Source organism: Lissotriton vulgaris, chromosome 7, assembly GCF_964263255.1.
Source record: "Lissotriton vulgaris chromosome 7, aLisVul1.2, whole genome shotgun sequence".
NCBI classification, from domain to species: Eukaryota; Metazoa; Chordata; class Amphibia; order Caudata; family Salamandridae; genus Lissotriton; species Lissotriton vulgaris.
The window spans coordinates 1,494,400,657-1,494,472,745 of NC_141695.1; positions in this window are offsets into that span (position 1 = coordinate 1,494,400,657).

A 72,089-nucleotide genomic window follows, 5' to 3' on the forward strand; every position below is an offset into this window, starting at 1 on the left:
TCCTCAACTCAATGCTCTCAATGACCAAGCAAGTCAATGCCGTCTCCTCCTCCTGCTTCAACACACTCCGCATGCTCTGCAAGATCAACAGACGGATCCTGGAAGTTACAAGAAAGACAGTCACCCAGGCCCTCGTCAGCAGCAGACTCGACTATGGAAACGCCCTCTACGCAGGAGCCCCAACCAAGCTCCTCAAACGACTACAACGCATCCAAAACGCCTCAGCACGACTGATCCTCAACGTACCATGACATGGCCACATCACCCCCCACTTGAGAAACCTGCACTGGCTCCCCGTCAACAAGAGGATATCCTTGAAGCTCCTCATCCATGCACACAAAGCACTTCACAAGACCGGCCCAGTCTACCTCAACAGACGGCTCTCCTTCTACATTCCCAACCACCAGCTATGCTCCCCTGACCTCTCACTCACCATCGTCCCGCGCATCCGAAGAACAACCACCAGCGGGAGATCCTTCTCCCACCTCGCAGCCAAGACATGGAACACCCTCCCACTGAGCCTACAACAGACCCAAGACCTGCTGACCTTCAGGAGGATACTCAAGACCTCGCTGTTCAATCAGTAGCGGCCCCCATCCCCAGCTCCTTGAGACCCTCGCAAGTATGTAGTGCGCATTACAAATGATTAATTTGAGGTAATTGGAATTTTTATGGTCAAGTGTGTCCCCTAACGTGTACCCCATCGACTCCATGTACGAGTTTAAAGTGCATGTAACTTCCCTCCACAACCGAATCTGATGACGCAAATACATTTGCGTCCAACGTTAACATGTCTTCTATCAGATTTACCATGAATGGATCGATAATTCCGTTCCTAAGTATGCCGTGCCACCGTCTTTATGTGGTGCACTTTCACGTTTTCCTGGCTCTGCCGAGCTAGGCCCTGATTTCTGTCTTCAAGCCACTTCTGCCTCTGCCTCTGAAAGCTGCAGCATGGAGATGCATCCCTGACCTCTGCCTTACTTCCTGCCAAGCGAGCGGTGCCCGGCTCGGCCTGGTCTGCCTGCCAAAAACAGTATTTTGCCTTCAAGTTATCAGCATAGCCAGCTCAGCTCCTCGAGAACACATTCCTGTCTAGTGAAATACGAAAACATATCGCCGACTGCAGAGCAAGGGCCAAGCCTTCCTGTCCTCCCTCATGAAATTCATTGCTCCCGTTACCATGGTAGGCCCCTGGCTCCGAGCATTTGCACCTAGACACGCATACATTCAGTATAGAATAGCCTCTGCCCGAAAGACCTTTTACTCCAGATTAAACATCCTCCAAACACCAGATATCAGATATGTTTTAGGAACAGGTCGATCTGACATGCCAGACTTCTGTCTCTTCTACTAGTGTTAAAAGTCAGACTCTTAGCTTCCTCCAGATGCACGTCAATCACACGTCATATTAGCTGCGCGCGCATCCAGGCCATCATATACATTTCACTTGTCACGCCTACTGTATTCAATGCTATTGTGTCATTTTACTATATATGTCATGTACTGTGAATAAATCGTTGACATCTTTTCCTGCCATCATTGCATACCCGAACCCTTGTATTGATGGAATAGATCTCCATTGACTCGAGTCATTTAGTCATTTATGATTAAAGCCCTTATGACTCAGACACCACGGACTCTGCCTCTCATTTGATTGAGCTATTCTTTTGTAACCTGTCTGAAATTATATGGCAAAAATAGTATACGGTAAAATATTTACCACATAATTTGGCGCCCGAACAGGTACCCCTCCCCCACCCCACGCGCCGGTGATGCGTCGCAGGCCTTGCCCCCTGCCACGGCCATGACGGACCCCATGCGCATCTGCAGGATTTCCTGTATCTCCCTCAGGCCTAGGGAGGTGACGGAGACTGCGGCCGAAATCCAGACGAGGCGGTGAGGAGTGCGGAGGATCCCGACCAGAGCCCAGCTGAGAGAGCAGTGTCCGAGGTATCGAGAGGCCCACCTGTAGTGTCGAGGCGCATACGTAGTGCGCGGCAGAAGCAGTGACGTCAGTCCAGTCCAGTCAAGTTTCCGAGGCCTTCCGTTCCGTGCTTCCCGGTGAGTACCGTTGCTGGGGACGCATCTAGACGGGTGCATTAATTTGTGTCCGGTCAAGACGGGTCTGGGTACACAGATCCGGTCTGCACTGTTTTAGCAGTGTATCTGTACTGTTTAGCAGTGCATCTAGTATTCAAGTATACAGTTATTGTTGTTCGTTTCGAAATGTTTAAATGTGTTTTAATGTCGTGGTATGAGTGATTGTTCGCATTTTTCTTACTGTGTTTATTGTGTATAGTGTCTAGATCGAGGTAGCGATGCCTTTATTCTCTAAATTACGACAGATAGGAACTAGGAAAGGGATTCTTGAGGAAGCAGTTCCCATCCCACCCAGGGACACTCCTGGGCATTTTATGTACCACAAGCACGGCTTAGATGCCATATTATTTCTCGACTTGTGGGTGGACTACACGAAAGACTTGGCAGAGAATCAGAGATGGCCTGTTACAGGGACATGGGATGCCGAGTGCATCATGAGAGTAGAGGAAGCGTTGTGGAAAAAGAAAGCCAGACAGTCACAGAAAGATGCCATTGAATTATGGCGTAAAGAATCACATAGACGGACAGAGAAAGCACTCAGAAAAGCAGAGAAAAGTAGAGAGGATTCTGAAAAAGCCAAAGAAAAAGAACTACTAGAAGAAGGAGAACGAGTTAGAATGGAACAACACGACAGACAGAGTAATGCCATTATGACAGGACTGTATCCAGTCTTGGCCGAGGGCCTGCCCAAGGCGACCCCGGAAACACCGAAAGATCTGCCCCCTCCATTGGTTCCGACTAAATTACGTCATAAGACCGCAGCAGACATTTTCCTTTCTTCCTATTTAGACGACGTAGCTCCCGCATATACCAATGTACCTGCCCATGTACCCGTACCACCTGCTGACAATACCCTAGCCCACAATAATCTGCCCCCAGGTCCGCAACAGCAGACCCCTCCCGCACCACTTCCCGCACCTGTTGTCACTTCCCCTATTGTTCTCCCTGGTATTCATCCACTTAATCCTTTTGGGCCTGGCGCTGTTTAGGGCCCAACCCCGTTACAAATACCGACCCTACAGCCAGGTTATGCTCAAGCCTCCGCCTCAGGAGGTGCTACAGGAGGTTATCGCACCCCGCCACAGTTACAACGAGTGACGATGAGAGAATTCGCAATGTCGCGAACACCTAAAGGAGCCCCAGCCGAAAAGCTTAAAGAACAGCTTACAGATTGCAGATATGACACAGTGCCTGGAAAAACAGGACCCATGTTGTTAGCGTCCCTACGTTTAAGACGTGTTACAGATTATTTGATATTACTACCAGAAATGCCAGACCATCTATACAATATGTACCATTTTATTAGAACAGGAGAAAGACTGGAGTGTGTTGGTGAAGCCATGTCACATCAGAAAGTTGAGACTCAAGGTTTAATAATGCGATTTTTGGTTAATTGTTTGATAAGGGAACAAGATCAGCCCAGCTTTCCACAAGGAGAGATGGATAGATTGACCAGATGGAGTCAGAATATTGCAGATGGTAAACATGATAGAGAGAGATGTGTACATGCTATGGTTAGAATGATCCGTAAAGAAATAGTAGCAATACATGCCCGTTGAGAATCTGAAAAGCAACTCGAATCAGACGATCAGGACGCCTCGCAGGAGGAAGAACCAGAGACTCCAGCAGAAACCTCGCAACAGGCGAGTAGAGACATGATAGCATATGTAGGTAGAGAGAAACTCCCTAGACCGTATCCTCTTGATAGGCCCTTCGATAGACCCATTCGTTTAGAAAACAAGAAACGTTACCTCTGTCCGATACCAGAGCGATGTACCCTTGAACATGTATTCCAAATTACTTATAAAGTACTGAAAGAAAGGGTAGGTTATCACAAACTCAATACCTTACGTGATCAGGAACTAGCCCGGTCCGCAGTACAGTGGGCCGGAGATGACAGCATATATAAAGACGATTCAGTAGTGCAAACGTTTTTAAGTCTTACTCCAGAAGAACAGCGACTAGCTGGTATATACATGACCCAACACCTCATTATACAGTATGAAAACCAAGCATCTGATCCAGGTCCGTTATATAGTTTATTGCAAGACTTACTCCTGAGAAGATGGAGAGGTCTAGGTACTGATCTAATTGAAACGATTTTAGAACAACGTCACAAATATAGAACTTTCCTGACTCCACATCTTGTTTCCGTTCCACCCCCAGTCAGGCTACCATATCACCTAGACAAACAGAATCCTTTACGAGAAGTACATCCAATCCGGAAACCTGATGATACCTTTGAACGTGTGTATGTATACACGCCCATAACTAAAATGGAATTATTGGAAATGAAGAAAATAGTGCCCAGTCATGATAAAGACCCTGCAGGTTTCCACCGTGAAATAAAAGACATGTTACTCATGGGAGATTACACCTATCCCGACATTATGAAAATATTGAAAGTGTTATTGCCTGCCGGTATTTACGAGAAACTCAAAGAAAAAGAATGGGAGGTGGGAGACAAAAAGATTGATTGGGCTGCATTAGAAGCCGAAGAAACTGGCCGAACCCCAGGTGTAGGTCTTGGGGAGAAAACTAAAGCATTACCAGGATTATTAGTACAGGTTTTGCCAAGATTGTTAGCAACTAAAAAGGAGGACTGGGATGCGATCTCAGCCTGCAAACAGAAACCCGACGAAGACACTAGTGATTTTTATTCCCGATTTGAGAAATGTTTTATTATTAATAGTAGCCTGAAAACAAGTAGCGAGTCATACCCACACCTTTTTGTATCCAAATTAGTCGAGAATTCATTGCCCCAGGTTAAGAACCGTGTACTGAAGGTCGAGAGCACATGGCAAGCTAATTCGCCTTCCCAAATGTTACAAATGTTACAGTATCACCAGAACAGAATCAGGGAAGAACATGATCACGAACAGAGACGTATGAAAGACACGAAAATGAAAGTACTAGTTGCTCAGTCAGTTCCAGCTGACGGTCATAAAAGTATAATGACACAGTCCAACAATTCAGCAGCTCCTGTTAAAGGGACATGCAACTATTGTAAACAGCCAGGTCACTATGTAAACGATTGTGCAGTTTTGAAACACAACATAGCTACAGGTAAAACTAAAGAGAGACCGCGTCCTCCTAGACAGGACCAGGTCCAACAACACGTTCCACAGAATATACAGCCTATGCAGATTCCACAACAGACCGTAGCGGTACCACAGCCACAGCCCATTGCCGCAACACAACATGTCACACAACAGATGTACCAGTATGCACAATCCGACTACCCCGATTACCAGCAATACACATGAAACAGCCTAGAGAGGGAGGTTGGCTTGCCTCTTATTGAGGTTCCTGTAGATCAAGAGGGTCCTTATGTACATAGTCAGGTATTAGGGAAAGATAGAAAGTTTTTGATTGACACAGGGGCAAGCAGGACAACCATCAGTCACGACGAGGTTCCAGGGGCACCCCTCTCAGGCTCACAGAATGTTTCCCTTGGATTTTCAGGAAAGCCTATTGTTAATGAAGTATCGAAACCCGTTCCCCTTGCAGTTGGTCCATTGTCCCGCACTACAGATTTATTTATTTTTATTTATTTATGTAGTTTGTAGAGCGCACAGCTACCCCCGAGGGGGTGTCCCGGCGCTAGAACCTGAACCTCCAGGTGAGAAGAGAGGAGCATGGAGGGAAAACAGCAGAATAAAAATCAGAGTCCAGAAAAGAGCCAAGTTTTGAGTCTGGCCCGGAAGATGGATTCAGAAGGACAGAATCTAAGATCGATTGGCAGAGCGTTCCACAATTTTGCCGCGATAACACTGAACCCTCTGCCACCCATTCTAGAGAGTCTGAAACGGGGAGAGATCAGAAGGCGGAGGTCATTGGATCTCAAGGATCTGATGGAACGGGATATTGAGACACGTTTTTTCAAGTAGTTGGGTCCGAGGTCGTTGATGGCTCGGTAGGCAAGGGTAAGGATCTTGAACTGGATACGGCTGGCCACCGGTAGCCAGTGAAGTTCCTTACGATAAGCGGAGACTGATTGACGGTAGGGGATATTACCAATCAATCTGGCCGCCGCATTCTGGACAATCTGAAGCCGGTCTATCAGATATTGGGGGGCACCAGCATAAAGGCTGTTAGCATAGTCCAGGTGAGACGTGATGAGGGCATGGGTAATTGTACGGCGGGAATCCAGAGGGAGATAGGGAAGTATCATTTTGATCATGCACAACTTCAGGAAGCAGGCAGAGGTCACTTTATTGACCTGAGTTTTGCATGAGAGGGAGTCGTCAAACTGAAATCCCAGGTTACGAGCAGAGTGAACGGGAGAGGGAGCGGGATCAAGTGCCGTGGGCCACCACCAAGGGGAAGGGATGGGATTTTTCTGGTTAAAAAACAGCACCTCTGTTTTGTCAGCATTGAGTCTAAGGTGGTTATCAGTCATCCAGACACTGATGTTGTTGAGACACTGGCGGAAGTTGGTGAACGCGGAGTCCGAGTGGTCTCTGAAGGAAAACATCAGCTGAGTATCGTCAGCATAGGAGACCACCCTGACTCCGTAGGACTCCACAACGTCGGCCAGTGGGGCAAGATAGATGTTAAAAAATAGAGGGCTGAGGGCAGAGCCCTGTGGCACACCGCATGACAAGGGTTTATCCTCCGATTTAAAAGGCCGCAACAACACCCTCTGACTTCTTCCTGAAAGGAAGGACTCGATCCAGCTAAAGGCAGTGCCGCCAATGCCTATCTGTTTGAGTCGGTCAAGGAGGATGAGGTGGGAGACCGTATCAAATGCAGCGGACAGGTCGAGGAGGACCAGCATAGCCTCCTCGCCCCTGTCCACGCATTCCCGAATTGTTTCCGATACTTCCAGCAATGCCGTCTCTGTGCTGAATCCCGCCCGAAATCCGGATTGTGAGTCGTGCAGTAGAGAGTTGCTTTCCAAATACTCCGTGAGTTGCAGCTGCACGGCTTTTTCCAGGACCTTTGCGGGTTTGGGGAGAAGGGAAATGGGGCGGTAGTTGGCGAAGACAGTGGGATCAGCATCAGCCTTTTTTAGGATGGGAATCACCAAGGCCTCCTTCCAAGTGGTAGGGAAAAAGCCATGGTGAAGGGAGGCGTTCCAGATGGAGAGGAAGGAGCAGGCTAACAAGGGAGCCAGCTCTCCCATAAGTTTAGCAGGGACAGGGTCAGAGGGAGCGCCAGATTTGCATTGGGTGAGTAACCTAATAGCATCGTCCCGGGTGAGTTTATTGAAGGAGAGGAAGGACGGAGAAGCTGGGGGACTTGTGAAGGGAGGCAGGGAGACTATCCCTTTAGGGAAGGAGATACAGAGTTTGTTTATTTTTTCAAGGAAGTAATCAGAGAGTCCCTCGCACAGGGCCTGACTCGCAGAGTTCTGAGTGGCCCTAGCCGGAGGATTAATGAAGTCTTTGACAATGGTAAAGAGGGTTTTTGACGAGTTTTTGGCATTAGCAATTTGAAGAGAGAAATGGTCTTTCATAGTGATTTTTTTTTGTTTGAGGAATTTTTTCAAAGCAGATTTGTAAGTAAGTTTAGCTTCAGGGTCATAGTTTAGTCTCCACTAACGTTCGAGTGCTTTGCATCTGCTTTTTTCCTCACGGAGGGAGGTGGAGAACCAGGGGGCGGAGGGGCGAGATCTAGTGGAGGCAATGATTTTCTGGGGAGCAATGGTGTCAATAGCTTTGATAAGGGCAGTATTTAGCCTAGAGACATTTCCGTCAATATCAGAGGAGAGGTATTCCGTCTGGAAGTGGAATACCGGGTCCAAGGTGGCACATGTGACCTTATGCCACTTTCTTCCCAACTCCTTCCTGGGGGCCAGGGGGACAGAATTCCGGCCTAGGGCAAGAGAGAAGGGGATAAGATAGTGGTCGGACCAAGTAAGGGGGAGGGGGGGAGGACAGTGATAGTCGAAAAATTGGCGAAAATAAGGTCCAAGGTGTGACCAGCCACATGAGTGGGACCGGTGACTAATTGTGTGAGGTTCAGACTATCCATGGTTTCCAACAGATTGTTCGCCTTCACGCAGAGAGGGTTGTCTACGTGGAGGTTAAAGTCACCTAGGACTAGAAAATATTGGTGTTTAAGGGATAGATCAGCCAGCTGGTGGGTAAGTGCAGTAAGAGAAGGGGAGGCGGCGGTTGGGGGGTTGTAAACTAAGGTGCCAGCCAGTATAACTGCAGCGGAGTCAGATACAGAGAAGTACATGGCTTCAATTATACCGATATTGGTAAGTTTGGTAATGGTCAGCTAAAGATGGGATTTGAGGATGACGGCTAGTCCGCCTCCAGATTTTCCTCCAGCCCGGTTGATGCATTTTATGTCGTAGCCTGGGGGGATGGCCAAATAGATATCCGGAGAGGAGGAATCAGTGATCCAGGACTCAGTGAGAAATAAAATATCCCACTCGTCAGAGGAAATTGACATCCAGATATCGTTGGCATGACGGGGGAGTGACCGGCAGTTGACCAAGCCTGCTTTCAGCGTCCGGTGGTTAGATGAAGAGAGCTGCGGTGTGGGATGAGAAGGCAAACGAGGTAGGTAGGACGGGAGAGTGAAGTTACATTGAGGGCAACGGAAAGGAACATTTTCCAAATGGTCAGGGTTGCAGAGGGTAGTGGCCGAGCAGGGGGAGGAATTTAATAGATGTAGTTGGGTGTTGGTCCAGCACGTGCGGGTAGAATCAGCGGAACAGGCAGGGGGTCTGGCCCTGGGCACGGTCCAGGCGCGGACGGGCGCAGACGGGCTTGCCTTAGGAGCGCCTTCGCGCGCAACCGGCGCTCCCGCTGCGCTCGTCCGCTGCGCTTCCTCCAGCAGCACATGTTTATAGTGAGCCCGGGGGGCGTGGCCTGCGAGGTGGGCGTGGCCCGATTTCTCGCTAGAATGGCGTGTGGAATCGTTGCAGCCGGCGTAAGCACAAGGACGCTCTCGGCTGTTTTAGGTAGATTTAAGAATTTTTAATTTATTGCTCACGAAATCATGTCCAGAAAACTTGCTTGGTATTAAGACCCTAAAAGCTCTAGGAGCTGTAATTTGTTGTTCTCCGGAAGGAGTAAGGTTGTTCCTTCGTGATTTCAAGGGACATTATGTATTGAGAGATTTTGACCCCAGGTTACAGAATGTTCCTGCACATTTATGGGCGAAAGGCCCCACTGATGTAGGTTGTATGCACATTACTCCATATCGTGTCACACTCAAGCCAGGAGTAGTACTACCACGCATCCGACAATACAAGTTACCACCAGATGCTGTAGTGGCTTTACTGAAAATCATTGACGAGCTCATTGCACAAGGAGTGGTCGTAGAAACCGACTCCAATGTTTGTAATTCCCCTATCATTCCAATTCTTAAACGTACAGATCCAAATGCACCTCCAGTTTATCGATTAGTTATCGATTTACGAGAATTGAATAAATGCATTGTACCACAATACCCCGTGGTCCCAGACATTTCGTCCTTATTGACTGCTATTGATTCCGAAGCGACGTTCTTTACTGTAATAGATCTCAAGAACGCCTTCTTTAGTGTTCCTATTGACCCGGAAAGCCAATACCTTTTCGGATTCTGTTTAAATGGCCAAAGCTTCAAATTTGCACGCGCACCTCAAGGATTCACAGAAAGCCCCAGCATCTACAGCCAAGCATTAAAACGACAACTTGACAGTATTCACATGCCGACTAACACTGCCCTACTCCAATACGTCGATGATCTATTGATCACCGCCCGTAGTGAACCAGAATGTGAACAAGCATCACTGACAGTCTTGCATTTCTTGGCGGACAAGGGACACAAGGTGTCTCCTTCGAAGCTACAATTCTGTGCCCAGCAAGTGGTGTACCTTGGGCACTTGCTGACCAAGTGGGGTAGGCAGCTGACACCTGAACGAATTCAGTTAATTGCACATCTTCCGCAACCCAAGACACAGAAAGAAGTACGAGCCTTCATTGGACTCACTTCTTATTGCAGACAATGGATTCCCCAATATGCATTTCTAGCTAAACCACTCATACAGTTGACAACACAGGAGGCAGCGTCTTCGACTGTTCTCCCTTGGACTCAGGAACATACACAAGCTTTTGACGAATTAAAGAAAGCCTTATGTCAAGCACCAGTTTTAGCAACACCATGTTACAGCAAACCTTTTACACTTTTTGTCACAGAACGCGATGGCACAGCGTTGTCGGTTCTCACTCAGCTACAAGCAGACAAACACAGACCGTGTGCTTATTTTTCAGGTACATTGGATCCAGTAGCCCAGGCCTTGCCTGCGTGCTTAAAGTCAGTTGCAGCTACAGCTCTAGCAATCAGACAGAGTGACTCCATTGTATTAGGACATCAATTGACAGTACAAGTTCCACATTCTGTAGAGGTTCTTCTAAACAGAACCCAGACTCAACACTTGACTGTAGCACGACTGACAGGTTATGAATTGACGTTATTCCAACCACACATAGAAATCAGACGCTGTAATACACTGAATCCTGCTACACTTTTACCATCGAGCACAACAGATCCCACTCCACGTGACTGCGTAGATGTAGTTGACACAGTTACGAAGCCCAGACAAGACTTGACAGATGTCGCATTACCCGATCCAGACCTGACACTTTATGTGGATGGTTCATGTTTAAGAACAAGTACAGGAGAGTTAGTGGCCGCGTATGCAGTGACCACTGAAACTGAAGTCATAGAAACACATCGCATTGACACCCTGTCAGCCCAAGCAGCAGAGCTCATTGCTCTGAACCAAGCCTGTATACGTGCCAAGAACCTGAAAGTGAACATATACACAGATTCACGTTATGCATTTGGAGTCGTTCACGACTTCGGTGTCCTCTGGCAAGAAAGAGGTTTCTTGACCTCTCACGGAGCCAAGATTCAGCATGGTCCCCTTATTCAAGCCCTATTAGAAGCAATACATTTGCCTACAGCCATAGCCATCATGAAGTGCAAGGCACACACAAACGTCACAGACAAGATTTCTCAGGGCAACGACTTTGCAGATCGAACAGCGAAACATACAGCACTGACTCATACTCAAACGACGGACATGACGAAGACTGATGCAACCTCACTGACACATTGCATGACAGTCAGGGACCCCACACAAGATGTCATCGACATACAGACACATGCCACTCCAGATGAAATAAAGAAATGGGCTGAACAAGGAGGGGTCCAGACAGACCAAGGATGGATGACGAGGGGAAAGACCACATGGTTTCTCCCCGACTCTATGGTTCAAGTTATCATCAACACAGCACATAGTCCAGCACATTTAGGAGAAAAAGCCATGTTAGACAGTGTACAGAACCTTTGGTTCAACAAGCATTTACGAGCAGCAGCAAAACAGAAAGTGCGTACCTGCATGATCTGTTGTCAGTTCAATCCAGGAAAAGGGATTCCCGTAGAGCAAGGTGGATTCCATCCTCCCGACTATCCTTTTGAAGTCCTCCAGATGGATTATATCCAGATGGACAGATGCCAAGGATTTAAGTATGTCCTCGTAGTCGTATGTGCCCTATCCCGATGGACAGAAGCATATCCCGTCTTAGATTACACTGCCCCGACCACTGCCAGGCAGTTGGTTCGTGAGTTTTTCCCTCGATACGGTTTGCCCTGTGCCGTATATTCAGATAACGGTCAGCCATTCTCATCTGAGCTTATGAAGCAGGTCTCTCTTCTATTGGGGTACCAGTGGAAGTTTCACTGTGTTCGGCATCCGGAGGCAGCAGGTCTCGTGGAGCGACACAATCAGACTCTGAAAACTCGCCTTGCAAAAGTGTGTAAAGAGAAGGGAGTGGATTGGATAGTAGCATTGCCAGTTGCACTTTTTTATATGCGAATGGTAGCCCATTCTAGGACAGGGCTATCCCCGTATGAGGTGGTCTTCGGTAGACCTCCTAATATGTGGGGGACGCCTCTGCCATGAAAAATCACCGATGTTGACAGTTCTATGCTGACAGATTACCTTGCTTCTTTGATGTCTGCACTACAATAATGTTGTTCACAGGTCGCGGCAGCCTTCCCAGACAACACCGAGGTGAAGCCACATGAACTGGTTCCGGGAGATGTTGTGGTCGTTCGGAATTTCGACAGGTCAAGCCCGTTGGAGCCCCGCTGGAAGGAGCCGAAGATTGTTTTGTTAACAACAAGGACTGCAGTAAAAGTCGAGGGGTGGAAGGGGTGGGTGCACTCCAGTCACGTTAAACGCTTTCATGGACTTCCGCCAAACCCTGATTCCCAGAACTCTAACATTCCAGAGACAGACACCAAACTCCCCCTTCTAGAGAAAACTCCCCAAGAGGAGTATCGCCAAAAATTGAGGTCTAGTAAGTCAGACAGTTTAATTGTTTAAGTCCCCCCCTGGGTGAAGTGGTTAGGCAGTTTCTGACGATGTTTAAGTTAGACCCAAATAGAGAGAGAGATAGACAGGAGACCAAGAAGCAAAAATATCGTAAAAGTCTCCGGAGCAGATGTATCTGCACATTACTTATTATGCTTTTTCTGAGTCTTACAATTATTGTTTTGAGTTGGATGCTATATATGTATTTTCCTCTTGCACCTTCTTTTTCTAATAACACTGCAGAGCACACGTTTAGTGCTCTACCCCCACACGAATTGTCTTATCGACTTGCGCTGCGCAACAACACATTCATTCGTATGTTACACCATTCTCACCAGACCAACAATGCTACTAATTGTTGGATATGTGGCCGACTCCCTCCCTATCAGAACTACAAGGGAGCTCTGGCTCTCTTTCCTTACCCGTTTACACATAATGGTTCCTGTGGTGCCTGGTTTAGTTTAATATCTTCTATAGACACTGACTCTAAGGTTTCCCAAGGCAATTGGGTATGGGGAAATCTGAACACCGTCATGAACAAAGCATGTTTCCCGAACGAAGAGGGTCTTCCACAAATGACAGGAACCGATCTAGAAAATGAAGTGTATGGATTAGGCAATTTCACACTTAACCTCATGATTCTAAATGTTCAGTCAGAAACCAGTCCAGACTTGCCATCCATATCAGTTCTACCAGAAAAAGGTGTATTGTGTGTCAGAAAAAATGGTTCAGTACATCTAGGTCACAGTGACTGTACTACTGTGGTCGAATTCAGTGATCAAGGCAAGTCTACATTCAAAGCTTCCCGACATTCCTATTTTATATGTGGTCAGACAGCTTATGTCCGTTTACCTCCAGACTGGGATGGTACCTGTTTCATTGCATTCTTATTGCCACCAGTATTCCTAGCCCCATCTGACTATCACAGGAATTCCCGCCTTAATATTGTTAGACACAAAAGAGACCTCCCACTAGTTGATCTGACTGAAACTACGTGGGAACAATATACAGATTTCAATAAAGGATTCTTTCCCTATCTAGGAACTGTCTCCAATAGTAAACTGATACGTAGATTAACCAGAATTCTCGAAGCAGTAGTGAACGAGGCTACTTCAGCTTTGGGCAACTTAACAGAGGAGCAGTCTGCTATGAGACTTGTTGTTCTTCAGAACCGCCTTGTCCTTGACGTCATCCTGGCCGATAGGGGCGGGGCTTGTAGAGTTATCGGATCCAGTTGCTGCGTATTTATTCCAAATAATGCGCCATCAGTCTATAAAGCTATTACCAGACTTCACGAGATTGCTCATCTGATACACCAGAATCCAGGCTCCTGGACTTGGTCCGGTTGGCTCTGGAGTGTAGTATCGGCCTGGGGATGGAAGCTACTGTCATTCCTAGGAATCATATTGACCATAGTCTTCAGTTGTTGTCTATGTTTACAATGTGGGCCAGCGATTTGCGGCTGTGCGCCACAGCATGTGTTCCCCATTCAAGTGCACGTTCCCATTCCCGAAAAAAGAAAGAGGAACAGATGATGTTGTATGAACAAATAGATGGTCTCATGAAAATTGATATATCTTGAAGGGTCCGTAGGGGACAAGGAGGAAATGAGGTAATTGGAATTTTTATGGTCAAGTGTGTCCCCTAACGTGTACCCCATCGACTCCATGTACGAGTTTAAAGTGCATGTAACTTCCCTCCACAACCGAATCTGATGACGCAAATACATTTGCGTCCAACGTTAACATGTCTTCTATCAGATCCACCATGAATGGATCGATAATTCCGTTCCTAAGTATGCCGTGCCACCGTCTTTATGTGGTGCACTTTCACGTTTTCCTGGCTCTGCCGAGCTAGGCCCTGATTTCTGTCTTCAAGCCACTTCTGCCTCTGCCTCTGAAAGCTGCAGCATGGAGATGCATCCCTGACCTCTGCCTTACTTCCTGCCAAGCGAGCGGTGCCCGGCTCGGCCTGGTCTGCCTGCCAAAAACAGTATTTTGCCTTCAAGTTATCAGCATAGCCAGCTCAGCTCCTCGAAAACACATTCCTGTCTAGTGAAATACGAAAACATATCCCCGACTGCAGAGCAAGGGCCAAACCTTCCTGTCCTCCCTCATGAAATTCATTGCTCCCGTTACCATGGTAGGCCCCTGGCTCCGAGCATTTGCACCTAGACACGCATACATTCAGTATAAAATAGCCTCTGCCCGAAAGACCTTTTACTCCAGATTAAACATCCTCCAAACACCAGATATCAGATATGTTTTAGGAACAGGTCGATCTGACATGCCAGACTTCTGTCTCTTCTACTAGTGTTAAAAGTCAGACTCTTAGCTTCCTCCAGATGCACGTCAATCACACGTCATATTAGCTGCGCGCGCATCCAGGCCATAGGTTTCAGCTGACTCTGCAAGAATTCTCTAAGCATCCACCCACTTATGACACTTTTCTGTGACGTTTCTAGTTCACGCCTCTGTGCACACCCATATTCACGCCTTTTTGCTACGCACATGTGTTCTTATCATATACATTTCACTTGTCACGCCTACTGTATTCAATGCTATTGTGTCATTTTACTATATATGTCATGTACTGTGAATAAATCGTTGACACCTTTTCCTGCCATCATTGCATACCCGAACCCTTGTATTGATGGAATAGATCTCCATTGACTCGAGTCATTTAGTCATTTATGATTAAAGCCCTTATGACTCAGACACCACGGACTCTGCCTCTCATTTGATTGAGCTATTCTTTTGTAACCTGTCTGAAATTATATGGCAAAAATAGTATACGGTAAAATATTTACCACAAATAGATAGATTGATTGATTGATGTGTTTGGGCCAAAATATAGAAAACTTGCAGAATTCAGTGGAAAATCAAACGTAACCAGCAGAACAACACTAACAAGAAACACTTGTGTTGTGAACCTAACAACCATTTATTATTGAAAGTGTTTACATATAGATGAAGATATTCACTGTATAGGTCTCAAATTCTATATAACTTCGTAAAGCCCATGTTCATTTCTCTTATGTTAGCTGAATTTGTAGCCCTAAAATGCAGTTCCCTAGAAGCTCTCGCATTAGAATTAATAGTTGAATTTCATGTGCATGTTAGATCCTGTTATTTCTCAAGTGTGTGTTGCAGGTGGAAGAAGCATCCTTGTTAATTAGAATAATGACTTTTGTTGGACTTGGCCCTTTTTTGGCAGGTTCACCCCTGAACATTTTGCCTTAAGCTCTGACATAATGGTAGTGATTTTAGGCCTCTGGGCACTTTAGCACTGTGGCCTAGTGTAAAGTGTGTGTGCTCTCTGAGTGCGTGTGGTGAGATTGGCCTGCCCTCCCATAGGAATGCAGGGTCGAGTTTCGTTTGTATGAACTCGTGAGGCTAAATGCTGCGCAATGGTGTGGGCAGAAGTATGGTGACTGGTGGAGAAATGCCACTTTTACAAGTTGGCATTTCTGTGTACTGTGTGTCTGCCTGCCTGATGTGAATTGCATGTCTAGCTTGTGATTGAGGAGACAGGGTGAGTCAGCCCAGTTGTGAATGGAGAGATCTGCATGCAGATGGGAGGGAGGAGTTGCACCTGGGACCTGAATAGGGCTGTGCCTTCCCTCCACAATGCTGGCTCCGCCCCCTGTGGTGGGTCTAATCACTGAGCCCCAACCTGACAAAGGGGAGAGGAGCTGGGGAAAACAAAATGCTCCAAATCCTCTCTAAACCAGTCCTAACTGGCATTCCCAAACCGTGTGCTGTGACACAAAGGGATTTTCTAATATAAATATAAGGGTTGTGACCCCATGAAAAGGTTCCTGTTCTGTTCCTGATGGAGGGGGGTTTGCTGCTGCTGGGGCCCAGGAGGAACTACGATGGGGGCTGCCTCCCTGCTGGAGGGCCCTGTGTGCTGGCCCCTGGGTCCAGCTATGCCCATGAAACCTCTCCTGGACTTTTCCTAAATGAGCTGTGGCTCCTAGCCCTTGGAAGCGCTGTGCTTTGATTCCCCCAGGAGAGAGGAGCACTGGAGCATTGCAGCCCTGGGCTGCACTTCGTGGCTAGGAGGGAATCCCCAGCATGGGGACTCCCCAGTGTGCCCTTTGCGGGTGCCCACCCCGCCTTTTTCGATATTCAGGAGCGGGAGCCCAACCCTCTGTTCGTGGTCTTTAGCGGGTGCCTTGCCCGTAGTATTGCCGCATTCTTGGTTTATATTAATGGCGGGTGCCCACCCCGCCTTATGCTGCCTTATGCTGCCTTAGCGGCTGCCCAACCCACGTTCTACTTTAAGAGAATTACCACTGCGTCCCGGGCGAAAACAGGAAGCCAGGCAAGAGACGCCCAGATGTGGGTGGAGCTCGGGGGAAGCCGGAAGCGCTGGAGATCCGTCCAGAGCCTCGCAGGCTCCATGGTAAAGTCCAGGGTCCCATGAAGGGGCCCGGGTGAAGTGAGGAGAAGTCTGTGGCCAGGAGGGGCTCCTGTGAGCTGAGGGAGCCCCATGATGTCCAAGGAGAGCTGCCGATGTTGGGAGGTGGTCTCAGAAGAGAGGCGAGCCTCCACAGAGCCCCGCCGGCACAGAGAGCAGCAGAGCTCGTCAGGAGGATGGCCCGCAACTCTGTGAGTGAAGAGGGCTGGGGGGGAGAGGGGACCGAGGCACAAGTGTGGGTGCCTACCCCCTGAGCGGCCTCACATGGTAGAGGGCTGCTCCATCGTGGACATGTTTTGTTTTAGAGCCCATGTGGCTCCAATGACGGGCATCATCTATTTATAGGGCCCCAGGGGAGGGGTCCAGAGGCACAGTGGTCCAGTGTTCTGATGGCTGCTCCCAGCTGCCCTGCGAGTGCGCAGGCAGCTGCAACAATGTGGACCTAGTTGTTTAAGAGCCCTAGCGAGCCCCATAGGGCACAGTTGTGCCAGGGCCCATTATGGATTTACAGCTGCGCTGCCCCAGCGTTGACAGCTGCAACATTGTGGCGCAGTTTTGTTTATAGAGTCCCTGAAGAGGACAGATGGGCCCAGTGGTGCCCAGGCCTCTAATTGCTTCACAGCTGCCCAGCAAGTAGTGGGCAGCTGCTCCATTTAGGCCCTCATTCGATAATTCCAGCTGCCCAGCAAGTAGTGGGCAGCTGCAATGTTTAGGCCTGCGCAGAGTGCCCACCGTTGACTTCCGCAGCATTTGCAGTGTGCCCTGACTTTTGGACATAGGGCATTTGAACCCCTTTTGAGATGGCCAGTTGGCCAGAGGGACTGTTGGGTTTATAGGGTGCCAGGCCCTAATGTGATTTATGTGGTGCTAGGAAATGTGATCATGCAGTATGATTTAAGCACCCTGTTTGATACCTCTAAATGTGTTTTTATGAATATGAGGTTGTTTTGCATATTATGGTTTATGTTCGTGAGGTTATGCTCCACTGAGATTATTTCCTAATGGGAGTTATAATTAGGAGGTTAGGGTCTAATGCGTTTTAGACTTATGAGAGGATTGCATAATGTGTTTATGATGGTGAGGTTGGAGCAGAATGTAATTCGCGCCTAAATGTGAGACTGTGCATAATGTAGTTTATGTTACAGGCTGATGCTAAGTACAGTGATTACCAGTGGTTACTTGTTGTACGTTTATGATATGTTTTGCTTTTACTAAGTTCACTCTGTGATGGTTCTGACAGTGGTCCAGTGGGCCCTGTCAGGTGTATATAATCCTTTGTAGATATGACCCAGTGCCAGGTGGCATCATGTATATTATGTGAGTACTATTCTAATGTGTTATGAGAATACAAAGGCCTTGTGTGGAGGTGTGCCTAGGATATTGTTGCTGTGTGTGTGCGCAAATGCTTTACACATGGCCTCCCGGATAAGCCTGACTGCTCGTGCCAAGCTACCAAGGGGGTGAGCAGGGATTATCTTTGGCGTGTAACTCCCTTGCCCTGACTAGAGTGGTGGTCTCTGCCTGGCTTTGGTGCAAGCCTTAGCCAACCAGAGATCCAATTTCTAACAACTTTGTTTTAGGAGTTAGGCAAGGAGAGAAGAGGATACATTGGGAAATATTGCCGATAAGGAGGACTGTTTTACATTCTCACCGGAGAGGGCCTGGGAAGCAAGGTCATCGGGTTAATGTTTATGGAGCGATTGCCGTCCTGTGGAAAATCACCTAAGAGAACGTGGTCTGATCAGATGGCATGACCTGAAAGGAATCATGGGAAGACACCTGTGATACTGGAGTAATGCAAGTAGGGAAATAGCCCACTTCTTCTCTGCCTTTGGAGAAAGAGCATCTTAGAATGAGCTCTATCTTAGTAGCTCTATCTTAGTAGCTTAGTAGAAGTGGAGAGACTTCTAAGGAATACTCCACACACTGACTCCTTAACCTATACTGCCCCAAAGAGTGCTTAATTAGGGGTGTCACATTAGTGCTAGTGTAGGGATAGATTAATGCTTTATTTCCATCAACCTCCGATTCAGGAGAACCTGAATTCCTGTTCCTTGATCTTTTGTATCCTGATTCCTGAATTGTCTTGTGCATGCTGTACCACCATAACCTTCTTCGTAGATTTAGCTTTATACTGGTTCCAAAGTATTTCTACACCCTTATCTTGAGGCGTCTGTAGATCCAGTTGTTTTTGGCTTTATAATAAATGAACTAACCTTATTTAGTAGTCTGTGATTATTATGTGCCTTAAGAACTGCAACTGCAGTGATTGACATTGTTAATTAGTTCTCTCTCCTCCACACTCTCATGCTGAGAACAGTACCATCGACTTGAGGGATCGAGAACACACGTGCCTGTCTCCTTCACACTTAATTCTGACATTTGTCCTGTGTTTGCATGCTGTCGAATTGGAAATTAATTCAAAGGAGTTTATTGTATTTTTTTACTAGCTTTTTGGTTTATAAAGCGTTTAAAATATTTTTTCCAGGCTCATACTATTGTCACGTATTCGGCTTGTACAATCAACATAAAAGCATCTCTCTTGTTTTTTAACAATCATTTTATGTATATGTTATTGAGGCACATAATCAGGGTCCTGAAATACATTTTCAGGCCTTGGAAGAGCCCTACTAATTAGTACAACCTAGTTTTCATTGTTTTTGGCCACTCTGAGTCACGTTCAAATTGGAAAAGTGATTTCCTCTTAAGGGGTACGAGTGACATACAATGATAACAATGCAAAACTCCGGCTTCCTAGAGCAGGACTGTGTCTAGTATCATAATTCATCTTTGAGTCTCTTACACCACCTTACTCTTGGTCTGGAGAAAGAAAGTGTATGTGGGGATTGATATAAGGCCTACGTATCAATTGAGTTGGCAGTCGTGACTTTCCAATTGACTCTACATTAAAGCTCATAATATCAAACCGACTCCTTTTAATTAGTGCAGTATTTAATTTGTGCTTTTGGTTGTAGGAGATGGGAAGGGTCCGATTGGAACGAAACTGAGTCCGGGCACCAAAATTAAAGTGGCTCACCTTTGAGGATTATGACCCTTTTGCAAATGAAGCTTGTAGGGCCAGTAGAAGAAGCATCATTATTCGACAGCAGCTCAACCCCAGGTTTCCTCATGCTGATCTTCAGGATTATACCTTTCTTCCCCCTCAGTCCCTGGATCAATTGATCATTGTTCTACCCATTACCCTGTTCTCACCTTCATTTCCCTAAATCCCCTGGCCACCATCAATCAGAAACTCATGCTGATCATTAGGGACCCTCAATTCCAATACAACACTCTAATATTGACCCAGAAGGTAGATATATGGTGAGTTAGGAAACACTGGAACATGAGATATTTTCCCTAACAGCAATGTATGCCACTAATACAGACCAGACCATATTCTTTACTGCACTGATGCCAACCACCTGCATAACGCTCAACACCTACCGTGTTTGTGGAGATTGTAATTGTGTATCTCACCTTGTTCAGAATGCCTACTTATTTATAAAACACACGCGGTTACAGCAGTGGGCAACTAACGCACAGGTGACGGATATCAGGAGAGCAATGCACCCTGGTGTTAAGGAGTAGACATATCATTCCGGACTGCACACTCACATATTGGTTCTTGACACTGTTTACTGTACAGTGGAAACTAGTTTGAAGAATGTGTAGGACACACACTCTCTGACCATAATCCCTTGAAGCTAACATTAGCTTGGGGCAGACCACGCTCAAATATTCCCACATGGCATCTGCCAACTGGGGTCCTGTTGGATCCAAACTTCCAAGCCGACATAGGCGACACCTTAGAACATTATTTTACTGAAAACACGGTGCCGCCACAGATGCCGCAGTAGAGTGAGGTTTCTTTGCAGTGGTGCTTGGTGGGTTCTGCAAAACGATTTATGGGTAAAAGATGGTATTGCAGGAACTCCTTGTGAGTAAGGAAGAGCACATAAGAGAGTTGGATATTAACAGAGATACAAATCGACAATCTGCACTGGCACTTGGTAAGCTTAAACTAGAATACTTGGAGACACTAGACAGATTATGCTACTTAGACTACTATGACTATACTTATGTCACCATGCAAATGGTGATAGATTGTGTTGCTATTAAAATATGATACTCCCACAACCTCAATCGGCGCTATCTGTGCTCAGGAGGGTTTGTTAGTTAATTTCCAGACAAAGAGTAACCAGTTATTTTGGGCATACCACATTGGCCTGTACAATACACTATGGGGTGCTGACCTTTAGTCCACCACAGAGTATCTGAATTCGCTTTTGCTAGAGACCATAAGCCTGTTGTGATATCAGCTATGGGATTCCACCATCACCGTCGACGAGATACAACTGGCATTTGCACAGGTAGCATGTGGCAAAACTCTTGGAACACATGGTTTTCTAGTTCAGTTGAATGAGGTGTACAGATCTCATTTGGGACCACGTTTACTACAGGTTTATACGATTGTCAAGAGTACAGGATTGTTAGCAGAATTATTAAGGAAGGTGCAAATTGTAGTCCTCCCAAAATAAGGATGAGGCCTAAAAAGTATCAGCCCCTTTCTCTCCTGAACCTAGATTACAATGTGATTGAAAGAAAACTGGCAAACCACCTAATACCCATAGCAAAAACCATGATGGATCAGGACCCAAATTGGCATATTCCTAGCAGGAACAAATTCCTCAATCTGTATCGACTATTTCGAATCATGGATTAGACCTGACTGGCACAGTCATGTTGAATCTTGGGTGGCCTACCTTGATATTAAAAAAGCTTTCAACATGCTGAACTGGCCCTATCTGATGGTGGTGCTGAGTAAGTAGTGGATGGGACTGGAATGTTTGGGGTGGGTAGAATTACTTTACACTGATCAGAATGATAGAGCCCACATGGGTGAAGTGCTTTCAGAGTTCCTACAGATACGAACAGGCACACTACAGGGATATCCGCTGTTTCTTTAGCAATGGAGCTGCTCGTCTGTATGGTACAAATAAAGGGTCCAAGTTTGGAGTTGAAAGTGGAGAGCAACACTAACATCATACCCCTATATGTAGTGGTTGCTGGTGAAGTCGTAAAGGGTATGCAACCTTTACAACGCAACTTTTACCACGCAGTGCTGTTACAATGCATGTATTACAACGAAAACCATTACAACGCATTACACTGGGGGGCGCTCTAGGATAAGGAATAGTTTTAATTTACTATCCAACACCTTCCCTAGTGTCCACGGGGACTGGAGTTGGAATAGTAAATTAAACTATTCACTATCCAGCACCCCCAAGTGTAATGCGTTTTAAACGTTTTCGTTGTAGTACTTGCGTTGTAACAGCATGCGTGGTAAAAGCATGCGTTGTAACGTCATACATCCGTCGTAAAGTGGTGGTGCATAAAATGAAATCAGGAGTTTGCCAGAGCTTGGGAGCTCAGTGAGGGACCATGACTGTACTAGAGAGGATTCAGCAAGGGAAGGAGGATCTATGACAAGTGGGGAAACTGTAAATATAACACATAATACCACCTTTAAACTAGGTAAAAACCATTTTATCTACCAAAACGTAATATTTCTCCTCTAAAATCTTAGCCGCTGACAACCAGGCTAAAGAAATATTTTCCATAGTCCACAATCTTGCCTACGCCGAGAGAACCACTCCCAAGCCCCCTCGGTCACAGTCCCTATGCGATTCACTGAATACTTATTTTTTGGACAAAATTGAAAAAATCAAAGTTAATATTCCTCCCCCTTCTCCCTTTTTCCACAATCCCTCTAGCCCTCCTGCAAAGGCTCGTTTTGATTCATTTCCCCTCTTAACAGAAGAATCTCTTCTCTCTCTTTTACCTTTGGTTAAATCAGGTTTCCCTCTAGACCCTTGCCCTGCTCACATCCTCGTGCTCATTTTCAAAACTTGTGTGCTACCCCCACTCTCCTTTCTCAACTGTTCCCTATCTCAGGGCGTTGTTCCTCCAATTCTTAAAACAGCCATTATTCTTCCCATCCTAAAAAAACCTGGTGCTGACCCCTCTGCTCCTGCCAACTTTCGACCTATTTCCTTACTCCCCTTCTTAGGGAAAGTATTGGAATGGCATGTAACTAGAGCCCTTACCTCATTTGTGGAAGAAAACCAGGTTTTAGCCCCCCGTCAGGCCGGATTCCGGCCTGCCCACTCCCCTGAGTCTGTAGCGCTTTCCGTGCTTGACAACCTTAGAGAAGGTATGGATACCAATCGTCCCCAGGCCCTGGTCATCCTCAACCTGTCCGCCGCCTTCGACACGGTGGACCACTCCATCTTACTTTCCCGTGTCGGGGCGGCCGGGGTCGGCGGAGTATCCTGGTCTGGCTATCCTCCTTCCTAAGGGACCGCACCCAAGCAGTGCGGCTGGGTGAGTTCTCGGCTGAGCCCTGCAAGGTTCCATGTGGGGTTCCCCAGGGTTCCTCCCTTTCCCCACTACTTTTCAATCTCTACATTGCCCCTCTTATTTTCGCCCTTCAACAAATGGAGGTCTCCGTATTTAATTATGCGGATGACCTCCAGCTCATATTCAATCTTTCCTCATCCCCTGATCCTATATCCAATTTTCAAACCAACATGATTTTCATCCGGGACTGGATGAGCCACAACCACCTGAAACTTAACCCGGACAAAACCGAACTGGTTTTGACAGGTGGTTGTGCCAGTCCCTGGTCCTCTCTCTTTTGGCCCCCTTCCTTGGGTTCCCTTCCTTCCCCCTCCCCTTCCGTCAAAGCGCTCGGTTTCAAGATCAATGAACAACTCACTCTGCACTCCCAGGTAAGCTCGGTGGTGTCCTCTTCTTTCCTTTCCCTCCGCACCATCCGCAAGGTATCCCGCTTCTTCTCTTTCCCCGCCCTAAAACTTATTGTACTGGCTATGGTCGTTTCTAAATTAGACTACGGCAACGCTTTATACTGTGGTATGCCCGCCTACAGTGTTCGACGGCTTCAACTGGTGCAGAACCAGGCCGCTCGACTAGTCTATAAGTTGGCCAAGTCACATCATGTTACTCCGCTCTTGAAATTCCTGCATTGGCTCCCTATTCACGAACGCTCACTGTTCAAGATGGGTTGTATTACCTTTCAGGCTCACTCAGGATCCGCCCGGCCTTTATCTCCTCTGAGATAAAGCTCTACACCCCGGCCAGAGAATTACGATCATCTTCCCAACACCTGCTGGCTGTCCCCCGGTTTCGTCGAAAAAATGGGGTGGCTCCAAATTCTCCACCATTGCCCCTACTTTCTGGAATTCACTTCCGTTTCAACTTATGTCCCTCACGCAATATCCTCTGTTCCGAAAAGCATTAAAAACTTTTCTTTTCTCACAAGCCTTCCCCCAATGAGTTTCTTTCTGTCTCCTGGCCCCTTCCTGCTAATTGAGGCTTAGTGAACCACAGCGCCATGAAACCGTCAGGTGTACGTGCGCTTTAGAAGTGATTTAAACTTAAACTTAAACTCCTCATTTACTTTTAAAGACATCTCCATACTTACTATCAGGTAGCATCTATGCTAGGATGTAGAAGCTCCTGTTGTTTGAAGCAATTGTGAGACTTATAGATTACTGCACTTCTAGATGCCTCTCAGCTAATCATCCGGCCCCAGTTTTACGTACTGGACTTATTACTAGTGCTCTACTTATTCTGTAAGCTTACTTAATAGTGGCAAGTAAGTAACTTAAAGATAGGGAAGATAATGTGCTCAAGCAAGTAACCGCATATTAAGGGGGCACAAAAAAAGTTCACACAAAGTTAAGCTATTAATCTGAGTTTGCAGTGCATAATAGAGGATCATGACACTAGTATTTTCGTTTGGTAGCTCATGTGTAGTAAAGCTAACTACACTGATCCTTATTCAATAAGCTTCACAGTGTGTTTCAGACGGAGCACACCACTGAAATCTGGTAATATTTTCACAACACTCGATCTTCGGCTAACGTCCTTGATACCGCCTAGTCTGTGGTTATAGGTGGAAAGGAGTTATCTTGATTTTTTCAGTTTAAAATATAAATATGGCCTGTAGCATGTGAGTATTTCCTGTGTGTTTAGAGTGTTTTTTGGTGTGTCTGTTGTGTATTCAAGCACATGCTCTGGTATGTATATGTGTACATCTGTTGGTCATGCTGCACAAGAAGTGGCATGGCATGCCTGCTTTTCCTTCAATGTGGTCGGTAGTTCAATTTCGGGGGAAGGCTCCAGTAACTATGGACAGTTGCCTTATGATAAAGCATGTAACCCTCGGGTGAGTGAGGTCAATTGTTCCTAAAAGCACATGCTTCCAATAAGTACCTACTGACAGCTTGAGATAGCTTCTCTCTGACTTAGCTTTCTGTGCAGTATACTTAGGTTTATTTGGATTTCTAGTATATACAGCATTGGCCCAGCTGATCCAACAGATGTGGGGTACTGTGCAGAGTACGCCTAGTGGTATGGCCACACTGATGCTATTAGTGACCCAAAAGCAGAACAGGAAATTCCTAACATGTTTATATCAGGCACTGCTACAATTAAAATATACCAAACCTGGGGCACTTAAAGAATGGTGGGAGAATAGGGCAAGAAATATCACCGACACATGGAGAACAAGCCTGTGCCCTGTGAAAAGGTCCTATAAAAATGTCAGATTGCAGTACACACTGTTTAATTTCATACACCATACATACTTAACCCCGAAAAGCATTGGGTATGTGTATCTGAGCACTTCAAGTAAATGCGCCAGATGTATAGAACCTGTTGAGGACTTTTATCATACGGTATGGCAATCCCCAATGATAATTCATTTTTGGAAGGTATTACTGAGTTGTGTGGTTATTGTGACTGATACCCTTCTCCCCCACAGTCCACTTCATTGTTTATTACAGGTAAGACCCACTACAAAAAAGACAAAACACAATAACCGCTTCGTAGCTCTGGCTATGATATTGACAAAGTTCCACATGGCTATGGCCATGGAAATCCTCCATCAACCCCCCCAATAACAGAATGGCACAGAGATTTCATAAAATGTTCAAAGGTGGAAATAACTGCAAGATCAGGTACTGGGAGGTGTATTTGGAAGATGAGATATACCAAAAGGGGCAGATATCTGGGAAAACTAGATGACAAATCTTATGAGCACCCACTGCGAAGACACAATCGGGAATGCAGCAAATGTTTATCTCTTAAGGGTTGGAGATTAGGTCTAAGATTGGCCACATAATGTTCAGAATTCAAGATGATATTGCAAATGTAGAACTACACAAAATAAAGCACTAAGTTGGACTTTCTTAGTGTTCCCCTGTTGCACTCCGATGGTTAAAGTAACCTTGCTCCGATTAAAGATAAGGTCCACAAAAGTTAGTTTTTTCTTTGTTCAAAAGAATATTTTTTTATTGCATGCTGTAACATCACAATGATAATTCTAATGTATGACTGCACATCATGTCAATATCATCTTGGTATCACATGTATTTAACTCTTTTTATCAACCATCCAATGCATTTCGGGTCGGGGATCCTTCATCAGGGACTGTGTATCCTGAAAATAAATTATCAAAATCAAGCATTTGGAACCTTCTAACATGTACAAGCATAGTCTCTAGGTTCGGATATACTTCAATCTGAAGGTGGCAGGAAGAAGAAGGTGGAAGAACCGCAATCCCTTCTAATTTATAACATTATTATTAGAAAGTTTCCCATACTCAATATGGTTCTATAGGTTTCCTTTTGTCTGCTTTAATAAGTTCCCAATACCAAAAAAACCACTTATTTTTTTGGCTTAACAATATCTTGTATCACGTCTTCGTATTACCAGGTGTCATTATCCACCCTTTTTTGGGAGGACCACCATGATTGTAGGTGAAGATATTTGAAACTTGACAGCTCTCCTTTTATTGCATCTGATGTTGTCTCCAATCAACAAGGTTTGGTTCATTTCTTAAATTTCACAGGCATTAAAACCCGCTTCTGTAAGGGGGTATGAGTTTATCATCTAAGCATTCTGATGTCCCTGGGAAATCCCTGGTTGGAAGTAGGTGTGTATAATAATGAATACCAAAGACTTTACTCAGATGGAACCATATTTTAAGGCTGCTGGAAACATGATAAGATGTACCCTTTTTGAAAAATGTTGAGTCTCTGAACTTACAAAGAAAATGTTCCTGCCTCAGACTCCTTAACATTGCAGCAGATACCTTGCCCAAGAATGTGCTATCGGGCTGTGTTGCCAGCATTCAACTATTTTTTAAAAAATACATAGCCATATATCTGAACATCAGGTAAAGCCAGACCTCCCTTATTTAACTTCTTTCTATTTTTTTCCATGACGGCCTTATAACTTTAGATGGCCAAATAAGGCTACTAACCTTACCTTGCATTTTGTTAATATGAGTCGTTGAGACTGTAAAGGGTATGGTGTTGAATAAAGAAGTCAATTTAAAAAGGACCTTCATTATAATCAGATTAACCCTCCCATAGATTGTTGGCAGTAGTTTTTTCCATCTCTTTAACAGGCAATCTAATTCATTACAGACCTTGTTTAGGGTTTTAAAAGGGAGATCTTCTAAGTTATGTGTGATTACAAATCTTTTTTAGTGCTCTGCATGGTCTCTCTAACATCCATAGCATTACCTCTATTTTTGATTCATTAATATTCAATAGCAACAGATTTTCCCAGATTTCTCAGCATGATCTTCCAAAGTGTCTATTAAATGAACTGGATTAGGAGTATAGAGAATAATGTCAGCTGTATATAATGAGATCTTGATTGACAAACCTAGGTCTCGAATGGGATCATAGCCCAATCTAATTAGATTAGTTGTGCACAGGGTTTGATGTATAAGTCAAATAATAGTGGTGATAAGGGACACTCTTTTCTAGTACCTTTTGAAATGAAAAATTTGGCTGTTTAGGCACAGTTTATTAATATTCTTTCTGAGGGCTTTTTGTACACGGCTCGAATGGAATTAATAATATTCTAATTGAGTTCAAAAGCTTTTAGAATTTTCCACAGATATACCCTACCAAAAGGCTTGGCATCCAAAGTTGCTTCTGTTAACAGAATGACAAACATTTCTGTCCATCTGTTTTTCCTGTCAAGAGGTATGTCAGTTTATTGCATTGTCTGCCTGGTATAAAATCTCTTTGATCGAAATCAATTAAAGAAGGAATAACGTCTGCTAGTCTATTAGTTATAATACTGCAAATTTTAATTGCACAATGGGTCTATAAGAATCAGTTTTGTTAGGACCTTTATTTGGTTTCAAGATTATAGTAACTTCATACCAGGAAAGAGTAATCTCTTCTTCGTGGAGATATATTGGGTTATACATTATTTTCGATATAGGAACAAGCCCAGTCATTATCTTCTTATAATCAATCAATCAATCAATCACTTGTAAAGCGCACTATTTACCCCTGAGGGTCTCAAGGGAGGGGGTGCTGCTACTGCTCGAAGAGCTAGGTCTTGAGGAGTCTTCTGAAGGTGAGCAGGTCTTGGGTCTGTCGTAGGTGGGTAGGGAGGGTTTTCAAGGTCTTGGGGGTGAGGAAGGAAAAGGATCTGCCGCCGGAGGTTGTTCGTTGGATGTGGGGGACGGTTGAGAGGGCAAGGCTGGCAGAGCGGAGCTGGCGGGTTGGGGTGTGGAAACTAAGTCTGTTGTTCTGGTAGGCTGGTCCGGTGTTGTGGGGTGCCTTGTGTGCATGGGTGAGGAGCTTGAAGGTGATCCTCTTGTTGACGGGGAGCCAGTGCAGGTGTCTCAGGTGGGGGTGATGTGGCTGCGCTAGGGATGTTGCGGATCAGTCCGGTGGAGGCATTTTGGATGCGTTCTAGTCGTCATAGGTGTTTATCAGGGAGTCCTGCCTAGAGTGCGTTGCCGTAGTCCAGTCTGCTGCTGACGAGGGCTTGGGTCACTGTTCTTCTTCTTTCGGTCAGGATCCATTTGTAGATCCTGCGGAGCATGTGGAGGGTGTTGTAGCAGGCAGAGGAGATGGCGTTGACCTGCTTCGACATGGAGAGGGAGGAGTCGAGGATGAATCCTAGGTTGTGTGCGTGGTCCGTGGGTGTCGGTGCTGTTGCCAGTGTGGTCGGCTACCAGGAGTCGTCCCAGGCATAGGGGGTGGGGCCGAGGATGAGGACCTCTGTCTTGTCTGAGTTCAGTTTCAGACGGATGCTCCTCATCCACTCAGCGATGGCCTTCATTCCCTCGTGGACTTTGGTTTTGGCGGTGTGCGGGTCCTTGGTGAGGAAGAGGATGAGCTGGGTGTCGTCAGCGTAGGAGATGATGTTGAGGTTGTGCTGGTGAGCCACTTGTGCGAGGGGGGCCATGTAGACGTTGAACAGGGTCGGTATGAGCGATGAGCCCTGGGGTACGCCGCAGATGGTGTTGGTGGCTTCAGATCAGAATGGTGGGAGGCAGACTCTCAGGGTTCTGCCGGAGAGGAAGGACGAGGTTCAGTATAGGGCCTTTTCTCAGATTCTGCCTTCATGGAGGCGTGACTTTAATGTGTGGTGGCAGACCGTGTCGAAGACGACTGACAGGTCCAGGAGGATGAGGGCTGATGTCTCGCCGTTGTCGAGTGCCTGATGTCATCTGTGGCGGTGATGAGGGCTGTCTCGGTGCTGTGGTTTCGTCTGAATCCGGACTGGTACGGGTCTAGGATGTTGTTGTCCTCGAGGTGGCGGGTCAGTTGCATGTCGGCGATTTTCTCGATGACCTTAGCCGGGAAGGTGAGCAGGGAGATGGGCCGGAAGTTCTTGAGGTCCTTAGGGTTTGCTTTGGGTTTCTTGAGGAGGGCGTTGATTTCGGCTTGCTTCCAGCTTTCTGGGAATGTCGCTGTTTCGAAGGAGATGTTGAGACCTTCCGTAGTTGGGGTGCAATGGTTGCGTCCGCTTTGTTAAATATGTGGTGTGGGCAGGGGTGCAATGGTGTTCCTGAGTGGATGGAGTTCATGGCCGTGCACATCTCGTCGTCGTTGACGTTGGACCAGAAGGTCAGGTGGTTGGTGCTGGTGATGTTCGTGGGGGTGTTGGAGCCTGGCGTTGTCGGGGTGGTCGTGGTGTTGAAGCTGTCGCGGATGTCTGCTATCTTGTGGTGGAACAAGGTGGCCAGAGAGTCGCACAGATCTTGTGAGGGCTGGTTGTCGTTGGTATTGGCGCTGGAGTTGGAGAGTTCTTTGACTATGTTGAATAGCTCTTTGCTGTTGTGTGCGTTGTTGTCCAGGCGGGCTTTGAAGGAGGATCTTTTGGCTGTTCTTATGAGGTGGTGATGCCTGCGGATGGCGTCCTTGTGGGCTGTGCGGCTGTCTGGTGTGCGTTCGTGGAGCCATTTCTTCCCCAGTTTCTGGCATGTGCGTTTGGAGGTGTGGAGCTCCTCAGTAAACCATTTGGCTTTCTTGCTGGTGTGGTTGTTGGGGGTTTCCTTTAGTGGGGCGAGGGTGTTGGCGCAGTCGTCGATCCACTGTCTGAGGTTGTTGGTGGCGGCGTCTGGGTCGGTGGGTTGGTGGGGGGGTTCTGGGCGAGGGTGGAGGTCAGCTGGTCTTCGGTGACTTTGCTCCACAGCGGCAGGGCAGCTGTTGGGTGCGGTGGTGCATGGTAGGTTTCTGGAAGGTGAAATGGATGCAGCGGTGGTCGGTCCATGGAGTTCGGTGGTGTGGTTGTGCTTGTGAAGACGTGTGGCCGGCGGCATGGGTGGGTACGAGTTGTCTGGGGCTGAGGTTGGTGAGGTTGTCGATGAGAGTGGCGGAGTTGGCGTTGTTGTTGTTCTCGAGGTGGAAGTTCAGGTCCCTGAGGAGGATGTAGTCCGAGAAGGCGAGTGCGTAGGTGCTGGTGAGGTCGGCAATGGAGTCGCTGAACTGAGCTCGGGTTCTGGGGGGTCTGTATACGAGTGTTCCTCTGAGGGTGGTGTTGGGGTTGATGTGGATCTGGAAGGGCAGGTGTTCGGCGGTGTTGAGCGTGTTGTCTGCAAGGGTGTAGCACTGGAGGGTGGACTTGTGGACGATGGCTAGACCTCCTCCAGTTCCGTTGGCGCGGTCCCTGTGGGGGATCTTGTAGCCGTCAGGAATGGCAATGGCAATGTTGGGCGCCGAGGAGTCGTTCCACCAGGTCTCAGCCAGAAAGGCAACTTATGGTGCGGAGGTGTCGAGCAGGTCCCAGAGCTTGACGGCGTGTTTGCGTGCGGAGCGGGTGATGAGGAGGATGCAGTGCAGGTGGTTGGGTCCGGTCCTTGGAGGTTTGGTAGTTCTGTTGCAGGTGAAGTTGCAGGTGCGGCAAGAGAAAGGTCTATGGGTGCGCTTCGAGGTGGCCTGGAAGCAGCCGGTATTGAGTGCGTGGAGAGTGCTGGCGTCGTACCGGAGTCTGGCGTTATGGTGTGTGCAGGGTCCAGGGGTTCTGGCGCTGGGAGAGGGCGAGGCGCTGACGGGCACTGACAGGCTTGCCTCTGGCGCGCCGGAGGCACGCTTGCTGCGCGCAGCCGCCATTTAAGGCGGGTAGGGAGGGAGGAGCAGCTGGGAGGCGGGAGCAGGGTGGCAGGGGGCGGGGCCGCAGGTGAACAGCGGTGGGAACAGGCTTATGGAACAGGTGGAGCAGCGGCAGCGAGGGAGGCGCTGGCACGCAGGTGGAGCTGTGCGGCAGCAGGGGAGCGACCTGTCCTGCAAGCAGGTTCAGTGGTCATAAAGCTCACCTGATATCTAATTTAGCCATGCTGCTTTCCAGTTCTTTAATTTCCTTATCTGTCTTATTATTTTGTCCTCTGTGATTTTAGTTGCTAGACCTATGTTTGAATTTTACTAATTATTAGCAATTATTTATCTATTAGCCATTCCATAATGTTGTTTGGGTCTGGACGTATATTTTTCTTCTATTATGAATGAATATTTTTAATCATGTCTGCTTCTGTTTCTTCCATATTATTTAATTTTATCTCTGTTCCATATTCTATTAGTGTATCTATAAAGTTTCTGATTACAACAGTTTTAGCTTTCAAGGCTAATAGTGCTCCACTATTCTCACCATACTCAAATTGCTGCATCTTGGTAGCTCTCCATTGATCTCATATTGTCTTATCCAAGCTCACAGTAAACTCACTCTGAAAATTTTCTAACTCTAATCACATATCAAGGGCTTTATGAGGTGCAGCTATGGATTTTTTCTGTACCTCTCTTTCGTTTTCCACAGTCTTTTCACTCAGGTTCCTATCGTCTTTGCTGTCTTCATATTTTGTACTGATGAAATCTTACAGATGATCCCCCTATGCATCCCATACTATGATGTGACTGAATGTACCCACATTATGATAAAGATTTTCCTAACTCTTTTCTGATATCTCTTGCATACAACTCTTCTCACGGAGTAGGACTCTATTCTGTATCCCGATAGTTCTTTCCCTAGCTATTGGGAGGTCTGAACAAAGAGTGACCACGGAACTGTCAGATATGAGTGCTGGAACATGGGTTAGATTTATCTAGAAAGAAGAAATACATTTGGTATTGATGTCCATACTTTTGCTGTAAAAACTATATCTTCTCTGGTTACCTAATTTTTGTGCCATATGTCACATAATCCTAAATCTTGCATTATAATCTTTCATTTGCGCCCCATTTTCTGAATCTGTAATTATATTTGGAGGTTCTATCAATACATTTATTGAGCATTACACTGAAGTCTCCACTCACTAGAGTAGGTGCAGGAGTGTTTAATAGTTGCCATTCTAGGTAAGCCTGGGCGGAGTTCGTGGAGTTCCGCTGAGCGGAACTCTGCAAAGTGCCAAAAGTGCCAAAAAAAACTCTGCTGCGCTACGCGGTAATCCACAAATAGCAGAGTGTTTTTAGAAAAAAAGCTGTTTGCAGTCATTTTCATTGCCAGGTGTTTGTCCGTGTTGTAAAATTATGGCGAATGGCATCATGCACAGCGCAAGCGAGCACAGCTTCCTTTCTGCCCCTCAAGTAGATTTTCTCAACACAAACAGACAGTTTCTCAACATGAGCGGTGACAAGCATCCCCAGACACTCGCATTGAGAAAGCCGACTGCCCTCTTTAAAAAAATTTCACCAGGAGGTTGATTTCCCTCACTCATGCTCGCTAACTTCTTGTTGACGAGTGCGAGCAAGGAATAAATCTCCGCTCTGCGGAGCAGAACAAAGTTTTTACAGAACTCCATGAGCTTTGCGTAATGCGGACTGCAGAAAATGCTGCAAACTCCGTGAGCGGGGTGGAGATCACCGCTCAAACTTAATTCCAGGGGTCCTAAATATGTAGAATCATCACATTTGAGACAACAATGCCCACCCATCCATTACAACTGCCTGATATATATAGAACATCTCCCTGTGATATTGGTTTTTATAGTTTGTTAATATGATTCTGAAGTTCTTTCTTATGATTATAGTTACTCCTTTGGTGCTACATTGCTAATTTATTGTAAAGAATTTTTTTTCTAAAAAAAAGGTTCTACACAGGTATTTGTAAGTGAGTCTCTTAGAGTATAATAATCTGGGCCTTAGGGTTTTAAAAAAAATGATTTAGCTTGCTGACTTTGCCCACATGTCCTGGTCCTCCCCCCGACATTCTCCCCTACTGTCAGGAGGTGTTTTCTGTGCTATCTCAAATAATTGAAGCCCCCTTTGGTTCCCTCTCCTGAGTTGGGGCTGCTGGGGATGGTTCAGCGACTCAAACTGTGTTATATACGCTTTACAGCAATTGCTCTCCTGCTTGCAAAGCGCAAGAAAGCCTCTCTCCGGGGAGCCAGGGCTCGTCCAACTAAGGTGAGCCTTAGAACCATGGTGTATTATAATGTCCGAGATTTACGCCTCGCTCCAGCCTCCTTCCTCCAGGCGAGACATCTGGTGCATATACTGCACGTTTCACAAGCGGACATTGCATGCCTCACAGGCCGTTCCTAACTCCCCAAAAAACCCCCACGGACTGAGGGTGCAGGTGGTGGGGCCCCAGTTACTCCCCACAAATTGCTGTCTTTCTTGGGAGCATCCACCATGGCTCTGGAATGATTATAACTTGCACATCAACAGCGCCATCACCGGTAGTTGACTACTGCTTTATGTAAGATATTGTGCAGAGTCCACCTCACTTAAATATGACATGGTCTTTATTTGTTTTTGGGAGTATTGTGGATGTTTGAGTAATTTGGATTTGGATTTCTTTTCTGGCGTAACTATCCTGCTAACAATTTCAATTTGCTCTCTGGTTTGTTGTAATCCATGCTACATCCCACAAAGGTGTAATGTTGATATTCAGTCCTATTTCCGATTTAAACGCCTGTATTGTTTAGAATTTTTATTTTATATTTAGCAGTTATGTTATGCTTCTTCCTGGTGAACAGGCCACTTAAATTCAACATAAGAATTTCAGTCAGTGTTTCCATATCATTTATCACCTCATTCCCATTGTGCTTCCTACCTTTCACGGGTATTAAATTATGCTTATCAATGTCGTGCACAACTGATTGTTCTCTACTTTTCTACATAAGGATCTGTGCCCTAAGGATTTTTTCCTTTCTGGCTGTATGTTTCCCACCCACTAGTGTACCACTTGAGGAAGCCTCCCTACATTATATAGCATAGTAGTCTCAGCTTCTGGGGCTACTTTTGGGGATGATTTGATGTGTACGTTTATGTGTCAATATGTAGGAGGGTAGAACTAAATAAAGTAGCTGCGGATCCATACTTGGGTGTACGTTTTGATGACTGTGGGCCCTGCCTCATAGTCCCTAATAAATAATATTTTATTGAGAGCAGTGGGTGTGACAATGGACTTTCCTAAGAGATTAGGGGCCAAACCGGTGTAGGCCTTGGTTAACATATACCAAAAGAAATGTATTTCAATGGCAAGTTATGGATGTGATGTGTCGGGTTATAAAGATACCAGAGAGCTGCAAGTAATAGAAATACCTTATTGCATAGGCTCCTGGCAGTTCCCGCAAGCTCCCCCTCTTTTATTGTCCATGAGGGCGCAGGCTTGACATTCATTTTGGATCTTATTGCTTTGCTCCCTTCACACGTTGGCTCAGAATTTGGCCTAATGCCGCACTTTCACTTAACCAGTTTGTGATTGAGGATTGTAGATCAGTTAAAGGAGCAGTCTGTATTTCCTGGCCTAGATATGTTAAATGTATGCTGCAGAGTAACACCCCCCCCCCCCAGAATTATTTGCTAACCCTAAATCACTATGGTCAAGGGATTTGTTGGATTTAAAAAATACGTTCCTCTTTCGTAGGATGATGGAAAGAGAGGAAAGGGAACTTCCTAAATCTTCGGTGAAACAATACATTTTATTGACAACTTTGCAATCACTGTTTATTACTGACAAGGTTCATGCCCAAGTATGTTACAGGGCCGCCCTGTTCCTCTTGAAGGTAATTCATATTACAGCTCTTTTAGATGATTCAGGAAACCGGAAAATTTTATAAGGGTTAATGTACTAATTTTAGTTTGTTGGTTTGTTTATTGGTGACTCCATTGGGCTTTCATGGTTATACGTAGACAATGGTAATCAATTCAATTCAATTATAACTTTATTTTGGTCTTTTTAGATCATAAAAGTACATAAAAAAGAATATAACACATTTCCATCCAGATCTTAGAGATAGCATTCTTTGTCACAGTGGTTGGGTGGAAGACGTCACAATTTACCCAGATCCGTCCTATATTTACAATTAAAATCAATTAATTCATAATACAATAAATACAATAAAAATATTTGAACAATTAAAAACTCTACATTAAAAAGAATTTATATATAAAATCTTTCAGTCACACACCTCAAGGTTACTATTTGTCAATGACACTTTGGGCCTCATTAGTATGGTGGGCGGGCCCACCCTAGCGGTAAACGGGACCGTCCGCCTTAAGGGCAGGGGTCCATGGGGTGGCATTAGGATGTGCCCGCCACAGTGGTGGGCACATCTTGTACTTTTAGCATTGTGGCGGGCGGTGCTCTCTGCACCGCCCGCCACAATGCTAAAAATGCATTGCAGCATTTGCATAATGAAAGCGGCAGGCACCGCGCGGTGCCTGCCACTTTCATTATGCAAATGCGTGTGCACCCCCCTACTGTGCTTCACTCTGCCCGCCAGCCACCCTAGCGGTAAACGGGACCGTCCGCCTTAAGGGCAGGGGTCCCGGGGGTGGCATTAGGATGTGCCCGCCACAGTGGCGGGCACATCCTGTACTTTTAGCATTGTGGTGGGCGGTGCTCTCTGCACCGCCCGCCACAATGCTAAAAATGCATTGCAGCATTTGCATAATGAAAGAGGTAGGCACTGTGCGGTGCCTGCCGCTTTCATTATGCAAATACAGGGGGGTACCATAGGTACCCCCCGTGTGCACCCCCCTACTGTGCTTCACTCTGGGGGCCCAGAGTGAAGTCCGCCTGCCTTTCTGTGGCGGCATTGCCGCCACGGAAAGGCATTGTAAAATGCCCATAATAATATGGCTGGCGGTGTCTGATAGACCCCGCCACGATATTATTCCTTTTCCGCCCCGGCCACAAAGCGACCGGGCGGAAAAGTGGCGGGCGGTGTTTTGCTCCGCCATGGTCTCCCCTGCCATTCTAATATGGCGGGGGTAATACAGGGAAGGATGGCGGGTGGATTGCCCCCGCCAGGCTGGCGGTGGCTACCGCCAGCCTGGCGGGGGCAATCCGCCCGCCTTACTAATGGACCCCATAATATCTAATTGCTCCACAGAGATTAAATGGTTGAAAAATTCATCACTGGGTTATTTTTAACAATTATAAAATTAAAAACAGATTAAGTCAGATATTGCTAGAGTTTTATGCAACAAATTTTACAGTTTCAAGCCATTTTTAGCTCTAATGAACATCACACTAGAAAGAAATCTAGATACACAAAAAACCATCAATTGCGTGGTATCAGACCTTAATAGGCGCTCTGCCTCTCTGCAATGCCTTCATTTTAAGGTGATGCAGAGTGGTTTAATCCATCTTTTTCTAGGAGTGTCATATAAGGGACAGAAGAAAAAAATATGTACATCATCTTCCTTGACTTCAATCAAATTTTTGCAAAAAATCCATTTATCATAATCTTTGTCATTGCGATTAATAACCCATTTTGATTTCTTATCATCTGTTTGTAAAGCCCCATAACTGAATTTCAGGTACAATGATTTGGCAACTTGTGGGCATACCAAACCATCAATGGTTCGAAATGAGGTATATCTTTAAACAAGAGAAATAATGTAGTTAAAGATCCTAAACTGGAATCATGCAGAAAATTACTACTCATATATAGTTCCAGAAGGATAACTTTACAACCTTACTGCATGCCATAGTCAAATCTGAAGGCTCATCCAAATAATGTGATAATCATATTTTTTTAAACCAGATCGAAACATGGTGAAACCACAGGATGGCCTTTAGAATACCGAAACTCATTATCTCTTGCAAACCCTTTTTATAATGTACAAGCTCAACCTTTGACCAAAATATTACCCAAAATAAAAGGGGGCGTAATACAGCAAAACTTTCAGTACGTTTTAGATTAAGGTCAAGTATTACCGGAAGCATCGAGGTTCTATTAGGTAAAGACAGTAATTTACGAATGAATTTATTTTTTCCAATTTCAAAGTTAGTTTACAGTATGGTCCCCAAAGTTCTGCCTCATACAAGGCAGCTACCTGAGCCTTAAATTGAAAAACCTCAATGGCAGCAGAAACGACCTTAGAGGTACTCCCTTCATGCTTCTTTGTAATGGGGTGCAATTTTGGAGCAGAACTAATCTATTTTTTTCCAATTGTGGCTTCCAAGTCAGTTTCGAATCAAGTGTAATACCTAAGTAGTTAAAACTGTGTACATATTATAATCTTTGACCATTTAACTCTAGATTCTTTTTGAAGGATTTATGTAAGTTAATAGACATATGTTTAGCCTTGCTGGGATTAATTTCAAGTCCCTTGTTGGTGCAGTACAAATGGAAGGAATTCAGCAAGTTTTGAAGGCCACTGAGGGTTTGCGAGATTAAGATGGTATCATCTGCAAAAAGTAATGGGGGTATCATTTCTCCTCCCAGCTTGGGGGAATCATTTTTACAACCTTCCAGGAAGCAAGGGATGTCATTTACGTACAGTGTAAACAAGGTGGGCGCCAACACACAACCTTGTCGTACATCCCGTTTCACAGGTATTTCCCTGGTAAGGTCTCACCTTGGCCCCCATCTCACTTTAGCAAAATTTCCCTCATGTAACCTATTTATCTGTACAAGCAATTCGATTGGTACCCCTAGATTTCTCAGGCAGCCAAAAAGACTGCTCCTAGGTACCAAATCGAACGCAGCCCTGAAGTCTACAAAGGCAATATATAGATTACCTTGCCTTAGGGTTATGTATTTCCAGCACAGACATAAAAATCTGAAGACTTGGTCGATGGTACTAGTCTTCTTTCTAAACCCAGCTTGAAATTTTGAGAGTAAATCAACATCTTCAAACCTGGTCGATAAGCGAAATAGTAAACGCCTGGCAAATAATTTCTGTGGAATGTCAATCAGACTAATGGGGCGATAATTCGCCGGATCATGTCTATTTCCCTTTTTAAAAATTGTGACAATGGTAATCAGAATTGTATTTTAACCTTGCAGACATAAATCAGTCTGGGGTATTTAGGCATGATGTTTGCCCATAAATTTTTGGGATTTTATGATTTGTATTATATTAACTGCCTCAGCATCGTGTGAATTTTTGTTTTAGGAGATCGATGTTTTAGTCATATTGGAACCATTTATTGGAATATTTTGTGCTTTTATGGCTCAGTAAATATGTGCTGAATAAAGCTTGATGAATGAATGACAATGTTCAGGATTAATGTAATACTTTGGTTTTGAGCTGTCCCAAAAGGGTGTCATAAACTTGGGGAGCTGAAACCCTGTCCCAGTGACAATTTCTCAGAGCAAGGTACTATGCATTTTGCATTTGTTTGTGATTTTTATTGGACGTTAAGGCACCATTTTATTATTCCCTAGTTTTCAGTGATATCACTGTGTTTTCATATTTTCATGGATGTATTTCAACTATGTACATATATTCATCAATGTGCATGGTATAAATGGCTTTGTCGACATTATATGGTTTTGAATCACCAAATAAAGTATAGCTGAACTGAACTGAAATTACACTAAAAATCAACATGTGCCCATGCTCTACTCTCTTCCCAAACTTAAATTTCCCATTTTATGGTTTAGATTTGATTGATTTTATCAGTTCATCCACTTCCTCTCCGCCTTTCAGGTTAACATTTCATTTCTCACATTAAGCTTTACATTGTGTCCAGAATTTTCAGTTCTATTTTGTTTCCTAGCTCTCACTGGCATCGTGCAATCATTTTGCCAATGCTTGATCTTGTTTGGTAGAACAAATGATCATACACTAGTGTTTTTAATTTCAGAGTGCATTCAGAAACTGCTCTTTCAAAGAGTAGGTTTTGAAAGCTTACAAGTATTTTCCATGGGGATTTCCAGTTGGAATTGCGTCTAAAGGGTTATATATCAATCCTCGGAATTGCTGTATCTAAGTTGAAGTCAGCTTTATCTTTCAGAACTCCCTCTGTCAAGATTTTAATTAGTATTCAATTTAAGACATTGCCTTCTGCTCCCTCTGGTATATTGAAGAATCTCCTTTTGTTGTCTTGAGCGGTTCTCTAACCTCTGAATGTCCTCTGTTTTTGTCTATCCTGTAGTTTTAATTTTTCAGTCTTACGTGTTTTTTCTGTAAGCCTATATTTGCTTTTTTGATATTTTCTTCTAATACCTTCATTCGTTCTGCCAGTTTGTCTAGTGTACATTCTACAAAATAAATTACCCTTGTATTTTGTTTTGACTGTTTGCTGAGATCTCAAAAACTGTCATCATTTCTGTTTTGGGGCCCAGAAGGATGGTTTATTATGAAACTCTATCATACTTGTTGCAAGTAGGTGATCCTTCTAAATAGGACTCCTCTTCAGCTCCTAAAATATGGTCTTCTGTGCCTCTCTGGACTTTAGGGGAAGAGACATCTAATTCAAAACTACCTCTTGATCAACTAAGCCTTGCAATATCTTGAATACGTTTGTTGTGCTGATGGCTGAAGTCAAACTACTCGGATGCCCTTGCAGGGCATGCTTATCTACAACGTCCCTCTTTCAATCATACTTGCACTCTGTTATTGGTTTCACTGTAACTCATCTGCAGTCCCATCCACTTGTGTAACCTTTTTGTTTTGCTCTATTATTTTAAAAGAAGAATTCAGTGAGGGGATTGTTTTTTAATAATTCAGCTTGTAGTGCCTTCCTCTCTCAGGTCTTTGTGGCTCGAAGGCTTGGTATGTGTCTTAGCAAGATTTCACAAATATTTTTAACAGCCAACACCCTTCTTGTAGTAGTAGCTCCTTCTCTGAACTGGCTCCTTTCTAAGTCCAATTTATTTTTGTATATCTATTGATCTTAGAATCGATCTACCTTTGTTTGGCACCATGCAGGCCGTTGCCATGGTGGCTGTATGTGTTATAAGACAGAACTGGAAAAGATGGTGTTAGGACTGATAGTAAAGAACCTCTGATGGCAATGATGCATTCCCTCTATCCCCTTACCTTGCTGATTTATTTATGCTGTAACCAACTGCTCTTAATATTCTTAAGTCTATGATCCCTCTTATCAAGGTTTAACTCCTTCTTTTCTGCACCTTGGCACCGGATGTCTCAGTCATTCGTGGATTTCCCCTCCCATGTGGTGATTCTTTCTTGCATAACGTTCTAGCATTTTTCAAGTATTGAGGCAGGCTCTCAAGGCTTTTCAAAGGACCGCTGGTGTCGCTTCCTGCTGTGCCCCAAAAGTGAATCCTGCCAGCTACAGCTTGGCCACATCTCAGAGAGGCATGTACATTGCACCAGCAGGGATGAAGGAGCTGCAAGCCACGAGATAGGATAAACATCAGTCACTCAGAGGCAGAGACCTTTTCACGTGGTTGTACTTGCTGAATGGGATCTGTGAGAGAGAGAGAGAGAGAGAGAGAGAGAGAGAGAGACTGTTCAATCATGTCCCCAGCACTTGCCACCAGCATCAACCAGCTGGCATGTTCCTCCTCCTCTGACCCATCTCATAGCACTCCTGACACTGATATATTGAGGCAGAAGACACATAAGTATTCACAGATGGAAGGGGAAATCCCTGAGTTGCACCCCATGATTTCATCCTCTACTGACTGGGTGGCCATAGCACTCATCAAGCTCATACACCCAGAAGCACGGCCGAGATAAAGAGTGAGCATGGTAAATCAAACAGGCTGAACTCCATGAAACAGGCCCATCCCAAGTGCCCCCTCCGCAGTGAGTCACCTCCAGCCGGACCCTACTCCAATCATTGACTCCATGCTCCAGAGATCAGATCCCTCTTGGAAAGATACCGGGAACCTTTGGCTGTAGCAACACCAGTAGGAAGGCAGCCTTATCAGAGGGCCTAACACTACAGCAATCCAATGTCAGTTATCAGGGTTATTTCAGATAAGCAAAAGCAGCAGAGATCGGGCTGCCCCCACAGCTAGAGTTCCTGGACAGTTTACATGGTTTGATGCAGGATTTCATGGCAGGATTACTGTACTTATTTTATTTTATTTATTTTATTTTCAAGGTTTTATATAGCGCGAACAAGACTCTTGCGAGTATCAGAGCGCTTTACATGACAAGTAGAAATATATACACTATATGTTACGATATAGTGAACCATGGTATAAGTAAGTAATACAATCATCTAGATCAAGAGAAGGCAGTGCGAGGCTAGTGCAAAACAGCAAAGATAAACAGAAGGACGAATATGAGCGAAGAAAAGCAAGTAAGACAATACAGTGAATAGACATAGAGTTCACGTGAATTGAGCCATGAGGATAGCTTTCACTTCTCTTTTGAAGGAGGCAGAGGAAGGGTTCATTCTAGTTTCACTGGGCAGAGCATTCCATATCCTTGGAGCCATACCAGAGAAGGACCGGTTATACGTTTTTTTCTTGGCAAATCGTTGAGGTTGTATGAGAAGAGTCTTGGCACTCCTGGAAGCTCTGCTGCCCGCTGAGAGCACCAATTTCTGAGCTAGGTATTGTGGAGCGTTGTCGTAGAGAGCCTTGTGTGCCATACAGGTGATTTTTTAATGAATTCTGGCTTCCAACGGTAGCCAGTTGAGGGCTCTCAGGTCTGTGAATATGTGGGCGTTTCCCTTAGAACCTGTGATGAGTCTCACAGCTGAGTTGTTCATGGCTCTTAGCATGGCTGTCGGTGACCTAGGGAGTCCGCATAAGGTTACTGCTCCGTATTCGAAGCGGGGGATAACTAGGGCTTGAACTGCTTGTTTGAAATCGAAGGCGGGCAGATAGGGTCTCAGCTTTTGCAGGGTTTTTAGGTGGAAGTTGGCTCCCTTTGTTGAGCCGCTGATGTGTTTCTCCATCTTAAGGTCATTGTCCAGGGTTACCCCAGAGATTTTGCTGAGTCGACTATGAGCGGTTGTCCATTGAGAACTGTTAGGTGCTTCATCCAGTCTATGATAGTGTGAATTCCGTTTTGAGGGAGTTAAGTTTCAAGTGGTTTTCGGCCAGCCAGATTTGGGTTTTTTGTAGTAAGGTGTTGAGTGATTTGATGTCTTCCAGAGAGTGGATTTTGATTTTGATGTATATTTGGGTGTCGTCCACATACATGTGGAAGTGTATCTTGGAGAAGCTGAGAAGATCAGTGAGGGGTTCCATGAAAAGGTTGAATAGGGTGGGAGAGAGGGAGGAGCCTTGTGGAACTCCCAGAGTGGCAGACGAGGGGACGGACAGGGATTGGTCGACCTTGAATCTTTGGGATCTATTTTGGAGAAAAGAGGCGCACCAGTTAAATACACTTCCAGAAAAACCCATTCTGTGTTTCAAGAGATTCAGCAGGTTGTCGTGTTTGACGGTGTCAAAAGCTGATGACAGGTCGAGTAGGATTAGCTGACAGGCTTCATTTTTGTCAAGGATTTTTAGAGCGTCATCTCATACATGTGTCATGGCTGATTCTGTGCTGTGACCTGCTCTGACACCAGTTTGAAATTGATTCAGCAGGTTGAAACGATCAATGTGGCTGTTCAGTTGTATGTTAACGCATTTTTCCAGGAGTTTGGCTAACATAGGGGTGTTAGAGATCGGGCGATAGTTATTTGGGTCCGCGGGGTCCGCTTGGGTTTCTTTAGGATAGGCGAGACCTGCCGCATTTTCAAGGTGTCTGGAATGGATCCTTAACAAAGGGAATTATTAATGATCTTGGTCCAGAGGGGTAGTAAGAGAAGAGTGAAGTCTTTTATGTAGTTTGCCGGGAGCGGGTCAGTGAAGAGATTGGAGCGTTTCAGCCCGTTTAACGTTTTTAATATGGTATCTTCACTGTAAGTGTTGAAGTGGGACCACGATGCATTGTTTTTTAGTTTAAATAACAGGAGATCATTAGCTGGTGCACCAGCTAGGGACAGTGATGGGCTCTCTTTCAGGTCTGAGATGGATATTAGGTCCATGAGTAGATCTGATTTAATGGATTCTGTCTTAGAGGGGAAGAAGGAGGCAAATTCATCACAAGTGGGACCAGAGAGAGGGTTGGTGTTGAGGACCTTAGTTAGGCTCTTGGTTTGGGCTTTGATAAGATCGAAAAGTTTCTTGGGGCGGTTCTTGGATAGGTCTAGTTGAGACCTGAAGAAATCGGTTTTAGATTTTCTGATTTTTCCAAAATAGGTGTTTCTGGAGGTTCTGAGAAGTTTGAGGAGGTCAGTTGAGGGTGTAGCTCTTCAGCGTCGTTCCATTAATCTAAGAGAGCGTCTGTCATCATTTAGCCTCCCATCGTACCATAGTTTAGAATCTTTTGAGGATGTTCTCTTCAGTTGCAATGGGGCAATTTTGTCTAGGAGGTTGTTCATGGAGTGAAAGTAGTGATTTGTCAGCCCCTGAACATCAGCCAGGTCTTCGGGGAGGGACTAAGAGGGTTTGAGTTATCTAAGGCTGAGAGGTCAGATCTGACGTTTTTAAGGTTTCTCTTCCAGATCTTGGTTTTCAGGGGTTGTGTAGGGTGTCGTGTAATGGTTTCCAAGATTTGGAAAGTAATGACATGATGGTCAGACTAGTTGCAAGGGAGTATCGAGTCGATCTGGATGGAGTCCGCTTTGGAGATTATATGGTCGAGAGTTGCACCCTTGTCGTGTGTTGGGCTGTTACATATTTGGTTGAGATTGAGGTCTGTGAGGAAGGCTTTGAGGCTGTTTACCCCTGGGTCCTTCTGGACATCCCAGTGAAGGTTGAAATCCCCTAAGAAAATTTCCTTAGAATATTGGTTGTCATTTGAAGCTAGAATGTCCATGAAGTGTTCTATGAAAGTGAGGTTATCTCCCGAAGGATGGTAGAAGGCTTGAAGAGAGCAGATTTGTTTGTTGTTGTTGGCGATGTTTAAGCATAGGTATTCGCACGATGATATTGCAGGGGCATTGGTGTTGGTCACTGTTAGGCCGATCTAGTGTATGCAGGCTAGCCCACCGCCAAGTCTGTCGGCTCTGTCGAGTCTGGTTATGTTATAATTAAGGGGTAGCAAGATATCCATGTGGAGAGTAGATGCTTCCTTTAGCCAGGTTTCTGTTAGGATCATAATGTCTGGTTTGTTTTTGATAAGTAGGTCAGCCATATTGGCTGCATGTTTAGAGGTGGACCTGCAGTTTAGGAGGATAAAGCTTATCCGTGGCTGGGAGATGATTTTGGTGGGTTCGGCAGTGATGGGGATTCTAGTGAGGTTATTTTCTACAATGCCTCTGGAATTGAGTCTGGTGGCTCTATGAGTGTTGGGCAGAATGGTAGGTATTTGGGAGTCAGTAAGCAGGCTAACTGGAATAACTATAAGTCCTGCACTCTGAGGAGGGTGAGTATGCTAGTAAGAGCGGAGGAGGGCCCCTAGATCTGAGTCAGATAGAAGGTTTGACCCCATGATAGGGTGGGAAATGGCATTAGGGAGTGGGATTGTGCTCCAACGTGGAAAGCCGTGAGCTTGGGAGATTGCAGAAAAGACGAAGGATGCGACTATAGATCTTGGGGGATGGGGCGGATTGTGTTCCTGTTTAATACAAGTAGACTTGATTTGTTGTAAAATAAGGTTGTGAAGTGTTCGGATGCCCAATTTGACTTATTGAAGGGATAATAATATCAAGTCAAGTCTGGTGTCAGGCGTGTGACCTGCCTTATGGCCACCTTGGCCATACCCCATGCTGTAGTGTTCTTTAAAGACAGTGGGTCCCAAACTTTTTCGACCCATAGCTCCCTTGACCATTTGCCATTGCCTGTGGCTCCCCACTGTTACTCTTTTTGGAGGGTGGGGGGATGTAAGCTCGGCCTCAGGAGTACTTGCATTTTTCTCCCTGAAAATAATTGGGATGAAGCCGATGAAGGTATTATAATCATATACGCAGGGTGTTTTGTATTACTGAGGCCGCTGCTCTAATAAAATAATACTAATAACATGCCTTTTTTTAGTACCCTCTCAAACTTTTTTATCCCATTTACAGTGCTAGATAGCACCCCTATGTATGTGGCCGCCATTGCCAAAGTGTTTCTGCGCTTGAAGAATATTTGCAGGCACTTACATTTCTACCCATGTCATATTTGCCAACACACCTGTCTCAGCAGGGTGACTCACGATTTTTTAAACCACATACAGCTTTATTTTTGCTGTCTCCTCCCTAAAGTTGCCTCCAAATCAATCCATGCCAAATTAATTCCTCTGATTATTTCTTTTTAAACATCCAGCTTTCTTTCTTCCAAATGTTGAAATTATGCCGTATATGGTGTTTTACTTCCCTGTGGCTCGAAGGGGAGAGCAGGCCTGTTTGGAAATGTGTGTTTACTAAAAGAAATGTGTACTGGTACTACCTATGGTTCAAGTACAAGTGTCAAATCTTAATAATACTTGATGTGTTTTTACAGACAGGACAACTGTCCTTTCCTGATAACTTGCATTGATGTAAAATGCATTTGGAAAAAACAAAACTATTAACAAGTCTAACAAAATAAATCAGGCATCTTCCGAGGACTTTGGGAGTGTTGGAACATAGGAATCCAGTGAAATATGGAGGTCACCTCCCTTGACATGCCATCTATTAAACACTATGGGCCCGATGTAGGTAATTCTAATTTACTAATTTACTAAGATTCGGTATTTACCAATTCTGTAAATACCGAATCGGTATCCCCCATTGATGCCTATGGGCCTTGAAGCCCATAGGAATCAATGTGGAATACCGAATCGGTATTTACCGATTCGGTAAATTCCGAATTTTGTAAGGGTGCAGGGGGTGTCACTGTGACACCCTCTAGCACCCCAATTCCGGACTTGTGTGCCATGTGGCACACAGACATGCCCTAAGGGCATGTCTGTGTGTCACATTGCACAGGTGTGCATGCACAGATGTGCATGCACACCTGTATTCGATATTTTACCACCCAATAGGATTGGGTGGTAAAATACCGAATCTAACTGGCCTTTGGGACTCAGAAGAGTCCCACCTACATATGGAAGTTACCGAATCGGTAAAAATACCAATTTGGTATTTTACCGATTCGGTAAATTTGTGGTATTTTCTTTTGTGTTGACCTAGTTTGTTTGTAGGAAGCTGAGCAGGAAGATAAGAATGGCAAAGTAGTTGGTCAAGGCCAAGCATACGAATGTTTTTTATTGGAGAGTTGGTTATGTTAAGAAGACATGGTCCACAATGTGGCCTTTGGAGTGTGTTGGTTGTGTTGCAGTGGCAGTGCGGTAAAATTGTAGAACTATGAGCTTTCTCTCTTTACTACTCTAACTGTACTGGGCCCTTTGAGATCCGAAAAAATACAGTATTTCGATTTACCACAACAGCAATGAGCCTATGACGAATCGTTCTCCGCTGATAGGAGGGGTGGTAATTAGGGTGCCAAACACCTTGCTAGCTGTCCGAAGAGGATTATTAATTGGCAGCTAACTCACCAATTTTGGACCATATTTGGATAGACCACTCTTAAAACTTTACTGTTGAAATAAAGATTATAAACGGGAAGACCCACCCTCCTGAAAAAGTAACATCAAGATAGATTTACGCAAACCAAAAGCTCTGCAACTGCAACGCAAAACAAAAGGAGTAATACCTGGAGTTCTAATAAACCTCGCTGCTTCACGCCACAACACATTAATTCACTATTAAACAATGCAGTTTAACCCGTTTACCTCAGCAGACATTCCGCCGCGGTGCGGGCGTTCTATGGAGTGGGCGGGGCTGCGTCGGCCAACGGTCGTGCGAGGCACCCAGAAGGTAGTGCTCGTGTCGGCCGTTGGCCGACGCGAGCACGGAAGGGGTTAAATGGAAGAACAACAGGACTCAACTATAAACTCAGACAGGTATTAGACAAATGTGGTTAGTCTATTAAAGATTCAAAATTCACTGCATTAAGCAGTTGTTTGAGAATTTCAGTTAAGAATATCACAGTTCCTATAAAAGTGTCAAACATTTAGGCATGCTCCATTGGATGGTTATTATTAGAATCAATATCACAGAATTACAGAGTCCCACCACCATTAAGGCAGATGGGATAGTTCGTTGTCTAACAGTTCAAATCCTATTAGGAATGGAAAAAGGTTCAATCTTAAAGTCCATTAAGGGCAAGTCCATTAGCATAGAACAAAGAAATAATGGAAATGAAAAATGGTAAATGTTCAGCAAAGAAGATTTCAGTCCATCAGCTACCGCCTGTAGCACCAGCTAGCCAATCCAAAAGCAAGGGAAAGTTCTAAAAAATCAAGCAGCATAGCATCCTCTCACATAGGAAAAAAGAAAAAGTATGGTGATACCCCTCCTTTGGGGTTTCTTCTTTTTTAAAGTCTCCAGCAGTTTCCAGTGATGTGGCATCATAGGAAAACCCTCCTATCTTCAGATTAATATATTGTTACCTAGGACACTTGCAACAATTAGATGCTTTCCCATGCTGGTCATGGGAAATGAGATATTGGGTAGTCCACATAGGCCTAACATCATTGTAAGGCGATACAAAGTAACCATCTATAGGAAATAGCTGAAGTCCTGTTCCAACAAGAATATTTCATGGTGGATGTCAAAGCAAAATTCAGGAATGTCAAAATTGGTACACTTAGAGGACAAATAGGCAACATTTCAGTAGAAGAAATTGGGGTATTGTATTAGGTCAGGGGAAAGGTCATCTCTAGAGACAATCACAAAAACACACAGTGCCCACACTACAATTACTTAATCAATACTTTGATAGGGAAAGAAACCAATTTATTGTGACTTTCCTAAGACAATCTTACTTTGTGTCCATTATTTTATGCTTTTTATCTTTTTCGAAAACTTATAACAGAAAAAAGGACAATACATGCACAATATTTACAAGACTAAATGCACTTTGTACAAACTTCAAACATAAACATTATGTACAATTTAAAACATTTTTGCATCAAACATTTATACACAGACAACAAAATATATTACATTCAAACCATGAGGAAAACAAATTTTGAGGGGGAATATGAAACAACTTAGTGACTTATAAGCGTTTGAGTACTGGACCAGCCGGTCCTAGTATGTTACATATGACAATTTATTCCGCCCAAACAAAACTGCCGACTCGTTTCTAGACCAGGCGTGGCATCACTGGTCTTTCATCAGAACTGTGGATTCTGAATTTCTGTAAAATGCAAAAACATTGTTTTTCTTTATCAGGCTTAATGACAAGGGGTTCCTTTTTCAATCGAGGCTACAGAAAATTAAGGCTACATACCAATTTTTCGTTAAAGGAAATTCGAGGCAATGACTCTTCGAATAGTCCAGTTCACTATTTGTAGTGGTGGCCCGAATGGATGTCTAAAAAGTTTTAAGAATGTGTGTAAATATAAACCGTTCGGGTCTTAATTTAGCATGTTTAGAAACCAGAAAAAAAGGGGATGATTGCGTACCTTGGTATTGTTGGAGTGCCGAAGCACGGCGGAATCGCTCGTACAACGTAACCATCAAGTTCGTTTTTTAAAACAATAAGGTGAGTTGTTTGGTACGCATGGCAATTACAAAGAGAACTTAAATTAATGGATGCGGTCTCATCGCACTACAAGTGAGCCTACCTTATCGGAATCTCGTAGTGTTAAACCTGGGGAGCCGAGGGCCAAAGTCTCCGTCCTGTAACGCAAACTTAAGGTTGTACTTTAAGATCACCATTTAAGAGCACATAGGTGCGAGTTAGAAATGCGTAGGAGCGGTTTCCACACTTACCAACTCCCTTGCCACCGCACGCCATTAATGGGGTCTGTTTTCTCTCAATGAAGATGGCCGACGCAGTTTTGTGTTTGTTTTATGTACGTGTTTGCACTAGTGCATTATGGGACTTGTAGTCGAAAGACCGCCATCACTCATGGTGTGGACGCCATCCAAATATCTTTATCTGTCGTGATGTTGTGCTCAAGTATTTATACTATAGCAAAATTTTTGAGGATGTAAGCGCTACTTAATTCGAAAAACGTATCGGTCACGCATACACTATTACCTTAAAATAGGTACTCATACAACATATGTTAAATTTATCGAACTGGCGACATCGAAGGGGCCATGGACCATACTAATTAATGGGTAGAGAGACATAGTACCTGCCAGGGATGTCAGACCGATGCAAGTCAGCGCACTCACGGTGCTTATATATGCGCTATCTCAGACAGGTTATTCAGACCGGTCTGCGCGCTGTTAAACTTCAGAATCAGGTAGGCCTCTTTTTGTAACAGAACGCGCTCGACGTCATGGCATTTAGACTTTGTATTAACGGTATACAGAACAGACCATTTAAATTCCTGTTCAGTATGGCCTTTCTCACAAAAATGTTCTACCATGGGTGCAGACATAACCTTCTTCTTCTTCTTAATACTGTGTTGGCTAATTCTTTGATTTACTTGTTGACAGGTTTTGCCTACATAGATTAGCTGGCACTGACATCGCACCACGTATACAACATTTTTTGTTCTACAATTGGAGAAATCTTTGTGTCTCCACTTTGAGCCGAGGTGAATGAACTCATCACCTTCAATTGTGCTGGAACAAGCGACGCAATTACCACACTTGTGGTGTCCTTCGATCGGCTTAATGTTCCATTGCGCCAATAGATCACTTTTAGGCTTCAGGGTGGCAATGTCAGCGCGAATAAGTTCATCTCCAATACTGCGGTTTCTTTTGAAGGCAAAAATAAGTTTGGGGAACGGACAGTTCAATCCCTCCAATAGGTGCCAGTTTTTTAACACAGCTTGTCGTAGCTTGTGTGTGTCTGGACTAAAGGTTGTGATGCACACTAGTTTGTTTAAAGGTGTGCGTTGTTTATTTTTCAGAAGGCATTCCCTCGGTGTATATTTTGCACGCTTGAGCGAATGCTTGAGGAGCTTCCTAGGGTAGCCCCTTTCTTGCATATCCAAACAAAACTTCCGAGCATGTCGCTCGTATTCCTGTAAATCCAAACAGTTCCGCCTAATTCTAAGTAGCTGTCCGTAAGGCAGATTAGCTTTTAAACTACGTGGGTGCGAACTCTTGTGATGTAAAATAGTGTTCCTATCAGTATCTTTCTTATATAGTGAAGTTGTTAACAGTCCATCCTCACATTTCAACTCAATGTCCAGAAATGTCATGTGGGTGGAGCTACTCTCAATTGAGAATTTTATGTCTCGATGCCTTGTGTTGAGCCATCCGTGGAAAGCCATTAGATCGGTCTGGCTCCCCTGCCAGATATCTTAGAACTGGCATCCATAGCCTTGAAGAAAAATTACTTTACTTTCAACGGCCAGTATTACATGCAATTGAAGGGCACTGCCTTTGTAATTGCCACGCGTACCAAACAACTCACCTTGTTGTTTTAGAAAACAAACTTGATGGTTACTTTGTATGAGCGATTCCGCCGTGCTTCGGCACTTCAACAATACCAAGGTACGCAATCATCCCCTTTTTTTCTGGTTTCTAATCATGTTAAATTAAGACCCGAACGGTTTATATTTACACACATTCTTAAAACTTTTTAGACATCCATTTGGGCCACCACTACAAATAGTGAACTGGACTATTCGAAGAGTCATTGCCTCGAATTTCCTTTAACGAAAAATTGGTATGTAGCCTTAATTTTCTGTAGCCTTGATTGAAAAAGGAACTCCTTGTCATTAAGCCTGATAAAGCAAAACAATGTTTTTGCATTTTACAGAAATTCAGAATCCACAGCCCTGATGAAAGACCAGTGATGCCACGCCTGGTCTAGAAACGCGTCAGCAGTTTTGTTTGGGCAGAATAAATTGTCATATGTACCATACTAGGACCGGCTGGTCCAGTACTCAAACGCTTATAAGTCACTAAGTTGTTTCATATTCCCCCTCAAAATTTGTTTTCCTCATGGTTTGAATGTAATATATTTTGTTGTCTGTGTATAAATGTTTGATGCAAAAATGTTTTAAATTGTACATAATGTTTATGTTTGAAGCTTGTACAAAGTGCATTTAAAAAGAAACACCACTCGGCTCCTGGATATTCGCACTGGAAGACAAGACGAGTGCTACCTTGGATGTATCAGGATTCAAGAGAGAATACGCTTAACAGAATGGATCTGAATAACTATTTTGAGTGGTGACATTGGAAAAGGACAGGCTCGAATACTGTTGGGGCCACAACCACTATATGAATGAGCGAAATACACACTATACATATCTTCACTACAAGCGCCATCTTTCGCTATTATCTGTTGGGGGACTATAGGATCACATCTGAGAAGAGTGAATAGCCTTGAAAAAGCCCTGCGGGCAAAACGCGCGTCGGCTGCTGTGTTTCCTCATATGAATTTTGGATATTAAATACCAGATCTCAACCTAAGAAGATTTGTGTGGATACTCTTTTGAGAAGCGTTGGGTTTTGGAAACTTACTGGATGCTGAGACTTCATGGACTGTTCTAAAAAAACATTGACATTACCTGATTTGTTATAATTATATGGTGTGCTTGGGTGTTATGCATACATAATGGACACAAAGTAAGATTGTCTTAGGGAAGTCACAATAAATTGGTTTCTTTCCCTATCAAAGTATTGATTAAGTAATTGTAGTGTGGGCACTGTATGTTTTTGCGATTTAAAAGAAGGTCTAGCTCTCACTGCAAGTTCACGGACCTATCCCCTGTTGTTGTCACATCTCTAGAGACAAAGCATTTTCGAAAGAGCCTTTAAGTTAGCGTTACACATTTAAATGAAAGGAGCTCTGAATCAACATCAATTATAATGTAATTAAAGCAATTCAAATAGTGAATATATAGAACTTTCACCAAACATTATTGCATGAAAATAGCTAACGTAAGTAGTACCTTAAACCACAGTTTTTCTCAACATTCATATAAGTGTATAATTTTTTTAATTCACATCCCAAAATTAATTTAGCATTTTTCATAAACTTTAGAATCACTAGTATCATCATTCAAAGTTTCAAGCTTGCACTTTGTTTCTAAATGTTTGTTCACCATTTTTTCTAAATGGTGCATTTTAACAGAAAGTATCAAAAACACTAGGCCACTTCCCTTAACATCACATTTTCATCAGTATGCATTAATAACCAAAATTTACATAAGAATTTATTTTTATGAAACATCGTTTATATGTATTAGTATTACTCTATATATGTGTTTTTTTCATCTTATGTGTTAAAGCACACTTTTGCAATGCTTCTACTACACTTATCTCAGTGTCACTGTGTCTAACGTGTGCAAAGTGCACTTTCAGCTTTTTCTCTCTTCAGTCAGCAAATGTATTATGTATTATGATTTTTTAAATCGTGATGCATCAGGCCCTCCTCTGATGGCGAATCAAGCCATCACCTTATCTACCACATCAGATCTCATCACAGATTATGGATATGTTATCTTGAACCTTTTTCTTCTACTCTCTTCTGAAGCTTTTATTTCATTATACCATTTACATTCATCATCCTTCATTTCAAGCTCCTGTTTTTTTCACTCCATGTTTTTTATTTGTTTTGTATCTGCAAAATGTTATTGATATCAGCAGCATTATGCACAAATTATGCACAAAGGGTTCACAACTAAAGATCTCAAGCTAAAAATCACCAATCCATTTCCTCAGTTTTCCAACTGTGGTGTAGTTCCTAGGAATCCCCAGGACCTGCGCGTTTTGGATGACCTAAACTGAGGGCTTGTAGTCCAATCTGCTTCTTGACACCCCAACAGGATATGTCAGCTGTTAGACCAGCTAGATCTACAGTGCCACTACCACCCCCCTGTATATTATAGTGGTGTAGGTAGTTTCTGGCAACCACTGCAGAAGACAACGCTGATTCCTCAGGGATCGTGGAATGCTTTTCCACTGCTAGCAAGATGTACTTGTAGCCCCGTCTGATTTTAAAGGGCTGCAGTGATCCAAATAGACACTTGCAAAAGGTCTGTCTGAAATAAGTAATAGTGTTTGTGGTGGCTGTGCTACAGTGGAAACCTTCGTCTGCTCGCAGATGTCACACTTGAAGACATAAGCCTTTGTTTGTTTAGACAAAATTGGCTACCAGAATCGCTGCTTCAGTAAGGACATTGTAGAATTGACTCTAGTGTGTGCTAAACCCAGATCCTCGTGTGCAGCTAGAATTAAACCTAATCTGCAATCCATGTTTGGTATAACTCTATCCCCCACTCCTGGAATTTGAGCATACAGTGTGTTTTGCGCATATAATTTATAGGAATATTTGAGTGTAAAGCCTTTCGGGATGGTAGAGCTGTACTTTGAGGTGTTGACAGCTATCAGTATGTCACCGTTTACCCTCGTGCTAGAACGAGTGATTGCAGCAACAGCAGCAGTTCACACTGTCGCCTTAGTGGCTTCATCAGCCAGTGAATTCCCTTCAATGTATACACCAACACGTTGATGACTCAAGGTGTTAATAACTTGAGCCTGTGGCAGGCATTCTTTCAGCTTTGCCACTTGTTCTCATAAACATTTATGTTTAATTGTGCAACCCTTGGAATCTCTAAACCCATTCTGGCCCCTGTAATGAAGATATTCATTGTAGGACTGCACATAGTGAAACAAATCGCACCCTAACAGTGATTGGAATTCCCGATCTGTATACTGTAGTGCTAGTATCAGGGCTTTCAGCTCTGCGAACTGCACTGTACAATCTCCTAGAGATTGTGCAGTTTTATTGCTAGGATGGAACTTACTGTCCCGCATATGTCCCTTCCCTATAGCACATGCTGTGCTACACTGTTGTTTACTTCCTATGGCAGGCTGAGCAGAACCATTAGTATAAATGATGTATTCATATTTTTCTAGAAGCAAGATTTAATTCGGGAGAGGGTATTCTTGTTCGTACTGCAGGAACGCTTGATTTTTCAGTGTAGGATCGTATTTGTAATCTACATTTGTTGCAGTGAGAGAATTAGTAGCCCATTGTATCCAGCAGGGATGCAGTGGTTTTTCATTTGGAATTCTCGCTTTGGTAACAGCTTCTAAAGTTGGTTCCGGGGTTAGAACAATAATGTGTTTCCCCTGTGCTAGTGCTCATTCTCTAACTACAGCAGTCTGTACTGCTGTCAATATTCTTTCTGTTGTTGCAAGTCACATTTCAGCATTCTTGAATAAATGTGACTTGTATGCAACTGGGACTGTCTCACTTTCATTGAAAGTGATATATGTATATCCTGATAAACCCAGGACCAACCAGATCACTATGTTGGTAAAATTCACACGTGTGTGCAAATGTTTGGATGCTAATATGTCAGCCTGAACTGAACTGAGAATATTTGTGTGTTGCTGTGTCCACTGATGTGTTGTGAAATCAGGTCTGATTAAGTCATAGCAAGCTTTTACTCTTTCTGCACATTCCAGAATTTATGTTCTGCTAGAATTTAAAAATCCTTAGATTTGTTGCAAACCTTTGAGGGTCTTTGGGGGTTGGAGCAGCGCACCCTTTTCTAAAAAGTTGGCTGCCAAGCTCTTGTATTCACTTGACAGCTCATATCCCCAAAATAGGACATTGAGATGGGCAATTTTAGATTTCTTGCAATTAAATTTGTAGCCCAAATTGGCGAATCCCACAATTACGTTGTTTACCCTGCTCTAGTGTTCAGTAATTCATTGTCCATCAGTTAGAGGTCATCTACATAGAACACAGCCTCCTCATCGCATGTTTGTAATATTTCTGACACTCTTGTTGAGAATAGCCCCTGGCTGTGCTTATACTCCTTGGGCAAACAACAAATATTTCGCTGAGCGCTGAGGGCAGAAAATGCTATCAAATATCTGCTTTCTGAAGCTATATTTTGGCAGACAAATCCATTCAAGATATCTAATGTCGTTTTGTATTTCTTCCACACAATGTTATTCATTAATGTGGCACTCTGTGTACTTTGAACTGCAAATGTTTGTGTGCATGTGTTTAAATGTCGGTAATCTAAAACTAGACGATATGTGTTGTCAGGTTTCATTACGGGAAACAAAGGATTGTTCATCGAGGAGGTGCAAGTCTCAATTACACCTTGGTATTCAAGTTGGTCTAAGCAAAGTTTCTTTGACCTGTCTTTTTGAATAATTTTTAAGAGGATACTGTCTCTGTGGATGTGGAGTAGATTGTATTGGGATTTCATGGTAGGTAATCTCCACGCCCTACCCTACATGGTGGTGGTACAATGTGGGACACCAACTCTTGTATCAGGTGTTTCTACCATGATATGGTCAATCAATACTGCTGTCACCAGAATATCTTTCAGGTTCTGGCGAGCTATTGTTACTTCTGCAGCGCTGTCTATCATCATCAGATCCCATTCCCCATTCAGAAACTGAGTCCTCAGTAACCTGGGCATGTCTAATTTTTAAGCAAGCTAACTTCTTTTTGAATTGAGGTTTTGATTTAGGTTGTTCTTCTTGTTTGATAAAATATTCTGAATTCAGATCTGTTTCCCTTTTTTTTGGTCGATCTTCAGTCTTTTTTCTGATTGCCCATCCCTCTCTGAGTTTTTGATGAACCCTGAATGGAACAAAAGGACCTGATACCTGTCAGGTTTCCTAATGTTATCAAAATTCCTAATATTAGACCTATTTTCAGAGGACTCCCATCACGGAAACCCACCCCTTGATCGTGAATTATTTTCTGTATTGTCATTTTTAGATTGTTTGGTCTCCCATTTCATTTTAGAAGAAGCGGGTGCTTCCTTCGAGTTGTCCTTGTCGGGACTACCCGCCATTTGTGGCTTCCCTGCTTTGGTTCCCAAATTATCTCTACCTAATGCAGCATAGGTTTCTTCGATAGTTTGTGGCAATTCTCACTCCTTATTTATAGGTGCTATTTACCTTAGGCGGCTGTGTATGGCCACTGATGCTGCCTTCCCCTTTATGTTACTCAGCATTATTGCAGGGACTTGGGTAAAGTTACCCATCAATTTCATTCCCAAGTCCAGGGCAGGTCCTGCTCCGTACTCATTCTGTATCTGTTTCAATATTTCTGGAATGATTGTTATGAAAGGGGTACCATGTATTCTGATGTACACAGCAGCAAAGATTGTTCCCCCAAGTGGAACAATCCGCAATCGAGGGAACCATCCCCTTTGGCAAGCAAATGGTTAGCATTCCATGTTTTTCCTGCAGACCCATTTGGGGAAATACTGCTTCCAGTTGTGCTATTTTTTGTGCAACCGAGAACGGAATTTGCATCCCCTATGGACGGTATTATCCCTATTACTGATTTCAGTGTCTGCGGGTTCATTGTAATTGTGGTCTGATGTGGACCAGCTGGAGCATTTCTCACAGGTTGGCCTGCCAATGTACACATTACAAACTGAACAATGTGTCTGTATAGCCTGGCTCTGTCTTTGTATATTGCACGGACTTCATCCACTGGTAGTGTGTATATCTCGGGATGTAGAGTGTATGTCTCTAAAACCGGCCATGTTGCGCCTTCTATGCTGAGTGGGCCGAGTCTCAGGACAGATGTTGAATGTGGGAGAGCACCTTTAAACCAGAGTCTGTGTTGCTGGTAAGTTAACGGGACTTCAATATCTTTGTATGGAATTTATTCGTCTGGTGGTTCAACCACAATGTATGTGTGGACAACTTAGTCTGTGGATCTGCAGGCGGGAACTTAACCCAAGAATAGAATACCTCTGATCCAAACACCGCATGTGCCTCAATCACAAAGGTAACACAGCCACCTCTGCTAGTATGCTGTGTGATATCAATTTAATAATTACTGTATTTCTACAGTTCTCAGTAATGTTGAGATTGTTAGCAACCTCTTCTTCCCCATTTCCTGAACCTGTTGTGTAGTTTCTAGGAGTCCCTAGGACCTACGCGTTTTGGATGACCTAAACTGAGGGCTTGATGTCCAAATCACTTCCGGACACCCCCACGGGATATGTCAGCTGTTATTCCAGCTAGCTTTACAGTGCCACTACCGCCCGCTGTGTCTTACAGTGGTGTAGGTAGTTCCTGGTAACCACTGAATATGACAACCCTGATTCCTCCAGGATCATGGAAAACCGTACAGTACTTTTCGCTCAGTCACTCATGTTCACTTATCCTCACAAAATTCAGGAGACAGAAGCATAAGAAAGAGATTGCAAGTACCAATATAGTAAATAGTGGATACATTTCTACCATAGTGCTAATAAGATGAACATATGCAATTCAAGTAAAAACAGTAGCACTGCATATTCCTAAAATGTGCGCCCTAAGTAATTTGCCTAAATGTACCTAGCCTAGATCTGTATGTGTAGCATGTATATGCATATATATATATATATATATATTACCTACTGGCGGTCGCCAGTAGGTAGTTATAGTTAGGATTTTTTTCAATGTTAAATCTCAAAATTCTATTTGGAATAACTTTGGCACCGGTTGACGAATCTGCCTGAAAATTTCCTGAAAATGGCCTCGCGGAGCTCCGGTCCTTCCCTGAAAGTTTGGGGGGGATACGTCATGCGGGGGCCGAGATAAAAGGGGGGTCCCAAAACGCATTTTCCCCATGTTAATTTCCATAGGGCGGTCAATTTCACTTTTAGCCCGAACGGCTGAATGGATTTACACCAAACTTGGCAAAATTGTAGGGACTGGTAGCCCGATGTGCCTTTGCTATGTCTCAAGATATGTGCTCCAGTGGATTTTGAGTAATTTAGTTTCAAAAAAATATATATATCTATAGGCGCTCTCCGGTGCGCGCACTTGAGTGCGCTCCCGGCGCGACACGCGACTTGCGCGCAGAAAGCTGATTGGCTCTTGGGTGTCTGTAAACATTCTAAACAGTCTGGAGCGGCCGCCATCTTGTGTCTCGGTAAAATCGAGACACAAGGGGTTTGAAAAAAAAAGGGGCAAATGACCATAAGGGGGAAGAGTAGACCCCCTCTGACCCCCTAGGTTTGATGTAGGGACTAAAATAGGGTCCTGCAGGGCATTAAAAAATTTTTTTCGTTTTGCGCGGGGGAAGCGCATGGTACGCGCACCGGCGAAGCACGGGGAAAATCCAGGACCATATTTATGAAGGCCTTGCGCTGTTAGTTTTGCGCCTCCTGTGCGTCAATTTTTGTGACGCACCAGCGGTGTAAAAAAATGCGCATTGTTATGCAATATTTAAAAAGTGACGCATCTATCTAGATGCGTCACTTTTTAAATATAGTGCAACGAGGCACATTTTATTACACTGCTGGTGTTATGCGTCACTTTTCTGTGCGCACTCCTTATGACATTCCAGATGTGTCATATTTAATGTATGACGAATCATGTTGCAAGGAGTTACAGATACGTCAGTATTTCTGACATATCTGTAAACATAAAAGTGATGCGAGGCAGGTGCAAGATTTTGACGCAACAGCATCCTAAAAGTGACGCAGAGAAATCTTATAGATTTCAGTACGTCGTTATTACCAAGCTTTTTGCGGGGGAATGCCCCCTTTGCATACATTATACCTGACGCAGATATAATGTGGCGCAGAGTTTTAAAAAGTGACCCATGTACCTAGATGCGTCACTTTTTAAAAATAGCGTCAGGTATAATGCATGCAGAGGGGGTGTTCTCCCGCAAAAAGCTTTGTAATAGCGACGCAGTGAAATCTTTGAGATTTCACTGCGTCAGTTTTAGGATGCTGTTGCGTCAAAATCTTGTGCCTGCTTTACAGCAGGTGTTAGACTGAGGCAAGACCTTTCACATGCTGCTTTCCCCATTTGAAAGGACACATTACTGGAGTTGCGTCACTTTTGTGACGCACTCCAGCAATGCGTTACTTGGAATGTCATAAGGAGTGCGCACAGAAAAGTGACGCATCGCACCAGTGGTGTAAAAAAATGTGCCTCGTTGCGTTATATTTAAAAAGTGACGTATCTAGGTAGATGGGTCACTTTTTAAAATCAAGCGCCACATTATATCTGCGTGAGGTATAATGCATGCAGAGGGGTGTTCCCCCACTAAAAGCTTTGTAATAGCGACGCAGTGAAATGTTTGAGATTTCACTGCGTCACTTTTAGGATGCTGTTGCATCCTTTAAATATAGTGCAACGAGGCACATTTTATTACACTGCTGGTGTGATGCGTCACTTTTCTGTCCACAGTCCTTATGACATTCCAGATGTGTCATATTTAATGTATGACGAATCATGTTGCAAGGAGTTACAGATACGTCAGTATTTCTGACATATCTGTAAACATAAAAGTGATGCGAGGCCGGCGCAAGATTTTGACGCAACAGCATCCTAAAAGTGACGCAGAGAAATCTCATAGATTTCAGTACGTCGTTATTACCAAGCTTTTTGCGAGGGATTGCCCCCTCTGCATACATTATACCTGATGCAGATACAATATGGCGCAGAGTTTTAAAAAGTGACTCATGTACCTAGATGCGTCACTTTTTAAAAAATAGTGTCAGGTATAATGCATGCAGAGGGGGTGTTCCTTGCAAAAAGCTTGGTAATAATGACGCAGTGCGTCACTTTTAGGATGTTGTTGCGCCAAAATCTTGCGCCTGCTTCACAGCAAACCTTTCACATGGTGCTTTTTCCATGTGAAAGGACACATTACTGGAGTTGCGTCACTTTTGTGACGCACTCCTGCAATGCGTTACTTTTGTGTTTACAGATATGTCAGAAATACTGACATATCTGTAACTCCTTGCGAATTGATTAGTCATATATTAAATATGACATATCTGGAATGTCATAAGGAGTGCGTCCAGAAAAGTGACGCATCGCTGTTTTCACGTAGCGATGCGTCACTTTTCAGAAATGAGGCCTCCAGTTTATTCACTGTGTCATAACTTTCTTTTCTAACACTCACCTTCTTTCATTCCTCCTACTTCACGTCCTTTCACCTCTCATACCTTTCTGTTCTTTCTTACTCATTCTCCTTTCAATTATCAATGCACTATATTTCACTTACTCTTCATTTTTTAAGAATATAGCTCTTTGATGAGAATTGGAGGTAGTTCTGAAAAGAACTTTTGGTTTTCTTCTTTTAACTGAACAGGAACAAAAACAGGGAATGGAAACTGCTCAACAGGAGCAAAAAGAAAAGAAAAAAATTAGGGGTGGGAAGGGCAGCGATGGTTCTCCAATGCTCGAACCATGAGCAGGACACTTTGCTCCCCATAGGTGAGGAGTTGATTGCAGTATCTGCATTTGACGACCCCATGGTTAAATGCAGGTTGTATGTTTGCTACCTGCTCCTGCGATTGTTCTCTTCCAGAAGAAGTTGCTCCTCCTGTTGATGTAGAGGCCCCATCTCTGGGAACCTCTTGTGCCAGAGCCCTGACACTTTCCCGGGCAAAATTCTGGGGGTGCCTCCTCTCCACATGGCGAATCATGGTGAAGTTGCCAAAAGAGTATTTTTTTGGGGGGTTACCCCGTGACAGGACCTGTTTGCAGATCCTGCACTCTACTTTTGGTGCATTCACCTTCTTCTGGTCTGCTGGAAACTTAAAAAATTTCCAGATGAAATGTTCTTTGACCTTCGGCTGAGGAGGCTCTTCATCAATGAAATCATTGGAGTCATCTTCACTGCTGGATGGTCTGGCAGCCATGATGAATCCAGGAATATGGAGCAGCAAAAAAGGCAGGTCTTTCAGTCACAAAAGTGAAAGAAGAAGTGAAGGAAATGGGTGGGGATTTCATTCATTGTAAAAAAAAACTGTTAGCAACCAATGAAAAGTGTTATTTTAGGGTCACATGACCCGACGCGTTTACGCTGCGCGCTCCGGAGCACTTCCGGTGCGTTTACGCAGCGCGATCGTAGGCGCTTCCGGGGCGCAAACGTGGCGCGATCGTAGGCGCTTTTGCGTGCGTTTATGCGCCGCGCACGTAGGCGCTTCCGAGGGCACTTACGTTGCGCGCCGAAGTGACGTCATCAATCTTTTATAGAAATGCATAATCATTTTCCTTATTAAAAAAAACAAATTTTATTTGTATGGTACGAAATGTTTTGCATTATTATTAACTTTTCATTCATATTTTTTTTCACGAACGACAGTTTCGCTCTGGGTGCGCTTTCAGATGAGCTCTCGGAAAAGCTTACCGGAGAGCTTAGCTGAAAGCTTCCCGGAGCGCGCACCCAGAGCGCAAAAGAAAAAAATTATATAAAAAAAATGAATACTTAAAAAAAAACAGCAAATTGTAAAAAAAAAAAAAGGTTAGAAACTCGATATACAAAGGAATTAGCATTTAAAAAACCTATGAAATTCACTGAAAAAACCATAGGTTTCACACCAGTTATAGTTAGGAATTAGCATTTAAAAAACCTATGAAATTCACTGAAAAAACCATAGGTTTCACACCAGTTATAGTTAGGAATTAGCATTTAAAAAACCTATTAAATTCACTGAAAAAACCATAGGTTTCACACCAGTTATAGTTAGCTGGAAATTTTACTGATATAAAACCATTGAAATTCCCACGTTATAGTTAGATGGACTCACTATAACTTGCGCGTGCAATGCACTGCTGATGATGTCTTATTAAGCCAGTTAACCAATCAATTTTTAAAAACCATCCATTTAGACACTTATTTAAACATTTATTCTTCCATCAACTTTTACATATACATATATAAAATATATTTATTTTTCAGAAAGACACACATTCACTGGATGGTGTCATCAGTGATGTCATGAGTGATGTCACTGACAATGTCATGAGTGATGTAATATGTGATGTCATCAGCAGTGCATTGCACGCGCAAGTTATAGTGAGTCCATCTAACTATAACGTGGGAATTTCAATGGTTTTATATCAGTAAAATGTCCAGCTAACTATAACTGGTGTGAAACCTACGGTTTTTTCAGTGAATATATATATATATATATATATATATATGATTGTCACCATCATGCAAACCCTTTGTCATCCAAAAACACCTTTCCTGCAATTCCGATCATGTAGTGTATGCCCTCCAATGTCCCTGCAAAAAACATATATAGGGAGTACACTACACAAGGCAAAAAAACAGGTGTTAGAACATCTTAGGGCGATAAGAAAACGTGACAGGCAGTATACAGTAGCCAGACATTTCCAGACTTTTCACAATCAAGATGATAGATTATTGTCTTTTATCATTTTGGATGCAGTCAATGTGAATATAAGAGGTGGGAACCATGTTCAGGATCTAAGACGCCTTGAGTCCAGACTCATTATTCAATATCAAACAATGGCCCCAGAAGGGCATAATTGCGATGAGGAATTATCAGTGCATTTGGGATGATTGCTCATAATTACCTATTCAAGAGTCAGATATATATATATATATATATATATATATATATATATATATATATATATATATATATATATATATATATATATATATATATATATATATATATATATATATATATATATATATATATATATATATATATATATATATATATATATATATATATGTTTTAATCCATTTCTGAAAATCTCCCCTAGGTTTTAAATGTACTATGAAAAGGTTTTTTATGATGTATTGAGAAAAAGTTTCTAAAATATTGAGAGTATTACATTTTCCACATTTGTATCCGTTATCAAATTTATAATGACTGGCAATGTATCTTTGGCTTAATATTGAGTTTTGCTTGGTGTTAGAACTATGGGTTCAGATATCTAGATTTGTGACCAACGATGTTAACTAATGAAGATTTACAAACTTTATGAATCCAATAGTGCATGAATTGTGTAGAACATCAACCCATAGAATTTAGTAACACAGTATATTGCATTGCAGCGAGAATATTTTGAATATTTAAATGTTTTTATTTGTTTTGTTATTAATTTCTTAGTGATATGACATGAACAAAAAAAATCTTGTTCAGACCACAGGTTTGAATAAATAGAAAGAAGTTAAGAAAATATGAAGCCTATTCCTTACTTTGAAGACCAGCAGAGCCTGCATACAAGTGTTTGACATAAAATGCAACAGATACATCTAGTTGGTTGACAACCCTCCAGCTTAGGTCTTTTCTACAAGAGAGATGTAGAAACAGCAAGCCCACTGGGGCTGCACAGCACAATTATATTTGATTAAATTAAAAGTATTTTGTTCGTTTAAGTAACACTAGAGTTATGCTATATTTAAATTGTGAAAGTAGAATTATATGGTTTAAAAATTAATTTTCTGCAGGACATTACGGTCAGAAATAAAGTATATATGATTGATTTAATCCCCACATGGGCGCAACCAGTTAACGAATGAAAGCTTCTAATTTAATTACTTAATTGGTGAAGCTTAACCAAAACACAGTGAGTGTCGATAAAGTTTTTATAACACTCACATTTAAAATTGATTTAACTTGATAATATTGCTGTGTGGTTCTGACAAAATTATAGTGTCATTTTTTGTTAACTTCACTGTATATATTTTAATTCACTTTAGAAAACAGATGAGTAGAGTGCTGTAACTCTTTGAAGTTTTTTTACTATGTTTTGCTCATCACGTGAATGTTTATTTAATGCATTGAAACAGAAACACCATTACTCGTGATAAAGGGGTTGTCCCTGAAACGCGTTGGGTCTTTACAAAAGCCGAAAATAAAATACCGCTTTGTTACATATGTGTCTACGGCGTGCTGCTTGGAAAGGAAGGGGCAGCATTGTGTCAGTTTCTCCGTTTTGCGCAAACTGTGCACCTGGGAGTGTTTTTGACTCGATATATATAAATATATATATATATATATATATATATATATATATATATATATATATATATATATATATATATATATATATATATATATGTATATATATATATATAATATATATATATATATATATATATATAGTCACTGAAAAAACCATAGGTTTCAAGGGTGTTATAGTTAGCTGGACATTTCACTCATACTAATTTATTGAAATTGCTCCGTTATAGTTAGTTGTATTAAGTAAAACTTGCGCGCCCGCAACCCACTGCTGATGATGTCACATATTACATCATTCATGACATGGTCAGTGACATCACTGATGACATCACTGATAACATCTCAAATGACATCACTGATGATATCACTAGGTTGATAAAACTCTCGTAATGCACTATCGATTCCCCGCAATTGCGGAGGTGAAAGACACTGATGGCGGATTGACCAATCCCTTTATTCATCTTATCTGCTGCACCCAATGGGATTTGATCTACGATTTTAAAAGTACTGACACGGAGTTGCTGCATGTTGTCTAAGCGAGCTGGAAGAAGGCAGTTATGCTGAAATGCGTCCTCACAATAAATCTTTAAAGTACCCGTGAGTGCTGTGTCTTGTTGAAGACAGGAGCGCAAATAAATTAATGGACCCACCTCCATTTTACCTGCACCCATCAAGAAGAGTACTGTGGTCGCCAAGGTGGAAAAACAGAGCGGAGTACATATATATATAAGTATATATGTATATATAGAGTTCAAAACAACAAAGGGGAAGGACTGTATTCACTTCGCAGCGCTAGGAGCAGTTGGAGAGGGGCGCTGAGGAAGGCTGATGAATGCCGAAATGCATCCGCCCAAGCCATCTATTCAATAAAGTGCTCCGGATTGTCTCCCTTGGGTCACGGCCTTTTTCTTTGGAGGAGGTAGCAACTCAGACATTTATGCGCTAAGCCAGTGCACATTTACGTGTACCCCAGCGGCATCAAGTTGGTCTGGACTATCTGGCAAGCTCGACTGAGCATCTTTTCCTGTACTGCGGTAGCAATAAGCTCCAGAACCCACCATGACGCTTGGCGGAGATAGCGGCAGGGGATAGATATCTTATCCTCTATTTGGGTAACCAGGTTCCTGCGTTCACCCCCGTGAAGGTGTCCAAGCAGAAGGGTAGCAGCAGAAAAGAAGGGAGACTCGAGGGGGCACAGAGTTGTTTCACCTGGCTTACCTCCCATCGAAATCCTACAGCTGTGCCTCCCACGGACACTCTCTCTGGAAATATCACCCCATTCAGTATGTATCCAGTCCCGCTATGCTGAACATTGGGGCATTGTGGGATATGCAGTTCCACGACACGGAGCTGCACGAGGATGCTGACTACATCGAGGGGGCGTAGCATAGAGTTCAAAACAACAGAGGGGAAGGACTGTATTCACTTCGCAGCGCTTGGAGCAGTTGGAGAGGGGCGCTGAGGAAGGCTGATAAATGCCGAAATGCATCCGCCCAATCCATCTGTTCAATAAAGTGCTCCTGATTGTCTCCCTTGGGTCACGGCCTTTTTCTTTGGAGGAGGTAGCAACTCAGATATTTATGCGCTAAGCCAGTGCGCATTTACGTGTACCCCCGCGGCATCAAGTTGGTCTGGACTATCTGGCAAGCTCGACTGAGCATCTTTTCCTGTATTGCGGTAGCAATAAGCTCCAGAACCCACCACAACACTTTGCAGAGATAGCGGCAGGGGATATCTTATCCTCTATTTGGGTAACCAGGTTCCTGCGTTCACCCCGCGAAGGTGTCCAAGCAGAAGGGTAGCAGTGGAAAAGAAGGGAGACTCGAGGGGGCACGGAGTTGTTTCACCTGGCTTACCTCCCATCGAAATCCTACAGCTGTGCCCCCCAGTGACACTCTCTCTGGAAATATCACCCCATTCAGTATGTATCCAGTCCCGCTATGCTGAATATTGGGGCATTGTGGGATATGCAGTTCCACTACACAGAGCTGCACGAGGATGCTGACTACATCGAGGGGGCGGAGCATAGAGTTCAAAACAACAGAGGGGAAGGACTGTATTCACTTCGCAGCGCTAGGAGCAGTTGGAGAGGAGCGCTGAGGAAGGCTGATAAATGCCGAAATGCATCCGCCCAAGCCATCTGTTCAATAAAGTGCTTCTGATTGTCTCCCCTGGGTCACGACCTTTTTCTTTGGAGGAGGTAGCATATGTATATATATATATATATATATATGTATATATATATATATATATATATATATATATATATATATATATATATATATATATATATGTATGTATATATATATATACATATATATATATATATATATATATATATATATATATATATATATATATATATATATATATATATATATATATATATATATATATATATATATATATATATATATATATATATTACCTACTGGCGGTCGCCAGTAGGTATATATAGTTAGGATTTTTTCTCTATGGGATTTTTGAAAATTCTATGTCTAATAACTTTGGCGTTTGTGGACGGAATTGGCTGAAATTTCCAGGAAAATGGAACATTTTGTTTCTGAGCAGCCCCTGACAATTTGGGGGGGTTTCATCAAGGGGGGGCCGAGAAAAAAGGGGGGTCCCAAAACGCGTTTTTCCCATGTTAATTTTCATAGGGCGGTTGGCCTCACTTTTAGCTCGAACGGTGAATGGATTTGCACGAAACTTGGCAAAATTGTAGGGACTGTTAGCCCGATGTGCCTTTGCTAGGTCTCAATATATGTGCTCCAGTGGATTTTGAGTAATTTAGGTTCAAAAAAAGATATATATCTGGGCGGAGCCTAACCACACATCTGATCTGATTGGCTGTCAGCACTTCATCCAAGAAGTGTTGGCAGCCATCTTGGGACCAATATACATGATAGCACCTCATTAAAAAGCATTGTAGTTAATAGAGGGTTTTAGGACTTTAGTTACATTATAAATCATTTGTTGATGGTACCATACTCGTTTTAGGATTTGTGGTGGGTTCTAAGGTGATTTTACCATGTGAAAAAACCTTCTACTGTGATATCATGAATATTGTTTGAAAGAAAACTAATATCTCATGATTTTCCCACAGTGGTTTGGAAGGAGATCTATGAACTAAACTGAAAGCATATTTTCTGTAAATTCACATTATCTTTCTCAGTCATGTGAAAATGAAGTCTGACATTCTCAGTAAAACATGTACATCCAACAAGGACAGAGACTGTCAGTTGATTCCTTTGTGTTCTACTGCAGCCTCCTAGAGTGTTCTAAAGAACAACTAGAGCGCTAACAGTCCTACTTATTACAAAGGTATGGCACACCTGAAGCCATCTTGATTGGAATAAAGTGGTAACTCTTAAAACATTTAATTTAAAAAGAAACAACATGAGGGGGTATATTTTGCCATAGAAAGTATGATTAGTGCTGCAGAATGAAAAATTAGGGCACATTTTGAGTGACTTCTCAAATCCTTTTCTATTTCATTAAAACATTCTGACATGCAGTCTCCCAAAATGGCCACCAGAGACAAAAGAGCCCAAATGTAGCCCAAATATCACCCAGATGTAGCCCAAGTATAGCCCAATGACAGAATGTCCCAGAGTGTTCTAAAGAACAACTAGAGCGCTAACAGTCCTACTTATTACAAAGGTATGGCACACCTGAAGCCATCTTGATTGGAATAAAGTGGTAACTCTTAAAACATTTAATTTAAAAAGAAACAACATGAGGGGGTATATTTTGCCATAGAAAGTATGATTAGTGCTGCAGAATGAAAAATTAGGGCACATTTTGAGTGACTTCTCAAATCCTTTTCTATTTCATTAAAACATTCTGACATGCAGTCTCCCAAAATGGCCACCAGAGACAAAAGAGCCCAAATGTAGCCCAAATATCACCCAGATGTAGCCCAAGTATAGCCCAATGACAGAATGTCCCAGAGTGTTCTAAAGAACAACTAGAGCGCTAACAGTCCTACTTATTACAAAGGTATGGCACACCTGAAGCCATCTTGATTGGAATAAAGTGGTAACTCTTAAAACATTTAATTTAAAAAGAAACAACATGAGGGGGTATATTTTGCCATAGAAAGTATGATTAGTGCTGCAGAATGAAAAATTAGGGCACATTTTGAGTGACTTCTCAAATCCTTTTCTATTTCATTAAAACATTCTGACATGCAGTCTCCCAAAATGGCCACCAGAGACAAAAGAGCCCAAATGTAGCCCAAATATCACCCAGATGTAGCCCAAGTATAGCCCAATGACAGAATGTCCCAGAGTGTTCTAAAGAACAACTAGAGCGCTAACAGTCCTACTTATTACAAAGGTATGGCACACCTGAAGCCATCTTGATTGGAATAAAGTGGTAACTCTTAAAACATTTAATTTAAAAAGAAACAACATGAGGGGGTATATTTTGCCATAGAAAGTATGATTAGTGCTGCAGAATGAAAAATTAGGGCACATTTTGAGTGACTTCTCAAATCCTTTTCTATTTCATTAAAACATTCTGACATGCAGTCTCCCAAAATGGCCACCAGAGACAAAAGAGCCCAAATGTAGCCCAAATATCACCCAGATGTAGCCCAAGTATAGCCCAATGACAGAATGTCCCAGAGTGTTCTAAAGAACAACTAGAGCGCTAACAGTCCTACTTATTACAAAGGTATGGCACACCTGAAGCCATCTTGATTGGAATAAAGTGGTAACTCTTAAAACATTTAATTTAAAAAGAAACAACATGAGGGGGTATATTTTGCCATAGAAAGTATGATTAGTGCTGCAGAATGAAAAATTAGGGCACATTTTGAGTGACTTCTCAAATCCTTTTCTATTTCATTAAAACATTCTGACATGCAGTCTCCCAAAATGGCCACCAGAGACAAAAGAGCCCAAATGTAGCCCAAATATCACCCAGATGTAGCCCAAGTATAGCCCAATGACAGAATGTCCCAGAGTGTTCTAAAGAACAACTAGAGCGCTAACAGTCCTACTTATTACAAAGGTATAGCACACCTGGAGCCATCGTGATGGGAATAAAGTGGTAACTCTTAAAACATTTAATTCAAAAAGGAACAAAATGAGGGGGTATATTATGCAATAGAAGGTATTATTAGTGCTGCAGAAAGAAAAATTAGGGCACATTTTGAGTGACTTTTCAAATCCTCTTCTATTTCATTAAAAAATTCTGACATGCAGTCTCCCAAAATGGCCACCAGAGACAAAAGAGCCCAAATGTAGCCCAAATATCACCCAGATGTAGCCCAAGTATAGCCCAATGACAGAATGTCCCAGAGTGTTCTAAAGAACAACTAGAGCGCTAACAGTCCTACTTATTACAAAGGTATGGCACACCTGAAGCCATCTTGATTGGAATAAAGTGGTAACTCTTAAAACATTTAATTTAAAAAGGAACAAAATGAGGGGGTATATTTTGCCATATGAATTATGATTAGTGCTGCAGAAAGAAAAATTAGGGCACATTTTGAGTGACTTCTCAAACCCTCTTCAATTTCATTAAAAAATTCTGACATACAGTCTCCCAAGATGGCCACCAGAGACAAAAGAGCCTAAATGTAGCCCAAATATCACCCAGATGTACCCCAAGTATAGCCCAATGACAGAATGTCCCAGAGTGTTCTAAAGAACAACTAGAGCGCTAACTTACTTATGACAAAAGTATGGCACACCAGAAGCCATCTTGATTGGAATGAAGTGGTAAGTCTGAAAACACTCAATTTAAAAAGGAACAACATGAGGGGGTTAATTTTGCCATAGAAAGTATGATTAGTGCTTCAGAAAGAAAAATTAGGGATCATTTTGAGTGACTTCTCAAATCCTCTTCTATTTCATTTAAAAAATTCTGACATGCAGACTGAAACATGCACTTTGAATACCAGCAGCAGACGTCCCTGGTGAGCAGTAGCTTTACTACAGTGATCTAATGTGCAACTAGAGTGCTAACATTCAGAATTTATGGCAAATGTGTGACACATCTGAATGCCTTCTTGATGGAACCAAAGTAAACAAGCATTGAAAATGCAATAGATCTCGCCCTCGTTTAAGTTAAAGCCATTCTGTTTGTAATGAGGTGGCTTTTTAGCTTTGCTTTTATTAGTGTTTTTTCAACTTTCATGTAAATAACATGCATCTGTATGCATATAAGTATATGTATGCATGCATTTATGTTTGTATTTATATAGATATACAGATGATATATGTTTATATATGTATGTATGTCTATATATTCACTGAAAAAACCATAGGCTATAGACCATATATAGTTAGGAATTAGCATTTACAAAACCTTGAAAATTCACTGAAAAAAACATAGGTTATAGACCATATATAGTTAGGAATTAGCATTTACAAAACCTTGAAAATTCACTGAAAAAACCATAGGTTATAGACCATATACTTAGGAATTCGCATTTACAAAACCTTATTTTACTCACACAAAACCATTGAAATTCCATATATAGTTAGTTGCACTAACTATATATCGCGCACCCGCAATCCACTGCTGATGATGTCACATATTACATCATTCATGACATGGTCAGTGACATCACTGATGACATCACTGATGACATCTCAAATGACATCACTGATGCCATCACTGATGACAACATCCAGTGACTGTATGTTTCTGTAAAGTTAAAATATGTCTTACATATTGAAGAATGAGTGGATGTATAAGTGTCTGGATGAAGGATTTAGTAGGTGCATGACTGACTGTATGAGTGAGTGATTAAATGTGTCTCACTGAGTGCATGGGTTAGTGACTAAACTGTCTTAATTTGTGCATCATTATGTCTGTTGTTCTGTAAACTGTTGCATGTGTTGATAAGTAGCTATATGAGTAACTATATGGGTTATTGATTGGTTGCCCAAGTATTTGTATGGGAGACTGAGTGTGTGTGTGGGTGGCTGGGAGGTGTATGGCTCTGTGCATAGATGTGTGAGCAGTTGATTCACTAGATGTATGGTTTCAAAAGTGCATGTGGAAACAGCTGTATGGGCGGTTGACTGTGTGCATGAGTGTATTGGTGAGTGAATGGATATCTCAGTGCTACATGTCAAAGTAAGTACATATGTAAAACACAGTACATGTGAGAGTTGACATATATAAATAACTGTGCATAAGAGCCAGTGAATGTGTGAGTGGCTGTATGGATCATTGTGAACTTGTATCAGGGATTGTATAAGAGAGTAAATATGTGTTAGTATATGTTTGAATAAGTAAAGTTTGTATAACTGTATAGTTGAGGAAATGGAGGTGTGATTGATTCTTTGCATGACTGACTAGGTGTGTGAGTAACTCCATGGATGAGTGAGCGTCTGCGAGTGTCTGTTTACACTGATTGTATCTAAGGTTATATTAGAGTCTGAAGAGGTTCATCGTATTATCACATGAATGATATCATCAGTGATGTGATCAGTAATGTCAAATGACATGTCATCAGTGATGTCATCAGTGATGTCATTTGAGATGTCATCAGTGATGTCATTTGAGATGTCATCAGTGATGTCATCAGTGATGTCACTGACCATGTCATGAATGATGTAATATGTGACATCATCAGCAGTGGATTGCGGGTGCGCGATATATAGTTAGTGCAACTAACTATATATGGAATTTCAATGGTTTTGTGTGAGTAAAATAAGGTTTTGTAAATGCGAATTCCTAAGTATATGGTCTATAACCTATGGTTTTTTCAGTGGATTTTCAAGGTTTTGTAAATGCTAATTCCTAACTATATATGGTCTATAACCTATGTTTTTTTCAGTGAATATATATATATATATATATATATATATATATATATATATATATATATATATATATATATATATATATATATATATATATATATATATATATATATATATATATATATATATATATATATATTTATGTGTGTGTGTAGCCAAGAAACCCCCAGGGAAGAACTTGCCCCTCACCTGATGGTGGAGAATGAATGACCCCATCTCTGCTTCCAGGATGACACCCCGCAAGAGATGTCAAACTGCTGTGTATCGACGATTCACCATTCAGAACCCCATGTCAGCTTGGAAGGAATT